Genomic DNA, 72089 nt, shown 5'->3' with positions numbered 1-72089 from the left:
AAGGGAAAGGACAGAGGGTAAGAAAGAATCCTGAAACAGATCCTCCCCTGAGCATGGAGACATACAAGGGGCTCAGTCCTAGGGTCCTAACATCCTGACCTGAGCCTAAGTCAATAGTTGGATGCTCAACCTACCGAACCACCCAGGCACCCCCACTGATAACTTAAGGATCAAATAAACAAACAAAACAGCTTTTTTGCAATACGATGACGTTGGTCCAGGTTTAATTAAGTAACGGTGGAAAAAAAGGAATGAGGACATTTATATTCTTGAAATGCAACATAAAGAGTACACTTTAAATTTACAGTCCTGCCATTAATTTCCTCTTTTTTTAAAATAAAATCCACCAATCTTTCTGCACTTCAGGTTCCATATTCATGGACCGAGAGAGTTACACTATATGGCCATTAAAGTATCCTTTGAGACAAAAAGTTTACATTGTGGGATATGAAGAAACTCTATTTGGCTTTTCACTTGTATCACTGGAAAAGCTGGAGCAAACAACTAGGATCATGAGTAAAAATATTCCAACAGCAACAAACCTATCAAAGGAATAACATCACAGTCCTTATTGGGCATTCTATTGGCAAGGCAATACATAGTGTATTGAGAGACATTAAGAAGAGATATGAGTGTTCAACTTGTGCAACAGATAAAAGGACAATTACTTAAATCTTGTAAAATATAATTTATGATTCTTAGAGATTGGGAACTTTATCATATGAAAGTTCTAGTATTTGGCAATTGACAAGTGATTTCTACCATCTTCAGTGGAACATTTAAAAATTACAGAAAAGACATTTGGCTATTATTTGGCATTTCTTCACTTGCTGGGTAAAATTGAATGGCTCATTTTATCTGTGTCTCTAATTTCCTTTTATAAGAAAATTAAAAACCTTTTAAAGCTACCTAATAAAAGTTGTCATATAAATGCTGAACAATATTAGCTATATAAAAATATTGTTATATATTACTGAAACCCACCAACTTACATGTTTTTCAATTTCTTCCTACCACCCACACATATTGTCATGAAGAAAAATGCACCAAATTAAAATTCAAGACATTTGAGGAACTATTCAGAACTTTGCAAAACTGTCATAATTTAAGAAGTTTGGAGAAAACTGCTTTACCAAAAAAAAAAAAAAAAAAAAAAACCACAGCCAACACACATAAAAAAGAATTAGGTTGGTGCAGAGCACCTCATCTGAATTCAGAGAGAGGGAGGACACTAAACAAGTCAGATTAATATAGAGAAATGGGTTGTTTTCCCAGAATCATTTTGTAATCAGGTAATGTATCACATTATCCAATCATCTCTGACAGGAAGGTTGCTTTATCCTACCTTGACTAAGAAGAACAGTGTAAACTACATCTCTTGAAATTATAGCTTTTCAAATTGAATTATATTATTTTAGATCAGCTATGTCAGGGCTTCTGCAAATTGTTAATCTCCTGGTAAACATTCTCACATCTAAAACACAAGTATTATTTACAAGCAAAGTGAATGTGTTAAGGAAATGTAACAGATAGTTATTATGCATAAATTGCCTGCTGTCCCTTGGGACTAGAAAATGAGACACTGCATCTCTTGGGGCATTTTAAAAGGAATAGTGATAAGTAAACAGAATCACTGAACATTTGGTAAATTGCCATTTCAATGAATCATGTCCCTTCTAGATTCAGGAGGTAGCACCTTTCAGAAAAGTAGGAAAATTGAGAAATGGATATGAAAGCATTGTACAGAAAGAATTAAGGAAACTTGGACCTTGAATACTAAGAGAACACATTTAGAAATGAAAAAGGAATTTTTTTAATATATAGTAAACTATCATTATTATGTAAGCATGAATATCTCAAAACACACCATTTACTCAGCCTTCTTCTTGATCAAATGTGGACACAAAAAACATAACAGCTCTTCTAAGCAGGTATAAGAACCTAGAAAGGCAACCAGGAGGATACACAGTTGTGTTTCTTAAGTGAACATTTATACTAATATACATAAATAGCAAAATACCCCATGTGCCAGAAAGTGAATACAATATATTCATATCTTCAATCACAATTTAAATGGTTTTCAGGTACTGAAGTTGTTTTATTTTTCTTATTTTCAATTATATTTCTGGCATTTAATAGTTGTACACTCTTAAAGACAATTATTTTAAGTGTTTATGAATTTTTATGGATACATAACCTCCTTTTTATGACCCCTGTAACTGTCCCTCAGAACAATGTACTGCTTAATATATAACCTATGAGAAATTATACTAGTTGCCAAGCATCCTTAGATGTAGCCTTCGGAAAAGCATGTACTGGCAATAGGTCTCTGGAGGAAAGGATGATATACATCCTTGAAGCCAAGCATCAGGGGATGCCCAGCTCACTCAGGGTGCAATACTGCATGCTTCATTTTTCTGTTATCTCCCCTTCCCTGGAGCGCATCAGCGGTTAGTCAGACAATCCTTTAGTTTGAACTTGCTCTCTATAGGTCATGTACTATGTGACCAGACATATTTTGCCTTTCTTCTTATGTATCTACAAGACTCGTGGTCAATGTGTAATCTACTCCGGCTTCTTTGTTGGCTGTTACTCTCTTTCTAATAAATATGAGACTGAAGAGTTGTTCGGGGGAACAGTCTTTTGCACTATCGTCCCCTGCTCCCATTCTCTTGCAGCTGACTTGTTTGTGCCTCATTCTTCTCCCATGTGCCGTCAGGAAGTGGCAACCCCACTTTTTCATTAACTTTAATAAAAAACTAATAAATGTTCTTGAAAAATTTTTAAAGAATCTATACTTAGCCTTAGGAAGTGCATCCCCTAACTTTTCTAAGGAAAAACCTTGATATTTTCCCTTCATTTTTGTAGAAATTTCATAGAGAGAACTGTGATTTATTTGATTTTTGATACAGGAAGGAACCTAAAGCACACATTTGGCAAAATCTATCTGAATGTTTAGATAAAGCCATATCAGGCTGTGTTACTCTTTACTTTGTGTCTTTTCATTTCCATGTTATGTATTATAGCTTTTCAATTAGAATGCAATAATCTTAAACAATTCTTTCAGGCATTTTATTGGTTTAAGTTACCTAGAGAGAGAAACAAAGTATTCTAAATACAAAGATTCTTCAATAAATATGTTGAAATGAACTGTATTGTAATGGAAACGTGTCACCCTCTAGATTCTAGGTTATATTTATTTTTATTCATAAATAAATTCATCTGGTTAACAAAAATTTTAGTGCGTTTCATCTGTCAAGGGCTGAACTGGGCACGGTCATTGCAGACCTGAGGATTGTCCATTTGCTTTGAAAGAATTCACAAGAATGGTTTGTCTGTAATCATTTCAAACTATACCAAAGCATGAAGTGTGGGACTGGTTAATTATAATGATCTCCTTTTCTCACTCCATCACTCCTTATCATCAACCAACAGCCTTCATTTCTTGTAAGTGGCAGATCAGCTAGCAAGCCTATTCTTTAGATCCCTGCTTTTTCACTTCCTCATTTTTTTTTTTTTACTTGCTTGCTTCCTTGCAGTGTCATTGAGTCCTCTGAAATTCAGTATGTTAAACAAATATTCAATTAATGATAGCTTGCTATAATAAAGCAGTTACAGGGCACCAAGAAGCAATGAGAGGAATAAACCAGTTTGTGGCAAGTAAAGTATTATCTTCTGTATGTAAAGCTTAAGGAATTATTCTGGGACTTTAGGGAAAGTGACAAGTACCTTCTTGGTTGCAGAAGAGTTAGGCTTATCTGAGTATGAATAAATGAATGAATGGGATATGTGCTATTTATCTTTCACTACCCGGAACATGTTATTAGGCCTGGCAGATAGTTGATGCTTTCCTATTTTCCTACTTTGAAGGCCATTTGAAAATTAAAACATTCAACTCCCATGAAATATCACTGCAGTATAATAAAATACCCATCTTTGACACCAAAATGCCTATTCTCATATTTCTTTTTCTTGAAGTTTTGCAATTTGACAGAACTCCTGCTTTATCCTTTTTTGGAATTGCCTCTATTATTTTTTTCAAGATTTTTTCATAAAATAGAACAAGGCTTCAAATAATATTCCATTTCTGGTTATAAAATATAAAGAATACAAAAAACAGAATCCAATTTGAAAAGTCTTCAAGATAAACATCTTCTTGTAAACAGCCATTCCTTCAGGGATAGTTCTATAACCAGGAGTGCATGAAACCCTGGGGATAATGAAATGATTTCATTTTCCATTTGTTTAGGAAAGGCCAGAAGGCTATTTATGTACTAATAGGTTTATTAATAAAACTGAAAAAGCAATAACCTCACCTGTATAGTGATCAGTGAAGCCAGAGATAATGGAAAACTGACTTTATATAAAAGGAAATTTTATGGCTTTCATGACTACTTTTGATTCTTTTTTTTAATAATGAGTGTTTGATGAGCCTTTTTTTCTCCTGTTTACATATGTCTCCCTACATTTCATTTTAAACTAAATGAAGAAAATATTAAGGTAAAACATTTTTTTCTTTGACTCTTATCAAACACAGAAAAGCCTCTTATAAATTAATAAAACTTCTGCACATTAATACTGCTCATGATAATCGTGTTGTAAAGCAATTAATTTGGTGACTTTGTGAAGTTACATCCTCATCAGCATATGTCCTTAGCCAAGTTTGCAATGACCATTATAATCAATCCTTTCAAAGTAAGTTATGCATTTTAATAGGAGGTCTATAAGAAAAATGAACCAGCTATTTCCAGCTCTTGTAACTCTGTGATTGGGCTATATAAGGAAAAAAAATGGAGGAAGGAATTTTGAAATTAAATTATTCTATGTTTACAAAAATGAAATATAGATTCATCAGTTCTGTTTGTATGCATGAAACTGACCACTACAAAGTTTTTGTTTGTTTAAACAAGCTGTTTGTGATATTTAATTTACCTTCAGGAGAAATGCTATTATATATTAGAAACATCATTTTGCCAGATGCTTATTCTGTTTGATAGGAAATATGATATATAGTTCATTGTTTGCCTTTAAAATTAAATATAGATTATTAGCATCAAGTCTAGATTTCTGACTCTATCCACTTTTAGGCTGAACATGTCCAAATAAGGCTCCACCTACATTGTCTGATAACTTAATTTGATTATGTTTAACCAATAAATATAATCAACCTGATAAAAAATGCCACAAATGCCTTTCAACAATTAGGTTACTATTAATTTGATGATTCCATGTACAAATGGTCCAAAACAATATGATAGCTATAAACTGTTAGAACACTGAATGTTTAGATTTTTTAAAAAGATTAAAAAATAATTTTTTGAGAATTTAATTTTGATAAAATTTAGACATGTTACAATTAGCAAAAGAAGTACCTTAAAGATACAGTGAATTCAAGAGAGAGAGAAGACTAAGTTAACTGTACGTATACAAAAGGGGCAAACTATCATAATTGGTTAAGCAAAGGAATGTGTAAAGCATCAGACAAAATGGGTTTTGTCAGATAAAAGGTAGAAATGAGACCAGTTAAGATAGAAATAACATGAGATACATATGAATCATTTTAGTGTTAGACTATAGGACATGATTATATCATATGATATAAAATTTGCACAACTATTCCAAGAAATATTTTAATAAATGTTTATAAATTTATTATTTAAAATTATTAAATTAAAACAATAAGGCACAAATTTGATTCTTTTTAAAGTCACATGGAATGCATAGAAAATATTTTTCTATAAATGAATCTAATAATAGAGTATCTCCCACCCCAAAATGCACCAAAGGGCTACAATGTGGACAATTAAAGATAAGACAAAACTGTTGTGAAGAATAGTGACATACATGAATTTACTATAGAAAAGAAATGTTTGGGAGTAGATTAAATGACTCTTTACCACAAGCAATGTGAAGGAAAATGTTGTCAAAGGGAATAAAGAATTCCATATGCTAGTCACTAGAAAAGACATTCTGAGACCACAAGGAATTCTGGACTATTCCATAAAGAAAGATGTTAAATTTAATTTCCAACTCTTAAAGGAAACATTATTGTTCACTTTTGAGATTATTTGAGTGCAGTTTTTTCTTAATATCTATTCCAGATCCATGATTCCATGATTTTATGAGCAAAGAAAGACGAAAAAGTGTAAGCATGTAAACACAAGGTGTTTTGATTCTTGAAGCATAAGTGTTCTTTTCCCTTTAAAGAAAATGGCTTATTTTTACTCCCCACTGTTCTTCAACACTTTTTGGAGCATCTTGGCTGCCATTTATGAATCTAATAAAAGTATCCATCTTTCCCCCCAGATAATCCTAATTTCCTAGAATATTATACAAATAAATTAGGAAATTTTCACAAATCCTGTCCAGTGAGGTTAATAACCACTGATGTGAATTGTATATTCCTAGGAAGGGGATTATGAACAAATACTATACTAGTTTTACAGAACCATCAATATCTCCACACCAATCTTCCCTACTACCACAGTGACAACCAAGGCGGTGGATTGTGACTGGGTCTACACAGGGAAGACAGGGAAGACTTGAAAATTGACCAGTGATTTAGAGTTGTTTTCAAACTATCATTCTTTCTATATAACCCACTTCGAAATATCTATTAGCTCTCCCCCAGTCTTTCAATTTATTTTCCCAAATTTGTCTAAGTTTTTAAGGCAAAAATAACCACAAATGTGTTTTTCAGATTCTTAAGCATATTTATTAGTAATCTAAAAACTGCATCTAGGATACTTTTCGAAACCTATATTTTGGAGAATAAATGAAAATGGCTATTGCACAGCAATGTATCAAATGCTGAAAATTGGATATTTGCCAAATGTATAATCCCCTGTTATAAAAATGAATATCCGAGTATCTTTCTGGATGAGGCTTTACTTGAATAATCTAGATTTTTGTCAGCATAATCAATCATATGTCCCTCAGGTAATACTTATGACTATATTACATACAAAATAGCTATAATTCTGTTCAATTCAAAATAACTAGTAAACACCATTTTAAAGCTGGTAAATCTTAAATATTTTTAGTACCATAATCATTACTTTATTTTTAAAACTGTATTTTATGTTTTTAGTAGCACAGTACAAAACATAAACAACTTCACTTAAAGCTATAATAAAGTGATGACCCTATTATGATTTCAAGTGTATTCCATCTGATTTTAAGTATTACAATGTAACACTTCACTTTCCTAGGATTCCAGTAGTTAAACACAGTTAAAAAAGTAATACCTAGTAAAAATTTGAAGATTCTGTAGAACTTCTCAACAGAGTTTTATTTTTTTTTTAGTTTTTATACTGACTTTTTTTCTAAATGTAAAAACACCAACTAAATACTTTCAAATAAACTCTTTCAAATAATTAAAAGATACTTGGATAAATTACAATTGTGTTAAGAAGCTTCAGAATCAGGTTAAGGGCACAGGAAAACTATTTACCTTAGCATGCTTTTTCATTTGCAATTTCTATAGCACTATTATTAATACTACACAAAAGAATGCTGGCAAATGGTTTGGATACTCTGGCATTTTAGAACAGTAGATGCAATTAAGCTTGAATAAATAGATCACTTTTCAAACACTTGACAATCTTTTGAAAGAAATGCAGAAGTAGAGAAAAGTGCTTAGGGAAGTTTTTTCAACAACTTTGTGGAAAGACTGGAGAAGGAGACACTTCACCAAATAATAGAGGAATCCTCACATGCTAATCACTGCATTTATTATTTTCCCTTACTAAAACTATTCTATTAAAAAAGTACATTTTAGACTACAATAAACTTTATTGTTTGTGACAAACTTATGATAAAACATTTCCTAAATAAACAAATAGCTTCTCCATAAAACCTAAGCATGTAAAATGTTTTATTTATACATCTGTGTATAAAAGATCATAAGGATAACTGCCATTAGTAAAATCTATTTTGCATAGATAAACTGACAGTAAAATGGAGAGTTTTTGTTTTTATTTTTGTTTTTAATCAAAGTTACTTAACTTTAGCTTTATACTAAGCTAACACTAGTTATGGAGCATTTCAGCCAGGTGGAGTTTCTTGTCTTCTACGAATTTCCCTGAGAACCTTAGTACAGTCTTGAAACTATCATCTTGGACATTAATTTTAAATATGTACATTTAGAGTCTGCTAATATCATGGAAACATAAGTGAGCTCACTAATAAAATAAATAACTTTTATTGAGAAACTGAATCAAAAATCCAGTGGTGAGCTATGCTTACACGATTCACTGTTTTGGTGAGTATGAAATACACACACACACACACACACACACACACACACATATACGGAAAGAGAGAGAGATTTTTTTTATTTATTTGAGAGAGAAAGAGCACAAGCAGGCAGAGGGCAGAGGAAGAAAGAGAAGCAGACTCCCCACTGAGCACAGAACCAGATGTTGGGCTGGATCTCAGGACTCTGAGATCATGACCTGAGCTGAAGGCAGATGTTTATCTGACTAAGCCACCCAGGTACTCCAAGAATGAAGCATATATTAACATCTTTTAAACAATCAGGGAATATCAGGTTTATATCAGAATAACAACAGAAAATGTCCTTTTAAAAAATGTGGCATTTCTTAGGTGATTTGTTTCTTCTTATTCATGAGACTATAAGGCTCTGAGGACATGTTGTAGCCCACATCTAGTGTAAGTACATAATTACCCAATAGCACTTATTTAGCAAATATGTATTACATATCTGCTATATGGCAATGATGGAATTTAGATTTTAGTGAAAGAGACATACCATAAATAAATGAATAAAAAAGTTAATAAATGAAAATTTAGAGTGCTAGGTGGCCAATATATTATTATTTCAGAGAAAAACAGGAATATACTTAACTAAATATTTTAGTTAAGAGAGATAGGCTTACCTAAAAAAGTAATTTTTAGGCTTATTCCCAATTCTAGGTGAGAAAGTCCTAAGCATACACCAAGTTGGGGAAAACAATATCTATACAAAAGCAATCATCCAGAAGAGCATATAGTACTGACTACATATTGCTGTGCTAGACACTATACAAGGTCAATGCAGAATTGTTTTTCATTATACTTTACTCATATATTTTTATTACCTTACATAGCAAGTCAAAAATGGAACATTGGATTTAAGTGATTCTGTCTTTGCAGTTTTGTAGATAATATTTTCTCCAATCCAGGCCACAAATCCTTTCTTCTTAGCATCTTAGACTATCAATTAAAACTAGGTCAGCAACTTTAGAGGTTTAAAAAAGCTACATTAATATCTTTGACATTTCTGCTGATGTTAGTTGTACTTTTTACTCTGGTGCAGTGGTGAATGCATTCTGGAGTCTCAAATCATTAATGACTCTGTTCGGAAATTAATAAACCAGGTAAATGACATTACATATTAGAATCTAGATTGTATGCTCTGCAAAACACTGTACTTCATACCAATATATATTTTGTTGCATTTACATTGAAGTTTCTTTCTATGTAAAAATATTCTTTGTTTTAATAAGTGGAAATATGATTCAGGATTAGAAAGTCTATGGTCCCTTCTACCTTTTAATTAAAGTTATTATTTCTTGGATTATATGGTTACATGAGAAGAGTAAGATTTAATTATTAAATAATCAGCCGAAATAAGATGATACCAGTTTCTCTATTGAGTTATCTTACTATACACACTACATTTCAAAACTCAAACTTTTTTTCAAATTTTAATTTCAATTCCACCTAGTCAGCATACTGTGTAGTCTCAGGTAAACAATATAGTGATTCAAGAATTCTATACATTACTCAATGCTCATCACAATAAGTCTACTCCTAATCCCCAAAACCTATTTTACCCATCCTCCACTCACCTACCCTCTGGTCACCTCAGTTTGTTCTTCATAGGAAAGAATCTGTTTTTTTTATTTGCCTCTCTTTCTTTTTTTTTTTTTTTCTTTTGCTTATTTGTTTAGTTTCTTAAAGTTAAATCATAGGACATTTGTTTTTCTCTGACTGACTTATTTCACTTAGCATTATACTCTCTAGCTCCATCCATGTTATTGTAAGTGACAAGATTCCATTCTTTTTTATGGCTGAGTAATATTCCATTACACACACACACACACACACACACACACACACCATACTCTTCTTTAACCATTCATCAGTCCATGGACACCTGGATTGTTTCCATAATTTGGTTATCTAGAAAATGCTGCTATAACTTTTAAGGTACATGTAACCCTTTGAATTACCATTTTTGTAATCCTTGGGTAAATAATACAATTGCTAGATTGTAGGAGAGTTCTCTGTTTCACTTTTTGAGGAAACTCCATACTGTTTTCGAAGGTAGCTGCAATAGTTTGTATTCCCGTGAACAAAGAGGGCCCCCTTCTTCACATTCTTGTTAAGACCTGTTGTTTCTTTTGTCGTTGATTTTAGCCATTCCAATAGGTGTGAGGTGGTATCTCATTGTAATTTTCATTTGTATTTCCCTGGTGATAACTGATGTTGAGTATCTTTTCATGTGTCTGTGTTTTTGAGCAAGAATTTTGTGCTCGCATAGGTAACAAGTACTCAACATTTGGTCATGAGCACCTGATTCAGGTCATGGTTCTTTTTATGTCATACTCACATAAAGGAGATGAAAAATAACACTGAAGACCATGGGATCTGCTGTCAAAGAGATAAAATTTTGAAGCCTGGCTTTATCACTGACATCTGTGATCTCAGATGAGCTAGTTAACATCCCTAAATCTATTTGCAAATTTGTGAAATGGTGGTACCTAGTTTATGAGATTGTTTTCAGGATTTCGTTGCATAACATATTTGAAGTACTTAGTACAGTGTTGTCACATGGTAAATATTAAAAATTGAGAATTATTATTAATTACCCTTAAAATAGTAAGGTTTTCTTGTACTTTCCAGCACTTTTCTACATATTGTAATTAGCCAAATCTTATCCATCATTTAGAATCCCTAATACTGTGGGCATCTGGGTGGTTCAGTTGGTTAAACGACTGCATTTGGCTCAGGTCACGATCCTGGAGTCCCAGGCTCAATCCTGGATCAGGCTCTCAACTCAGCAGGGACTCTGCTTCTCCCTTTGACCCTTTCCTCTCTCATACTCTCTCTCTCCCTCAAATAAGTAAATAAAATCTTAAAAAAAAAAAAAAAGAATCCCTTAAATTATAATCCTGAGTAGTCATCTTCCTTTGTTTTAACTCAGAAGTAGGAATTGATGATTAAAAAAGGATTAGTTAAAGGCGCCATACCAACCTGAGAATACTTTAAAAATAAAATGAGTAGGATGCTTTAACAGTTTTTTCAAAAAAGATTTTAAAAGAAAAAATTCTCAAAAGTTTTAAGCTGCTCCTTTTAATAAGTTTTCCAATGTTGAGGAGACATTATCTTTTCAAGAATATCCTAATGTGACAAATCATAGATTTTAGTCAAGAAAACAAATGGTGGGGGGCGCCTGGGTGGCTCAGTGGGTTAAGCCGCTGCCTTCGGCTCAGGTCATGATCTCGGGGTCCTGGGATCGAACCCCACATCGGGCTCTTTGCTCAGCAGGGAGCCTGCTTCTCTCTCTCTCTGCCTGCCTCTCTGCCTACCTGTGATCTTTCTCTGTCAAATAAATAAATAAAATCTTTAAAAAAAAAAAAGAAAGAAAAGAAAAGAAATGGGGGAAGAAGCATAGGAAATACTTCTGGAAGAAGTTCAACTCTGTACTATTGTCAAACAAAGTTGTTCAATTTGTCATTTCATATGGCATTAAGTAATTTTAAAACATGCCATCATTGCTGGACAGAAGTGCAAAATTTTATTTATTCTTGTCTAATTGAACTTTATGTTCACCACAGTGTCCTCCTTTCTGTCATTCCCCTTAGGATTCTTCCCCATGGCTGTCATCAGGCCCATCTCACCCTCAAGAGCTAGCTTCAATATTTTCTCTTCGAAAAAGTCTTTTCAGCTCACCCATCACAAATACCAAAACCAAGAGATCTGCTCTATCCCAGCAACTTGTCTCCTTTACTTCATCTCCTTATAATAAGTAATAAGATAGAAATATTAAATTTATTTTAATTTACAATGTAACAATCTAGCGTTCTACATGCAGGGACCACAATTATTTCTTCCACTGATACATTCTTAGTGCCTGGAAGAGTGTTAAGCTTATAAAAAAAATACTTGAAAATTTTTCAAATTAATTAATGAAGAAAAAGAAAGTAGTTTTAGTTTAGTTTCATTCTGTTGATGAAGGGTGCAGGGAAGAAAATGCAAGTTAAACGTAAAGGAAGAAGTTTGAGATACTAATATAACATTCAAGGAGAGACTACCACGTACCAAGCTTTCTGTGTAGGACTACACTAACAAAACCTGTGGAGTTTGGATATACATGTTTGGGAATCACTATTTGAAAGATAGACAACGTGTGGGGATGGTATACTCATGTTTCGAGAATATAGAATGATAATAGCATAGCAAAATATTACAAGGGATACCAATCCATGTGGTGGGTAGAGAAGAATCTTGTTTAGCAGACTGGAAAGAATCCCCAGTAACAAGAGGAAGACAAGAAAGAAGAATATTTCAGGAAACAAAGGATGATAAACTGAGTCAAGCAGTACTCATAGATCAAGGAGGGAAAAGATATGGAATACATCACTTGGAATTTGTCAACTTGGAAATTACCAGTTACCTTAGCAGGCATAGTTTCAATAGAAAAGGCTGGAGTTAAGCTGTACGGTGAATTGGAGAAGATAAAGTGAAAATAGCATGTGAGGGCAACTATCTTGAAAAGTTTAACCAAGCAGGAAAGGACAGATCCACAGTCCCCAATGTGGAAATTTGGGAGTCAGGCGTGTTTTGGAATTCCTAATATTTCAATTTATTCAAGGTAAAGAAACACCAATTGTATGTAACTGACACATAATAACTTCTTAACAGTATCCCCAAGTCAAATATTTTGTTAAAAATTCCATTAATTTTGCTTGAGTAAAATACATGGTCATGGTAAGTTAAGTAAACTATGAAGAGATTTGTCAGTTAAAGTTGGATAAGGTTTTCACTAGCTAAATTATTTTTTTTAAGTTGGTTTTTCAACCTATATGCATATATGGATTGTAGTAGAAAAATAATGTAGAAAAAGCAGGGTGCTAGCTGGACAGAGATTTGTCTATAGAAGATTTGTATTCTCTTGTTTTGATTTGGTTTTCTACTAAAGCTGCCAAAACATATCTAAAAAATGATTTTGGGGACACTAATAAAGAAGCAGCTAAAGATTGAGGAGAGATAGGAGATTTCTAATAGAATTCAGGTCCCTGAGCAGTCAATTTGTAAGAAAATCCAGAGGACACAGAAAAGGGTTAGCACTTCACAGAGAGATATTGTGCCTTTAAATTAAACCCAGAGAAAAAGAAAGAAAGGGTATAGATTCAAAGAATTTATTCATTTGGTAGGGGGAAGATAACAGGATTCATTTTTAATAATTTTTATTTTCTCTGTGAAATGTGATAAAAAGATATTGCTGGAGAGTTTAGAAAGCAAAAGGAGAGTCCACTGTTTGTGAAATAATTGTATGAAATAGTCTTTAAGGAATACAAGAGAGCAATAATTACTTGCAAAAAATGTTATAAGATGAATTATTTGCATCAGCATAGTTAAACTGAATAAATTAAAATTAATCCAATCATTTTCTATTTGTAGGAGTCAACTATCCTATAGAATTGCTCTAGGCAAAAAGAGGAGCTAAGACAAAGTCACCTATCTTCCTGTAAATTAAATCCCAGTAGGAAAGAAGTTTTAGTCAATAGCAAACAGATTCAGAAATTAAAACTCTCAATGATAAACTGGGAATATTTCTCAATATATTTAAGCTTGTTGTTCAGAAATGTATGAGAACAGACTCTAGGGTCAGAATTTTTCAAAATTGGTGCTGAAATATAAAATTATTATAGTCAAATTAGAAAAATCATAGCAAATTAGAAATAATGTTTCATATAAAATCAATTTTGACCTCACATAATCACATGCTGATTTCTGCAGAACTATATATATTATTTAACTTAAGAAAAAAAATGAAAATATCCATATAATGAATGGTTTATTTTTCATAAAAGAGTCATGATCTTTTAAAAGTTACCATAACCTTCCATTACTATGTGCTGATCTAATAAACTATTTGAATCATGTGTTATAGAAAACTGATTTTATTTCACAAATTCTTTTGGGGCAGGCACCTGAATCATATTAGCAATTACAAATCATGTAAAACACATTTCCTTCACTAGCCATGGAATTTTCTCTGTGAGAAACATCTTTCATCTCCTCCAGAGGGAACCATATAATATAAAAGAATCTCACTGAAAATGTGTATCAAGAATTGTTTCTTGATTACAGTGTCATGCATCATGGTGCTATTTTAAAGTCCTTGTGCTTCCCTTCAAAACACTGGCTTTTGAGCACTTCTATATCAGCAACTCAAAATGTAATGTCCTGAAACCTGGCACTCGAATTGCAAACTGAGATGAATATTTTTTTTATAAGAATTAGTGTAAGTTGGTCAAGCCATTTCATTTTTTTTAATGGTGTTTCTAGGACTTTTCTAGTCATCCACAAATAAAACATGTTCTCAGTACTTTTAAAGATTAATAGTTCAGCAATATATTGTGCAACAGCAAGATAAAAATTAAATAAAGGCTGATGCCAGGAAAACTTACTTTTTTATTCTGGTATATAAAGAACAGAAAAGACCAAATATTGGTCTCAAGCGCTTTTCAAATAGCAATGGGATAGCAGCTATTCTCAACATCCTAAATACAAATCAAATTTATAATCTCTGTCTCAGGTCCTCAAGTTATTTAGCTTTTATTACAGTGAGTGCATTAAGGCCCATATACACACATATTGCAAAAGCAGATCTGATTCAGGTAATCTGTGGTAGAGTAAGCAACCCCTATGTGGGGACAGTGCTTTAGGTTCTCCAATGTTTTCACAGCAATTAATACAGAAAAAAATAGATATATGGAAATTTGGGGGCTGTAATCATATGCTCACAAATCCTAACTATTTGACTTTAAATAAAGATAAATAAATCTCAAGTATCTCTACTTCTTGGTGTTCCATCCTTCTGGATGGGACATGTTTAAAACCACAAGTGGCTCCATTGGTTCTACTCCCTGTGTCATTTCCTAATGGAGTAATAGACATTAGACATTAGACAGCACTTTTTCAACTTATTATATGAACCCAAGCAGTGTGGCTTTAAAGTATATGTTCTTAAACAATAAGTTCTATCACAAGTACTTTTTAAGACTTTCATTAAAACTTCCTGAAATTTAACCTCCCCAAAATATTATCAAACAGTGGCTATAAAGCACTGAACTAGATGCTTTAAAGTCTTCAATATGAAATGGACTCCAGGATCTCATGATCCAGTGCAAAGAAAAACTGTAATGAAATACAGCCCATAAGTAGTAGAAATTAAGGTATTATTTCTGATTATTATAAATAACTCTACCTGGTAATATCCAGAAAGAGTTCCCCAGTTCAACTACCCTGATTTTTCTGGACACTGTTTAGCTTTAGTGCCAAAAGACCCATGTTTTGGGAAACCCCATAGTCCCAGGCAAACAGGGATGATTGATCTAGCAAAAGTAGCACTTAACCCAAAAGAACTGAAAACAGGTCCTCAAATAATTGTACACCAATGTTCACAACAATAGTACTCACAATGGCCAGAAGTGGAAACAAGCTAAATGTCCCCTAACAAATGAATGGGTCAAGTAAACAAAATATATACATAAAATGGATTATTCACCCATAAAAAGTAATTAAATTCCAATGTATACTACAACATGGATTAACCTCAAAAATAAACTAAATGAATGAAGCCAGACACAAAAGGTCACATGTTGTATGATTTTATTTATATGAAATATCCAGAATAGGCAGAATCATAGAGACAGAAAAAACTATGGTGGTTGCCAGGAGCTGGGGCTAGGGCTGGAAAACAACTATGTAATGGGTATAGAGTCTTACGTCTTTTAGAATAATGTAAAAATTCTAAAACTAGACAACTAGACAGAAATGGTGATTGCACAACATTTAGAATGGACTAAATGCCACTGAATTTTTTACTTTAAAATGGTTAATTTTATGTTGTTTTTATTTATTCTCAAAAAAATATATAGCACTCAAAATTCTAGAGACCAGATGGAATTTAGACACCCACTAATGCATAGTACTCTACACAAAATTAAAGAACTAATTATACAAAGCACATAATTATCATTAACTAGAAGAATCAGAATTAAATGATCAAAATTATCAATTCTTTATTATGAAATAAGCCAACAATGTTCTCTTAATTTTGATATATGTTTCTATGAAAAAGAAAAAAAATACTTTAGGAAATATTTTGGTATTAGATTCTTACGATATTTATGAATAAAACTCAATTAATTTTTGGCTATTTTATAACTGTTACCTATAAATGGTCTACAGTGTAATGAGAAAACATAAGGAAGTAATAGTCACACTTACTTAAAAACATCACCAAACAAAAATGTAGGAATAGGCTTTGACCAGCTAACTGACTTGCTAAAGCCATGTGGTATTTTAGCAAATTCCCTTTAGAAAAATAAATTCACTCTTTTATTTTTAGGGTTTAGTAAGAAAAAAGAATGTGCAGCTACTATAATTTGCATCAACTGAAGCATTAAATTGCATGATTTACTTGTTCATGGAAGCATAAGAAATCAGATATAATATTCCTACCAAGAAACAATATTCTTACTACCACTTAAAGATTCTTATTCACTAAGCCAATGGGAAAACTGAAAATTAACCTTAGTACTTAATCTTTGTTACTATAAATCTTGCCTTCCAGGTTATGACCTTCTTTTCAATTGAAATGCAGTTTCTAAATGCACCATTGATTTTTCTTACAGCATATCAACTCATCTGTACATGAACTAATAGGCAAGTGAAATTTTAGCTCTAAAATTAGATACGGTGCTCTCACTTTAGATCCTAGTGTTCCACAACAATCCCTCTGCTGCCAAAACACATTACTTCAAAACTGGAGCACATAATGATTAGAAATCATTATACCAAAATACATTTGTCTTTATTTGAGGATGCTGTTGTTTTTATTATTGTTAAATATTCAATTTTGGACAGAACATCTGATTGCTCTTCTGGCAATGCTGCCTGTGAGTCTTCAGTTTATACTACTCCATCACAGCACCTGAATTAGATATAATTATCAGAGCACTCACAATACTAAAGAGAATTTTATTATGTAAAACTCTGATTGACATCCTTGTATTTGCATCTTGTATAGTTCTGATGTTCTTCTTATCCAGAAGTAAGTAATCAATAGACTTCAGTGTAAAATCATTTTTCCAAAATATTCATTTCATGTATTTCTATTTAATTCAACAGGTGTTCTTTTGTGTGTGTGTGTGTGTGTGTGTGTGACTATTTTCTTTTACTTTCTTTCCTTCTTTTTTTTTTTTTTGAGAAAGGCAGACTGCCACATGTAGCACCTCATTTGGATGTGTCTGGATTCTTGGAAGCTTGACTACCCTACCTTCTCCTACAAATGGACCTGAGAGCTTGTATAGAGGTTCTAACAGGAACGCAGCTATTCCCATACCTTTGACCCAAGAATGGTGGTCTCCTCTATCTGGGAAGGTCATCCTCTTTGACCAAGGGTGCAGTTTCAGGAGGAACACACATGGAGCTGTGAGAGAGGAAAGGGACACGGCTTAGCCAGCCAGATCAGCCGAATCAGCCCTTGTGATCAGTGGGGTGACAGATGTCACAGCCAGACTGCCCTCACGTCCTCTTTTCCTATAACTTTGTTATCTGCATAATCATTCAATGATTGTGAGATAAAAGTATAAGCAGATGCATTAGAAAATGTTACTGATTCCAGATGCATCATGGTAAGATATTAACAAAATTAGAATAAATAATTTGTAATATGATGTGTTATGTACAATATACACTACCAAAATTCCAGGAAAGGGAGAGGTGACTTATTAAAGATGACAGGAAAGAAGATGTGGCATATATACACAATGGAATACTATGCAGCCATCAAAAGAAATGAAATCTTGCCATTTGCGACAACATGGATGGAACTAGAGCGTATCATGCTTAGCGAAATAAGTCAAGCAGAGAAAGACAATTATCATATGATCTCCCTGATATGAGGAAGTGGTGATGCAACATGGGGGCTTAAGTGGGTAGAAGAAGAATAAATGAAACAAGATGGGATTGGGAGGGAGACAAACCATAAGTGACTCTTAATCTCACAAAACAAACTGAGGGTTGCTGGGGGGAGGGGGTTTGGGAGAAGGGGGTGAGATTATGGACATTGGGGAGGGTATGTGCTTTGGTGAGTGCTGTGAAGTGTGTAAACCTGGTGATTCACAGACCTGTACCTCTGGGGATAAAAATATATGTTTATAAAAAATAAAAAATTAATTAATAAATAAATAAAAAAATTAAAAAAAAATAAAATACAAAATAAAAGGTGACAGTTTTTAACACTGAAAAAAAAAAACGATGACAGGAAAGCTTTGATGAGGAATTTGAGATACTGTATACAAAATTGTGGACTTATGAGCCCCCAAGATATGTTTGCATGACAATAGGACCAGAGACTTATATTGGAGGGAAAGATAATAAAAATAAATGCAATTAAAAATAAGGCCAAAACATGTTTTGACATTTTGCCAATTTTTTTCCCCCAAGATTTTATTTATTCAGAGAGAGAGTGCAAGGTGGGGAAGTGGTTGAGGAAGAGGGAGAGAGAAAACCTAAACAGATTCTGCACTGAGTGTGGAGTCTGACATGAGGTTGATCCCAGTACTCTGAGATCATGACCTAGGAGGAAATTAAGAGCCAGACACTCAAACAACTGAGCCACTCATTTGCCCTTGCCAAATATTTTTAAATGACAAAACTGAGATTTGAAATTTAATCTGTAAGCTATAATTAATTTTTGAAAAATGTTCAGCTTCCCTCAAAATAAGTCTGATGAATACAATTAATATGAGAGTTTAAAAATGATCCATTGCAGGTAGGAAGAGACTAGAGGCTGCAAAGCCAGTGAAGAGGCCATTTTCATATTCCATACTCCAGGTAACATGGCTCTAATGAAGTAGAAGCAATGCATCTGGGAAAAGAAAAAATAATTGGCCTTGAAAAAGATCAATAATTGTGCCCAGTAAATTAAATGCCATGGTTATAGAAGTATTATGTTACAATTAAGAGAAGTGTACAACCCAGAGACAGGTTTGTTGGTGGGGACGATAAATTTTAGGTAGAACTGATGTAGAAAATGCTGGGGTTCAGACCTGATGGCCAAGAAAGAATTCTTGAGATGTCTTCAGTGCAAAAAGGTAGTTTTATTAAAGCACCTTTATTAAAGGCCCCAGGGGAATGGTCTATTAGGTATTGCTGAGTTAGGAGGGGGTTGGGGACAGCATAAGTCTCTAAGGCATTTTAGTAGTAAGGTTTTCAAGACCTTGAGGGAACTAGCTATTGCTAAACAAATGTCATTTATTACTGTCTAGTAAAACTGTAGTCATGGGACCCTTCAGATATATATATTTATGGGCCATATGCTTGGGGGATGATTGCCAACATATATCCTGGGGCTCAGAGAGGAAGGAAGTTCCCAAAAGAATTTTTATATGTTAAAGTAGACTTATAGGATCCTGGGAAGTTGGGAAAATGTTAAGCTAAGAATGCCTTTTGCCCTTAGAATAGTATTTGCATCGAGACAACTAAGCTCCCAGAGACAGTCACTCTCTGTTTCAAGAACTTGTCAATGAGATATAGGCAGTAAGGAAATTTAATTTTTTTTTAGCCTTTGTTTCCCACATCAGAATGACCATATGTCCAGTTTTTCTGGATCAGTCAGGTTTACATTGTATAGATATAATTATTAATAAGTATTATTGAAAATAATTTCTTAACTATGTCATAGTCTAAATGATAAATTATGTGAGAACTCTGATTACACTTAATAGATTCACCAAAATAAACTGTAGAGTATGAAATAAGAAATGTGAGAAATTAGACTACAACTTAAGTTTAGAAAGAAGTATTTGAAATTCAGTTATAGAGAGAGGGGCTTTATTTGTGGGAATATACTAATTTACTGAATGAAAATATAAAAAGTAGAGGTTGAAAATTCGTTTTATAGCATGAAAACAGAACAAAAATTAAAAAATGAAAAACAAAAACAAAAACATTTAAGGATTAGAGGAGTTATTGGTCATAAGAGGCGAACCAGAATGGTGCAGCCTTGTGGAAACCAAAGACAAAGATTTAAAATGACAGGTAGACCCCTGTCAAATAATGCAGATTAAAGACCTAGATAAGTTCATTGATTTTATGACTTAAAAAATGTATAAGAGTAAGTCTCTGGAATCTGAAGATTATGATATATATGGCATTATGTCCAACCTTGTCTACCACCATGCTTGATAAAAAAAAAAAGAGCTGAAAAGCTAATTTATTAGTCACTATAAAATTGGTATTTCTTTCCCCATCCCTTCCAAATGGTGCATTATTATTTGCAACTGGCAAATGGCAGCAACCTACACACCATTGCCAAATGTTTCCAATTTTAAAGGTAGTTTTGTGGAATAGGGTTTGTCTTCTATACAGCCAATACGATGATATTTGTTTAAAGCAGAGTATTGTTTGTGGAATAATCTAGATTTTAAGCTATTACTAAGCAAATGGTTAGCACTAAGTTGGAAAAAACAATTTTATGCTTGAAATTCACAGTTTGAATGTATCAAGATTAAAAAGTCTTATGGCTGCTTAAAGGAAACATAGAGAGAGCAAAATATTTAAGTCAATAACAAAGAGAGACAAACAGGCACTGCTGAATGCTTGAGGAAGAGTGGCCTCAGAGGAAGCACGAGAAGATGGAGTCAAAGAATTAGATGGAGAGTGCATGGTGGACAGAAGTGTGCAAATCCTATCCTAAATCAAGGGAAAAGTGACAATTCCTAAAGACATAAGAGGAAATTTTGAGTTTGGGACAAAAAAACTCATGTTTAATGAGGTTATGATTTGTTCAATGAAGTTGAACAGATCTTTTTAGAACAATAAGCTGTATGCTTTTTAAAACAAAAAGGGACACCTGGTTGGCTCAGGGGGTTAAACGTCAGCTTTTGGCTCAGGTCACATTACTGGAGACCTGGAATCAAGCCTACTTTTCCCTCACCCTCTGCCTTCTGCTCCCCCTTCTTCTGCTTACTTTCTGTCAGTCAAATAAATAAATGAATAAAAATTTTTTAAAAAGGGGGCGCCTGGGTGGCTCAGTGGGTTAAAGCCTCTGCCTTCCGCTCAGGTCATGATCCCAGGGTCCTAGGATCGAGCCCCACATCAGGCTCTCTGCCTGGCGGGGAGCCTGCTTCCTCCTCTCCCTCTCTGCCTGCCTCTCTGCCTACATGTGATCTCTGTCTGTCAAATAAATAAATAAATAAAATATTTAAAAAATATATATTTTTTAAAAAGCACTATGAGCAACTTATTCTTAGTGATAACAACTTTATATATCCCCAAACACACCAAATATGTCATATATGTGAAACTGTTGAACAGGTTTACCTGGCATACTCTCTCCATACCTCTCCCTCTGTTCATGTGTTGATTATTATTTAAGCTTATTCTCAAGTCTTATGTCCTTCTCCAAATCTGTCTTGACTTCTTTGGAACACAGTGATGTCTCACTCCCCTGAATATTCACAGCATTTGCTGCATTCCTCACACATTTGATACTTCATCACCTGCAGCTCTGTATTGCTCTTTCCAATTATAAGTATGTCTTTCTTCTATTTTCAGAATGAATGCAATCTCATATGGGTTAAAAACCACATAATTTTTTGTTTTATGTCACAGTGAGTACCCTAATTCTTCTTTGGTGAACTAAATAAAAATACAATATTCACATACACGCATCTGAATGACTGGGAAACCATGTGAAAATAAAGGGTTTTTTCCAACTGTGTAAATATTGTTAACTGACATGAAGTAAAATAGTAAATGTGTTTGTACTATTTAAATAACAATAATAAATAATTACGAAGGCATCCATAAAAATTACCACTGTTTTGTTCATACCCTGAAAATTCTTAAAGTACTTGATCATGCTATTGCATTTAATGCAGGTATTAAATAGTCTTTTACAAAAGAATATTTTATCACATGAGATAACATTTGAGACACTGCTTTTAAAAACAGGTTATAATATATTTTATTTTGAGATTGCCTTTGTTGGAAAATAAAAGTATGCCTACATATGAGACTGGAAAAAATACAGTACAGGTTTTATATTTGGTATCTCAGGATGGTAGAATTATAGTTGTCTTTGGGATTTTGTATGTACATTCAATGTTTTCTAAAAGTAAATATGTTACTTAAAATTAATGTATATATATTTTAAATCATTTGCTCCTCATCTTATAAGGCAGTTGTAAAATTAATCAAATAAAGGAAATATATAAATTTATCACAATAAATTAATCAAAATAAAGTTGTGTTAAACAGAAAGTACACTGTAGGGAAGCCTGGGTTGCTCAGTCAGTTAAACATCTTCCTTTGGCTCAGGTCATGATCTTGTGATAGAGCTGTGTGTCAGGCTCCTTGCTCAGTGGGGAGCCTTCTTCCCTCTCTGCCTGCCTCTTATCCTGCTTGTACACTCTCTCATTCTGACAAATAAATAAATCTTTAAAATAGTATACTGTAATTGTAGGAAAAACTAAAGTGTACCACAACATATAACAAGTCTATATTATTACAATATAATTAATCAATAGCTCATGAATTTCATTATATCCAACTATATCATAGAAGAATTTGGTATGACAGATTTTTTATATAGCACTTAGTCATTCATAGAGTTGCTTTTATATGCAAGGTACTGTGTTAAGTACTGAAATATGTCACAAAAAAAGGTTTCTTGAGTAGAATTTATTCGTAGTATGAAATGATAAAACACATACATTTAAACACAACACACACACAATTAGCTCTTCAATATATTGTGATAAATACCAAGACCACAAAATATAAGATACTCATGCACAACATTTTCAGAAAGATTTAAAAGTCTTGATATTCTTTACTAAATTACAAATATTTTATTCACAAAAAGATTCAGTTTGTTATAGACAAAAGCATTTATTTTTAATACTGTAAATTCTATAATGGTACTAATGCCAGTTACATCAAACTATGACTTTGGAATTTCATGTTTATAAATTTTACAATTAATTAACTGGGGGAGTTACGTGAGTTTGGAAAAATTCAAATAATCCAAGTTTAGGGTGATATATGGGAGAATAGTTGTTTATATTATGTCATATAGGGAGTAAGAATCAATAACATTTATTTAAGTAGAGTAATCTGAAAATATCACTGTTTTGGAAAGAGCATTGTGTCTCTAGTGTGGAAGAAGGAATGTAGGGTCCTGAAGCTTAAGTAACAGAGAACAGTTAAGACCCACTTCATCTGGGAATATATGAAGTTAACAAATGAGAATAAATGAAGCAAGAAAGAAAGGCCAAGTTTTGGAATCCTGAGAAAAGACTAGGAAAAGAGAGACTAGCATAAGGAATCCCTGGTAGGACAGGGTGGTGATGATGCTGAGAAGGAATAATCAAAAAAAAAAAAAAAGAAAGAAAGAAAGAAAAGAAAAGGAAAAAAAAAAAGGCTTTGCATTCATTTATTTAAACTATTTATTGAGCACCTATTAAGGGCAGGGCAGATCCTTTCCTCAGCCCTAAGGATATTAAATGTAATAGGATTTATATCCTTACAAAATTCATTCAGCTTATATCATACATCAAGTTTATAATTTAAATAAAATAAACAAAATATCAGAAAAAAAATTAGGGATCCAGACATACATACGTACATAGAGAACTGGAAACATGGGCTTGGGAAGACATATTTAAAATAGAGCACTAAGCAGAAACCCAATGAAGGTGAAGGAGCAAGCCAAATGGACACAACAGGAACCATGTACAGGCAAAGGGAACAACAGTAATCAGGCACTGAGATAGGAACATAATTAGGGTATTTAAAAAACAAAATCAAAACAAACAAACAAACAAAAAACAGTTAAGAAGCCACAGATTTGGGTTAGAGTATGTAAAGGGGAGAATCAGAGCAGCTGAATGTAGACATTGAGAATGTCCAGTAGATCACATAAGTCTGTTATCATTGTAAGGACTGTGGTATTTTCTCTGAGTAGGTTAGAAAGTTTTGGAAAATTTAAGCACGAGTAATTGACTGTAATCTGATTTTGACTTAAAAAGCAACTCTCTGACCTCCTGAGGTAAAGGTGTAGACTAGAAACCATGGGAAGCAAGGCATCGAGTAGAGACACCAGTTAGAAAGGATAGCAAACCCAAGGGAAAGACAATGGTATGGGTGGGGGTGGCAGCGAGGCTGGTGAAAAAGTGTTAGATTATGAAAATATTTTTGAGAAGAAAATTGAGAGACGATGGCATATCAGAAAGAGAGGGAGATAATTTTTAAAATAATAAAGTAGAACACTTAAATTCATTGTTTTATGTGGTGTTTCAGAGGTCACTGTTTTCAGAGGAGTATAGTAACAATAGCTATACATGTAGAAATTGAGAACAAATATGAATTTGTACTACATGACTTGCACATTCTTTATTTGGCTCTATAAAACCATATCTATCCCCTATTCTAGTGTCATATATCTCAGTTACAATATAGTTTAGGATAAATATTTTGTTTATTTTATCTGATACCAATTAGCTTTGCATCATTTTAAGTTTAACTTAATTTACAAATTAAAGATTTATTTATTTATTTATTTATTTATTTTGTTTAGAAAGAGAGAGCATAACAGGGAGAAACAGAGGGAAAGGGAGAGATAGTCTCAAGCTGACTCCATGCTGAGCTCCAGCCCAAGACTAGGCTCTATCTCAGAATCCTGAGATCATGACCCAAGCCATAACCAAGAGTTGGGCACTTAACTAGCTGTTCCATCAGGTGCCTCTCATTTTTTTATTTAAAAAAAAAAATGAAGAAAGAAATTAAAAAAAAGAGGTGGTGTGCAAGGAAGATGTCATAGAGAAGAGAAGATATAGAATGGATGAAAGTTGATGAAAATCTTAGTCTGTCAGCATTCTCTTCTAAGTTTGAGAGACCAGGTGCCGGCTGACAGATCTCAGGATGCTTGCCTGACTTTGTGTTAGGGAGGCATGGTATGAGGAGACTATATCTGAAGAGCAAGCAATCTAAGGATATGGCACCCAAGTCAGGCACAATGTGGTTACTTGAAATGGAAGAATATAGAATGAGTGGGGAGAACCACAGTGTAAAACAATCAGAGGTAGAAGCAACAAATTGGCGAGATAGGCTACAGGCTTAGTAGGAATCCCCCAACATACCCTTGACGGTAATAGGAGAGAATGTACTAGGGTTTAGGTGTAGTTCCTTTTCCTCTCCCCAAGTTCTGTCTTTGGAATCTGTGATAAGCAGATCAGTGGTTCCCAATAATGCTCACACTCTGATTATTTACATGGCAAAAGTTGAAGAAAATCAAAGGGTTATACCCCTATCCCATATAAGGTACATGAAAACAATGTAATTGGTGTTTCTACAAATATTCTCCAGGCACATGGGCTTCATACTGCTCTCATTTGTAGGGTATTCTTGAAATAAATTGCTAGATTATTCCTCTGATGATAAATATCTTTCAATGTATCTTTTTTTTCTCTAACAAAAGCACCCAGCACATAACTCTGATCTTGTGTTATAGATACATGCAAGGGATTTTGAATAACTCACTACAGCTGGGGGTAGGATGAGGAAAAGTAGTATATAAATGATAAACAATAAAGCTAAAGACATGTGGAAAGGCCACGCCATTCATGACCAAGTATAACAAGCTAATGAGTTTGTAGGTGATGCTCACACAATGGGGGTCCAGGAGAGGACTGTAAGCCAGGAATAAGTGTGGTCAATAATATAGGAGGACAAACACAGTAGGGGAAAGAATTTTGTACACGTTCAAAATGCTGTCCCTTTTAGGACATGTACCTGAAGTTATTCATAAAGCAATTGAATGGTTTTGGAGCTCAGGAAAGTGTTGTAGGTTAGTGAGAGACATGGGAGTGGCAAAGTTCACACATGGCGAGAGCACACAGTGAGACTAGAAAAGCCTAATACAAAATCCTGAGGCACACACACATTTAAGGAATGTAGAGGAGTAGGAATTCATATACAAAGTCACAAATGAGCAATCTGAGTGAGAAAAATCACAGCCAGGAAAAAAGTCTCTCACAGAAGTCAGAGTTTAAAGAAGAAATCATGATCCACAGCAACGCATAACCAGTAATGACCTCACAAATGTTGAACAACCCACTAGGGAGTGGGAGGAGAGCTATGATTTATAACGTTTGCTGATTTTTGTGTTATAAATATTCCAAATACAGTGGATTTTCAAAATATCATGATGTCAAGTGGCTCTCAAAATTCCTAAAATTGTAACAATCAACCCTTTTGAGTGGGTAAAAGCTGCCTCCTACATGCCACTGCATCAAGTTTAACTAAAACGGGCTTGAGAATTCATTAGATATCAAACTTGGGTCATTGAATCCCTTCTCTTTTTTTTTTTTTTTTCTTTCTTAAGACCCTTTTCCATGTGTATGGGGACAGACAAGTGGTGCCTGAGATCCCTGAGTACATGTCCTTTTGTATCACCCAAAAGTCTTTTCTCCTACATTCTCCATCACTGTGAATATACTTGACACCGATGGAAGCTATATCGATGGTTATCACACTAAACAAATCTCCCTTTATCTTTCAAATACTGTGGTTGCATACATTTCTTTCCTGTTGGCTGACTTGCAGATGGGCAAATCTTTTAACTCCATAGATGTATGAAAATACAAATGATGACCGTTGTGTAACAAATAAGAATACATGGGGCGCCTGGGTGGCTCAGTGGTTTAAAGACTCTGCCTTAGGCTCAGGTCATGATCCCAGGGTCCTGGGATCAAACCCCGAATCAGACTCTCTGCTCAGCAGGGAGCCTGCTTTCCTCTCTCCCTCTCTCTGCCTACTTGTGATATCTCTCTCTGTCAAATAAATAAAATCAATCTTTAAAAAAAAAAAGAAATAAGAATAGGAAAAAAAATTATCTCATTTTGAAGTTTAGTACTAGTACACCATAAGTAATTAGTACTTAAAAGAATAAAATAAACATCTGATGTCTGGGTAGTTCTTTATATGTCTTTTTCATAGTTTGAAAGAAGTTGTTCACGTATTGGAAAAAAATAGAATTAAAAAGTATATATACTTGGGGCGCCTGGGTGGCTCAGTGGGTTGGGCCTCTGCCTTCGGCTCAGGTCATGATCCCAGGGTCCTGGGATCGAGTCCCGCATCGGGCTCTCTGCTCAGTGGGGAGCCTGCTTCCTCCTCTCTCTCTTTGCCTGCCTCTCTGCCTGCTTGTGATCTCTGTCTGTCAAATAAATAAATAAAATTAAAATTTTTTTAAAAAAGCATATATACTTGGACCACACCCAACCTATAGACATTTTTTAAGACAGAGACCACATTCTCCTTGTCGGAATGAAACAGTAGGTACTATGGAGATTTTCACATATCAATTAAATACTCATCCTCCCATTTAATTCTATATCATATCTAACAAAAAATTTTACAGTGCTTTCTACTACATTCAATAAAATTGCTAAGTGACTGATTTGAGGAAGAGAAAAGAAACTACCTACAATCTACCAATCTCACTACTAGGAATTTACTTGAAGAATACAAAACTATTGCTTCAAAGGGATACAGTCACCCCCATGTTTATAGCAGCATTACCTACAATAGACAAGTTGTAGAAGCAGCCCAAGTGTTTATCAGCTAGAGAATAGATAAAGAAGAGATAGTATATATACCCAATGGAATATTATTCAGTTATAAAAAGAATGAAATCTTGCCATTTGCAATGACATGGATGGAGTTAGAGAGTAGTACGTTAAGCCAAATAAGTCAGAGAAAGACAAATACCAGATGATTTCACTCATATGTGGAATTAAAGAATCAAAACAAATTATCAGGGCAAAGAAAGAGAGACACAAACCAAGAAACAGACTTTAAACTATAGAGAACACACTGAAGGTTACCAGAGTAGAGGTATATGTGTCGGGGTGGGGAGTTGGGGCATGGATGAAATAGGTAACAGGAATTAAGAAGGGCCCTTGTAGCAATGAGCACTGGGTATTGTATGTAAATGTTGAATCACCAAGTCCTACACCTGAAACTAATATTACACTGTATGTTAACCAACTAGAAATTAAAGAAATTTAAGAAAATTTAATTTAATTTAAATTAGAAAGAAATTAAAGAAATTTAGAAAGAAATTAAAATTTCTAAATTAGAAATTAGAAATAAATTAAAGAAAAACTTGTCCAGGAAAACATAAAGGTTTGCATATTCTTTAAAAATACCTCCTGCACATACGGCCATCTTCTTTCAAATCTAAATGATTCCTTGTGTTCAGATAGTTTCATTCTATTGATTGAACACATTTAAACAAAACCAAACATTGAAGTTTCTGCTGCAGTCAGTCAGCCCCATATTATGGGAAGCATTGATCATTTGGAAGAATGAGTGGATTGACACTGGGACTTAATACATATATCACCTACCTGGCTAATTTACCTGGCTCTAGCTCACAAGGCCTCCTGTAACCCAGCTCATCTTCACATACTTTATCTTTTACCAGAGTACACTTTTTTTTTTCTCCCCTATCTGGAAAGAGAAACAAAATACATTTCACATAAGCTAGAGTTTTGTATATGTTGTTTTTCTTTTCTCAAAGCACTAACATCACTTTCTGGGTGCTGTACAGCACATGAGTTTGACTAGACCTTTCATCTCGAGCAGAGGTATTTCAGTTATATCTCTCCAGATATCAAAGCCCATTCTGAAGCCACTATAGAGAAATATCCTTTCTGTTATTACTGGCATTGTCCCCTGGCTATTTTATTATTTCATATTATCACAATAGGAAGGATGAAGACAATACAACAAAATATTTTGAGAGACAGATGACATTCATGTAACTTTTATTATAGTATATTGTTCCAATTGTTCTTTTTTATTACTGGTTATTATTAATAATCTCTTAATTGCCTAATTTATTTTTTAAAGATTTTATTTATTTGAGAGAAGAAGTAGAGAGAGAAGCAGGCAGAGGGAGAAGGAGAAACAGGATCCCGACTGAGCAGAGAGTTCAATGAGGGGCTTGATCCCAGGACTCTGGGATTGTGACCTGAGCCAAAAGCAGGGCTTAACCAACTGAGCCACCCAGGTGCCCATACTATGCCTAATTTATAAATTAAACTTTAAAGACTTATTTTGGGTATCAAAAATCATTTTCATGGCCTAATTCAAAAGAACTTTCAAATATCAAATTAATTTCTTGCCACAGTTATTTTTCTGTCACATTAATGATGAGCTCATTTTCATGTGATTTTTCTCTATAAATAATTTGTACACTCAGTAAACTCCTTCTAACATTGTCCATAATAATATTTTCATTTTGATGGCAAGTGAATTTACAAGATATTTTTATTTGGTAAACCTATCACTAAAGGTAAACCTATCACTAAATCAATCTTTCCTATGTTCTGTACAATTGTAAAACATATATGCAGTGATAACCAAAATATTCAATTTGATAGGTAAACAGCTTTTGAAAGCTAAAGTGCTAGAGTCAATGAGAAAATGATCTATTAAAAAAGTGTCTCCTAATCAGACAGATGATATTCTAATTTAAAGCACTTTTCTAAAAATTTTATCACATGCAGGTAGAAAATGATTTTCTAATATCAATTAGTATATATCCTTATTCTAGATTAGAATATTCATCTATATAAGGTGCACTGTCTTTTGAATATTGGTTTATTGACATTGATAATTTTTTAGTGTCTCATGTTCTTTGATGTTGTTATTTTTTAAAAAAATCACTTTTATCTACTGCTATATTCCTAAAATAGAATATTTGTACCACACTGACAAGTAGAGGATATCAAGGGAGTTATTCACACATTAGCTATCAAGTACTTTGGGGAAAAAAAATACAGTTTTCATTGTCAATGTCAATTATTTATTATTTTGTTGCCACAGCCATCATGTACCACAGCTGTGGGATTTCTTTTATGGAATATGGTCTGTTTCTTGATTTAATGTCAAAGCAAACTTCATAGTAGAATAATACACCTGAGTAAATGTAACTCTTAGTAAGAGGTTTAGTGCTTTGGACGTGTTACCTTCCTGGTTTTCCCCTGTCTTTCTAAATATCAATAAAATAGCTAATTGACTTTGTTTCTAGTCCTTATTGTAGTGTTTTGAGGTGGTTAATTTCTTCCATCTGCTAAGAGACTGTTTCTATATATGTGCTTTAAATATATTTACTTTCTGAGGCATTCTTCTTTATATATGTTTAGAATAGTAACTTTATGTCTAGAAAGCCTCAGAACAGAAGTCAGACCAGGCACCATAGACTGTGGTTGTTAATTGTCCCAGTGTCTATTTTTTCTTCCATATGCTTATAACCACAAGAGTCAATATGTTCAATGTAACAATGTTTGAAATTCCATCACTAGAAACCTTTTCATCAAGTGTAACTTCTTTCAATAACAGAACATTTATATTTTTCACAGGATTTAACATAACAAAAAGACCTATATATAAATGTTACAGACATGAATGTTAGGGCAGAACTGAAAGCCACCAGAGATGATGTATGCAGTTAACCACTCTTGTTCAACTCTCTGATAAACAGTGCAACATATTACATAATATATGTTTTATAAAAAATGTATTAGCATTTCAGAGCTTTGTATTAGGAAGGCCAATGTGGACAACAGGTCTCAGAATTGACTGCACCAACTTGCATTCCCACCAACAGTGTAAGAGGGTTCTCCTTTCTCCACATCCTTTCCAACACTTGTTTCCTGTCCTGTTAATTTTGGCCACTCTATCTGGTGCAAGGTGGTATCTCAATATGGCTTTGATTGCAGTCTCCCTCATGGCTAATGATGAACATTTTTTCATGTGTCTGTTAGCCATTTGTATGTATTCTTTGGAGAAGTATCTGTTCATGTCTTCTGCCCATTTTTTGACATGATTATCTGTTTTGTATGTGTTCAGTTTGAGGTGTTCTGTATAGACCCTGGATATCAGCCTTCTGGCTGTAGTGTCATTTGGAAATATTTTTTCCCATTCTATAGGTTGCCTTTTTGTTTTGTTGACTGTTACCCTTGCTGTGCAGAAGCTTTTCATTTTGACAAAGTCCCTAAAGTTCATTTTAACTTCTGTTTACTTTCCCTTTGGAGACATGTCTTGAAAGAAGTTGCGGCGACAGATGTTGAAGAAGTTACTGCCTGTGTTCTCCTCTAGGTGATAGATTATTGCCTCATGTTAAGGTTTTTTTTTTTTTTTAATCTATTTTAAGTTTATCTTTGTGTATGGTTTAAGAGAATGGCCATAGATGACCATAGAGTTGTGGGTCCATATATGGGCTCTCTACTCTATTCCACTGGTTTATGTGTCTGTTTTTGTGCCAGTACCATGCTGTCTTGGTGATCACAGCTTTGTAGTAAATCTTGAAATCAGGCAATGTGATGCCCCCAGCTTTGCTTTTTTTTTTTTTTCCCCAACATTTCCTTAACAATTTGGGGTCTCTTCTGGTTCCATACAAATTTTAGGATTGTTTGTTCAAACTCTTTGAAAAATGCCTGTGTAATTTTGATCGGGATGGCATTGAAAGTATAAACTGCTCTGGGCAGTATAGACATTTTAACAATGTTTGTTCTTCCAATTCATGAGCATGGATTTTTTTTTCCCGCCTTTATGTATCTTCAATTTTCTTCATGAGTGTTCAATAGTTCCTTGAGTAGAGATCATTTACCTCTTTGGTTAGGTTTATTCCTAGGTATCTCTTGGTTCGTGGTGCTATAGTAAATGGAATCAATTCTCTAATTTCCCTTTCTATATTTTCATTGTTAGTGTATAAGAAAACAACTGATTTCTGTGCATTGAATTTGTATCCTGCCACGTTATTGAATCGCTGTATGAATTCTAGTCGTTTGGGGGTAGAGTCTTCTGGGTTTTTCATATAAAGTATCATGTCATCTGCAAAGAGAGAAAGTTTGATTTCTTGGCCAATTTGAACACCTTTTACTTCTTTGTGTTGTCTCGTTGATGTTGCTAGGAGTTCTAGTACTATGTTGAACAAAAGTGGCGAGAGTGGACATCCTTGTCGTGTTCCTGAACTCAAAGGGAAAGCTGTCAGCTTTTCCGCATTGAGAATGATATTAACTCTGGGTTCTTCATAGATAGATTTTACGAAGTTGGGGAATGTTGTCTCTACCCCTATACTTTGAAGAATTTTAATCAGGAACGAATGCTGTGTCTTATTAAATGCTTTTTCTGCATCAACTGAGAGGACCATGTAGTTCTTCTCTCTTCTTTTATTGATTTGTTCTATCACATTGATTGATTTGTGAATGTTGAACCACCCTCACATCTCATTGATAAATCCCACTTGGTCATGGTGGATAACCTTTTTAATGTACTGTTGGATCCTATTAGTTAGGATCTTGCTGAGAATCTTAGCATCCATATTCATCATAGATATTGGTCCGAAATTCTCCTTTTTGATGGGGTCTTTGCCTGCACTGGGGATCAAGGTAATACTGGCTTCATAGAAAGGGTCTGGAAGTTTTCCTCCTGTTTCTATTTTTTTAAAATGACTTCAGGAGAATAGGTATTATTTCTTCCTTGAATGTTTGGTAGAATTCTCCAGGGAACACATCAGGTCTTGGGCCCTTGTTTTTTGGAAGGTTTTTGATCACTGCTTCAATCTTGTTACTAGATATTGTTCTATTCAGGTTGTCAATTTCTTCCTGATTCTGTTTTGGAAGTATATAGATTCCCAGGAATACATCCATTTTTTCTAGGTTGCTTAACTTATTGGCATATAACTGTTGACTATAATTTCTGATGATTGTTTCTATTTTCTTGGTATTAGTCGTGATCTCTCCCCTTTCATTCATAATTTTATTAATTTGTGTCATCTCTCTTTTCTTTTGGATTAGTTTTGCCAGTGTTTTATTGATCTTATTGATTTCAAAAAACCAGCTTCTAGTTTCTTTGATGTGTTCTACTGTATCTCATGTTTCTATCTCATTGATCTCTGCTCTAATTTTGATTATTTACTTTCTTGTGTGTGGGGATGGCTTAATTTGTCATTGATATTCCAGTTCTTTAATTTAATATTCTGGATTTTTAAATTTTTTGGAGGGAGGCTTGGGTGGCTATGTATTTCCCCCTTAAGACTGCCTTTACTGTATCCTGTAGGTTTTGGACTGATGTGTCTTCATTCTCATTGGTTTCCATAAATTGTTTAACTTCTTCTTTGATTTTCTGGTTGATCCAAACATTCTTAATCAGGGTGGTCTTTAACTTCCAAGTGTTTTAATTCCTTCCAAACTTTTTGTTGTGGTTGAGTCCCAGTCTCAAAGCATTGTGGTCTGAGAATATGCAGGGAATAATTTTAATCTTTTGGTATTGGTTGAGCCCTGATTTGTGACCCAGTATGTGGTCTATTCTGGAGAAAATTCCATGGGCACTCGAGAAGAATGATTATTCTGTTGTTTTAGGATGGAATGTTCTTTATATACCTTTGAGGTCCATCTGGTCCAATGTGCCATTCAAAGCTTTTTTTTCTTTATTGATTTTCTGTTTGGATAGCTGTCTGTTACCAAGAGTGGCATGTTAAGATCTCCTACCATATGTATTCATATCAATATAATTCTTTATTTCGACTAACAGCTGGCTAATGTAGTTGGCTGCTCCAAAGACTGTTTGATTTTCTTGGTGGATAAATGCTTTAGAATAATGTAGTGTCCTTCTTTATCTCTGACTACAGTCTTTAGTTTAAAATCTAATTTATCTGATGTAAGACTCACTATCCCAGCTTTCTTTTGAGGCCCAATGGTGTGAAAGATGCTTCTCCATCCCTTCACTTTCAGTCTGGATGTATCTTTAGGTTCCAATGGGTCTCTTGTAGTCAGCATATGGACAGGTCCTGTTGTTTTATCCAATCTGTAACCCTGTGCTGTTTTATGGGGGCGTTTAGGCTGTTCACATTGAGAGTGATTATCTAAAGGTATGTTTTTATTCACATCATTCTGCCTGTCAAGTTCTTATTTCTATAGATTTTTTTCTGTAAATTTATGTTCTATGTCACTCTTGGGTTCTTTCTTCTTTTATAGAACCTTCCTTAATATTTCTTGTAGTGCCACCTTGGTGGTCACATACTCTTTTAAACTTTACTAGCCTTGGAAGCTCTTTATCTCTCCATCCATTTTGAATGTCAACCTTGCTGGATAAAATATTGTTAGCTTCATGTTCTTCTCATCTATTGCCCTGGATATTTCTTTCCAGCCCTTTCTGGCTTGCCAGGTTTCTGTGGACAGGTCTGATGGTATTCTGATGAACCTTCCTCTGTACCTAAGGAATCTCTTCCCCCTAGCTGTCCTCAGAAACTCTTGTCTAAAATTATGATCTGTCAGTTTCACAATCATGTGCCTTGAGGTCTTTCTAGATTCTCTGATTCTTTCTACCTCTAGGACATGAACACTTGTTCCTTTCCCCAGATTGGGAAAATTTTCATGGAGAATTTGTTCAACTACACCTTCTAGTCCTCTCTTTCTCCACCTCCTCAGGGATCCCAATAATTCTGATGTTGGAATGTTTCATGGTGTCATTTATTTCCCTAATTCTGTTTTCATGGCTTCTAAGCTGTTTCTTCCTGATCCTTTTTCTCTATCAGTCTGTCCTCTAGAGGACTAATTCTGCCTTCTGCCTCTGTTACCCTGTTAGAGTACTTAGATTAGATTGGATCTCATTGATAGCATTTTTAACTTCTGCCCAAGTGGCTCTCAATTCTGTCCTTAGAAATTTTATGTTGTAATGGTTTTCTCCAACCTAGACATTGCCTGGATAATTGTTACCATGAGTTCCCTTTCCAAAATACTATTTATGTCTGTGTCCAATAGTTCTAATGGAGAGGGCACAGTCTCTGAATGTTTCCTCTGTGGGGTGTTTCTCCTCATAGTCATTTTTGGGAGAGGTGGTTGAGGGGATATATAGCTGAATGTATCAACCACAATCCAGGCAAGTGCACCCTGGAACACTTTGGTTCAATTGGAAGTCACCACCAAAAGGAAAAAAAAGAAAAAAAGAAAAAGGAAAAGAAAAAAGAGAGATTGAGAGAGAGAGAGAAAAAAAGAGAAAGAGAGAGAGAAAAAGAAAAACCAGCCAGAATGAGCCCCCAAAGTAAGATTTATAAGCTATATAAACAAGAATGGACAAACAAAAAGACTGACAAAAGTAAATGACAAGAAAAAGAAAAGAACCCAGCCAAAATGAACCCAAAGAATAAGATTTATGTAATACCAGAACAAAAACAGAAGCACAGAAACACTGACAGAAGAAAAAGTTGGGAAGGTGGTTATAAATCCTCAATATGGGCAAGGAGGGTTATTTTGAATCTTCCTGGGTGTATTTTGATATCTTTGTTAGAGGAATCAACTCTCCAGAGATAAAGGGAGATTAAAACTGGTTTATATATAGGGGTAGTATTGAATAGGGAAAAAGGATTACCTTGAAGAAAAAAGCAAAGAAAAAGAAAACACCATTATATGTACGAAAAAAGTTTTTTAAAAGGTTATTATGGTATATCTTGTATTAAACCTCTAGTTGTGATGGTAAGTAGGTTAAGGAAATTAAAAGAACAAGAATAGTGGAGAATAAATAAAAAGATAAGTTGTATCTATGAAATATACAGGTTTTAGGGTAATACCAGAAGCTTAATATATTGTTTTCCCCTGACATTGGAGTTTTACAGTTTTATGGGGACCCTGTGGTGTTTGTCTGTCTGTCCTCTTGTTCTTTTGGCTTGCCTTCTCAGGGAGGGGCCTGCCACATTGTTTTCACTCATTCTTGCATGGACTGAGTCACCCTACCCCCTATAAAGGGGCTGGGCTCAGTGGAAACTGGTTTTTCAGGCTTTTGTTCTCTGGAGGCTTTTGTTCTTTGGCAGCTTTTTGTGGCTTTTTGCAGCTTTAGTGTAAGGTAAACTGCACTCAGACCTCCATCTCAGAGAGAAGCCTCAGTCTGTTCCCCTTTGGGTGGGCATAACACACATATTCCCTCTCTGCAAATTCCACTGAACATCACAACGCCTCACAGGCCATGAACACCCCCAACCACTGTCTCAGGGGTCGCCCAAATCACCTGCTTGTCTCTGGAACCCCATGCCACTAAAACCACAAGCAATATTGGTCCAGGGAGCCTGCTTCCGGTGGTTGCCTTTGCTGGGACTGTTGTCTGGGAACCAGGCCCAAGCTGCTGGTGTGCTCAGTCGTGCAAGGTCACAAATAACTGCTTATGCTGAAGGATACCAACCCCAGATAGCGCTGAATTCCTTCAGGCCGCAGATGGGATTGTCCAGGCCTTTGGCTCGCCCTAGAGATCACGACTGGCTAGTACCCACACCAGGCTCTCCTCTCAGGCATAGGCCTGAGACCCTCATCATGCAGTGCGTGCAGAGTGCAAAAGGCTGTAGTTCTTGAGAGGGCTGGCTTGCACCCACACCAGACTTCCTCACAAGCCAGGTGGGAGTGCGCCCAGCCACGCAGTGGTATAAGCAGTGCACAGCCAGAGGTTCCAGAACCAGGAACTGGAGGCTCCTCCACACTCTCTCGGGCATGGTTGGTCACCAGCAGTGGCCATTCTGGGTCCGTGGGTTTAGGCCCATGCCCATGACTGCCCGATTCCACCAGTTGCCCCTTAAGATATTTTGTTCTTTTTGAGTGCTTTTAACCAGACTCCAAGTTAATGCTGGTCCCCAACCACAGGGCACTTTCATATTGGGGTAGTACTTTCCATGGGCTGCTTCTGGTGGCTCCCTTCCCATTCTGTTTATCCTCATATATCAGTCCAAGCATTCCCACTCTGCTTTACCTCTCCACTGGTGTCTTCTGCCCCCATAGAGATCCAGAAGTGTATAATCCTACACCTCAGTCTGTTTTCATGGGTGTTCAGAATGATCTGGTAGAGATTTAGCTCACTTTAGGGGGCAGTTGAAACAAGGTCTCTTACTTCTCCACCATCTTTCCACTCCTAATCACACATGCAACTTCCAAGAGTGTATAAGGTATTCTCTCCTTGAGAAAGAGTTAACTTATTTTAAAACAGAGGTGAGCTGGGTCTCACCAAAGGTGCAATTACTACTAAATTACATTTCCATTGTTAATGAGATTATAACTCTTTTGACAGTACAGAAAGTTGAAAATTGGTTAGAAGCAGAGATCATCTTAGACTCCTTATACCTAACCCGTAGCAGAACTAAAACCATAAGTTCATTACAAAACTGCTCAAATCTAATTATCTAGCTGAATCAAACCAATTACTCTCTTATCCTAGCTCTTAAATTGTCTAACAAGGGTAAGAGAATCAGAAGGTGATCCCTGCATAAAAGCAAACTGAGACAATATAAGCAGATATACATACAAATAGTATAATCATCAATAAAGAATTTTAAAGTATTTATGATAAAGATCTTAAAATTACCATCAAATGGATATGTTAAGAGATGAATTTCAGAAAAGATTTGGAAACTGTAAAAAGAGAACCTAATTGAAAATTTGAGATTAAAAAAAATCACAGGGGTCACCTAGGTGACTCAGTCATTAAGTGCCTGCCTTCTGCTCAGGTCATGATCCCAGGGTTCTGGGATCAAGCCCCACATCAGGCTACCTGCTTGGTAGAAAGCTTTCTTTTCCATCTCCCACTCCCCCTGCTTGTGTTCCCTTTCTCACTGTTTCTTTCTCTGTCAAACAAATTTTTAAATAATCTTTTAAAAAAATCATAGGAAGGGATAAAGACAAGACACAAAAATAAAAACAATCAATAGAAATGTTTAAACTTAAGAACAGAGGAAAAAGTGATTGAAAGATAATGAATAGACTCTCTATAACTTGTGAAAAAATCTGATAGTCAAACATATAACTGGAGTAGTAGATTGATTTGAGATAATGTATGAAAAATATTTGATAAAATATTAAGTAATTTTTTTCAAATTTCATTAAAAATTACAACCCACTAATGTAAGAATCTTAGCAAACTACTAACATAATAAGTATAAGGAATATCATTTGTAGAAAATTATAGTCAAATTGTTTAAATGAAAGGTCATAAAATATTAAATACAGAAAGAAAATATGAGTACCTTACACAAAGTGAAAAAACAATAACCAAGACAGTGTATTTCAAGTCAGAAAACAGAAGCAGAAAAAATGGAACATCTTGGTAATGTACTCAATGGAAAAATACAATAAAATAAGTACCTGTCAACCTTGAATTATATATCTTGCAAACATATCTTTCAAGAAGAAGAGGGAAGTCTTCATCTCTTACCAAGATGAAGTATAAGGAATTAAATTTCTCATTGTCCCCGAGTCATCTAAAACACTGGGTAAAATATGATTCATAAATAAAATATCTGATATAATGACTATCAAGCCATTATACATCAGGAAGGGAAGAGCCATAGTTCCTAAGAGATGGGAAAAAATTAAATGAGTTTACTATTGCCTCAGTTTAATGACTTCAGAGAGTTTACAGGACATGGCATAGGGAAACAAATCCTAAGCACAGCCTTCCATCGCTCTTGGTTGAAAAGAAAGCAAATTTTTCTGTTTGAAGGAAAAATAATAAGAATATATCAGGTATTTTAACAACTGTGGAAGGAAAATATATGACAATTATAGTATAAAACATAGAAGGGATCTAAATGAAATTGTACTATTACATAGAAAAAATTGAAATTAAATTTAAGCCTAACCACATTAACCATACTTTAAATGAAAATAGTTAAAACACTCCATTAAAATAAAAAAAAAATCACCAGATTGTATATAAAGTGATACTCAACTATATGCTATTAAATAGATACCACACAGATTTAAAGAAGTTGTAAAATGAAAAAGCTGAACATAAGAAATATAGGGTAGCAATACTGACATGTTAAAAAATAGATTTCAAGATAAGTAGTCCTGTCTGAAACAATGGTGCAGTTTATTTATTTTTTTAATAATAATAATAGTTAATTGTTCTTCCCTAAAGAAATAACTAAAGCTGGTGAAAATTACTTTTAAAACAATCAGTTTACATCTCTAAAATTGTTCCAAGGTCATATAGCCAAGGAAGAGATACTAACTCATGAAAATCTATCACCAAAAAGAACTACAAAAGTTTTTGGCACTCGAGCCAAATCTATTCCACCCTCTCTCACTCAATTCAGTGATAGAAACTCCACTCTGGGAATGTGTGGCCGAGAAAACAAGACTCCTTCTTCCTCCCAACCCCTAATCAGAGAATATGATATCTCGATGGAAGGATAGACATTTCTTATCTTCTCTAATTTTAAGAAGCAAAATTCATGATAAGAGTTATTTAGAGGTTGAGTGCCCCAATTGTTGACCTAATAACCACTCAAATATGGAGGCATAAATCCTCATTTATTAGGCTGTGAATTCTGTAGCTTCAGTAATTTTTTCTTCAGTTCACTTCTAGAGCAAAGGTTCTCTAGCAATAGAAGCCAGATTAGAAGACCAAACCCTACAGTCACGGTGCTTATAAGGCAGGGATATTATATCTACCCCTAGCTCCAGAATAGTTATTCAGAGATCTTTTTTGCCTAGGGTGAGAGGAAATCCATGAGAACAAATAATTCTGATATTCTCCACAAATAGGATGAATTTACTTAAAAATGTGTGTAGAGAACTGCATGCCTTAGGATGCTCTTAAGAATAACAGAAACTTTAAAAACAATGGAAATTTTGGTAGTAAACAATTATAGAAAAGCTAGTGGCTATATGAAACTAACAAAACCATTAAGTCAGCTAGTTTACCAAAGAGAAACAGGTAAAGAGACTGCTAGAAAGAATCCTCCTGGGATTGAAACAAATCTCGGAGATCTTCAAAAAGGTACCTGCTACCATCAGTGCTACCCTAGTATAACTGCATGCATGTATAATTCTGTACCTTTAAAAGAGAGATATCAAAAGCTTTATATGATGATGGGGTGTGTGTGTGTGTGTGTGTGTGTGTGTGTGTGTGTGTGATCGATTTAACTAAAACAGTCCAGACAAGGTAGCAATCAGATAAACAAGCAGACAAAGCCTGGAGGCGGAGTTAATATACAGGGTTATTACTATAATATATGGCATAAAATGTCCAGCTTCAACACAAAATTATAAAATGTATACAAAAATAAAGCATGGCACATACACAAAAAGAAAAGAAAGCAGATAATAGAAACTGCCCATGATAGTGCCCAAATGATGAGTTTAATGGACTGAGACTACAAAGCAACTATTATGAATTAGTTCAAGGTACTAAAGGAAATCTACATAAAAGAATGAAGAACAGTATGATAATGTTTCATCAAATAGAGAATATCAATAAAAAGATAGCAATTATTTTAAAAAGAACCATATGTAAATTCTGAAATTGTAAAATACAATAACATAAAAATTCACTAGAGTTTCACAATATTACATTTGAATTAGTGGAAGAATCAGTAAAATTTTAGACAAATTAATTAGAGAACATTCAAAGAAGAGAGAAAAATACTGAAAAAATATATAAAGTAAAATAAATGAATAGAGCTTCATAAAATGTTACACACCTTTAAGAAGACTAACGTATACATAATGGGAACCTGAGATGGGAACAAAAGAACAAAAAGAGAAAAAAAAATTAAAATAAATGATGATGGAAAACTTTTCAAATTTGATTAAAAACATTAATCTACATATACAAGAAGCCTACTTATCCAATAAACTGAGTAGGATCAAAATAAAATGGTGCATATCTAGGTACATTGTGGTAAAAATAGTGAGAAATAAAGATAAAGAAAAACATTTGGAAAGCACATGAGAAACAGGTTTAATGTATAAGTAAAATATAATGAGAATAACAGCTTACTTATTGCCAGAGAACATGAACAGGTGACAGGGTATGAAATACTCAAAATGCATAAACAAAAATTTCAGTCAACCAAGAATTTGCATCCAGCAAAAATATTATACATAAATGGAAAGAAATTTTTTTTATAAGAAAACAACAATAACACAGAGAGAATTTGTTGCTGTTAAACCGGCCTTACAAGAAATACTGCAGTTCTTAGAGCTAAAAGCAAATGATCCCTTGAGACGCCTGAGTGGCTCAGTGGGTTAAGCCACTGCCTTCACCTCAGGTGATGATCCCAGATGGGCTCTCTCACCGAGGAGGGAGTCTACTTCCACCTCTCTCTCTGCCTGCCACTCTGCCTACTTGTGATCTCCGTCTGTCCAATAAATAAATAAAAATCTTAAAAAAAAAAGTAAATGATCCCAGACAGTAATTTTGTTGGGGTCAATTCCACGTTAAAGCATATTAACCCCTTAGGGCCTGCCTGGGCCTACTTAGCCATAGTGACTCCATGTTGCCTAGGTAGACATTTTGTTGTCTAGAAAAGTTACTGCTCTCGGTTCCAGGTAACTGTTACTAAATCACAACACCTAAAACAAGGTAACTGTTACTAAAACACACACCTAAAACAAGGCCAATTCCAGGTAACTATTACTAAAACACATACCTAAAACAAGGCCATTGGTAACCGTTACTAAAACACACAGGTAGGAGACATCCAATCAGCCAAAGCCACATATGCAGATGTCTGCGATTGTGCCCTATAAAAACTAGCCTGTAAGACCAAGGGTCATCGCTCTCTTCGGAGGTGGCCCTGGCAGGTCAGTCTGACTTCTAATGCTTGGCATAGAATAAAGCTTTACACTTTGTCTCAGCCTCATTTCCCTGGCCAGTCAGCCTAACTTCTAATGCTTGGCATAGAATAAGGCTTTGTGTAACTTTGTCTCAGTCTCATTCCTTTGATAACGGACCCAACATATGGGGGCTCGTCCGGGATCAAACGCCGAGAACTGAGCCAGCATCAGAATTTCTGGGAAAAGCCTCAGGAGGTAAGATCTCCATATTCTGTGAGATCTGGTCTGTCTAGTTGTGGAGCTCCAGGGTATGGCCCACCGGGGAGAAGCTGGACACAGCCATGCTCCCCAGGGCTGGAGTGGATGTGGGGACACCCCATCCCTCTTCTGGTAGATTGTCTGGAGGTCTGAACCCCCTCTAGGTGGTCATCTGGATCTGTAGGGGTCTGGGAAAACCCCCACCAGCGGATGAGGGCCGCTGGGTCTATGTGTCTTTGTCTTGTCCTTTTGTTGTCTATTTTGTTACTCGTTTCTAGGGGACCAAAAAAAAAAAATCCCCACTGGTGAATATTTGTAGGGGACTGAGAAAATCCCCATCAGCGGCAGGTTCTGGGTAAGGGCCGCTGAGTCTGTGGTTGTCTGTATCTTGTCTTTTTGTTGTCTGTTATGTTGTTTGTAGTGTTTGAAAAAAATGGGACAGAGAGTAAGGGACTCTGACTTTCATCTCTCCGTTCCTCCTAATAGATGTGGGACTTCTCCCTTGCTCATTTCTTATGTTAATGGCTATAACTGGAGCCAACTCTGGTTGGTCTAACTCGAGACAGAGACTTTAAGGAATATTCCCAAACAGCTGCCAAAACTCCCTTTGTTTAGGGGAAGTTCCTTGCCTTCTCTGGCCCGACCTCGACTGCCTAGCCCCTCTCCATTGCTGGCGGGTCCTTCTGGCAGCACTTTGTTTGTTCTGTCTACTCCTTCTGTTTCTGCACCAACTTGGGTGCAGCCTGCATAACTGGCTTCTAGATCATCCTCAGTGCTTCCTGCACCACGGCTCCTTCTCTCTTCACTGTCAAGAAACAAAAAGAGCACCCCTGGACCTAACACCCCCCACTCCAGATATTCCCACCCGTGTCTCAGGTAAACATTAAAAATGGAGTGGGTCCAGGTGAAACGTAAAGTACTATTTAAACTAAATTAAGTTTGTCGGTTTAATTAAAATAGATACGGTTTTAAAGTTACATCAGTAAATGTGAAACTTCCAAGTTTAGTGAAGGTCAAATAAGCTCATGTTATTTGTTAAAATCTGTTAGCAAAGAAATAACTGAACTGATGATTAATTGTCTGTCTCAAAATTTCAATGGATAATTGTTAAAATAGCTTTCAAAGTCTTTAGTAACCTGAAACACTGAAGGTTTACTTGGATGACAAATGGAATTAAATTTGTTGGACATCTCGGTCTTAACCAAATGAGATAAAATACTAAAGCATTAATTACAGGAACCAGGTTTATACTTTTGAGTTCCTACTGCAAAGAAACTAAAAATATTTAAATCTGTTGATAAACACGTTTTGTGCTTAACTGATTCATAAATTTTCCATCTATAGAATTCTGTTGTAACTGTTCACAATTGGTTAATACTTAGCCATCACTAGAGACTAAAGTGTTTCTAAGAATAAAAATTCTACTAACTGTAACTAAGACTGAAGAAAGTAAGGAAAACACTCTATATATAAAAAGTAGGAGATACAAAAAAAAGGGGGGGAATAAAAATACATTTCGTTAAAGGAAAAGGTAATTTTGTCCTAAATGAGATAATTATTGGAAAAAAATGGGACAAAACCTAGATACAAAAAAAATTGTAAAAGGTTTGTGAAGAAAAATCTTCAAAAAATTTTTAGGTCAACTCATCTTCGACAAAGCAGGAAAGAATGTCCAATGGAAAAAAGACAGCCTCTTCAATAAACGGTGCTGGGAAAATTGGACAGCCACATGCAGAAAAATGAAATTGGACCATTTCCTTACACCACACACAAAAATAGACTCAAAATGGATGAAGGACCTCAATGTGTGAAAGGAATCCATCAAAATCCTTGAGGAGAACACAGGCAGCAACCTCTTCGACCTCTGCCGCAGCAACATCTTCCTAGGAACAACGCAAAAGGCAAGCGAAGCAAGGGAAAAAATGAACTATTGGGATTTCATCAAGATCAAAAGCTTTTGCACAGCAAAGGAAACAGTTAACAAAATCAAGACAACTGACAGAATGGGAGAAGATATTTGCAAATGACATATCAGATAAAGGACTAGCGTCCAGAATCTATAAAGAACTTAGCAAACTCAACACCCAAAGAACAAATAATCCAATCAAGAAATGGGCAGAGGACATGAACAGACATTTCTGCAAAGAAGACATCCAGATGGCCAACAGACACATGAAAAAGTGCTCCATATCACTCGGCATCAGGGAAATACAAATCAAAACCACAATGAGATATCACCTCACACCAGTCAGAATGGCTAAAATCAACAAGTCAGGAAATGACAGATGCTGGCGAGGATGCGGAGAAAGGGGACCCCTCCTACACTGTTGGTGGGAATGCAAGCTGGTGCAGCCACTCTGGAAAACAGCATGGAGGTTCCTCAAAATGTTGAAAATAGAACTGCCCTATGACCCAGCAATTGCACTATTGGGTATTTACCCTAAAGATACAAACGTAGTGATCCAAAGGAGCACGTGCACCCGAATGTTTATAGCAGCAATGTCCACAATAGCCAAACTATGGAAAGAACCTAGATGTCCATGAACAGATGAATGGATCAAGAAGATGTGGTATATATACACAATGGAATACTATGCAGCCATCAAAAGAAATGAAATCTTGCCATTTGCAACAACATGGATGGAACTAGAGCGTATCATGCTTAGCGAAATAAGTCAAGCAGAGAAAAACAACTATCATCTGATCTCCCTGATATGAGGAAGTAGTGATGCAACATGGGGGCTTAAGTGGGTATGAGAAGAATAAATGAAACAAGATGGGATTGGGAGGGAGACAAACCATAAGTGACTCTTAATCTCACAAAACAAACTGAGGGTTGCTGGGGGGAGGGGGGTGGGAGAAGGGGGTGGGATTATGGACATTGGGGAGGGTATGTGCTTTGGTGAGTGCTGTGAAGTGTGTAAACCTGGTAATTCACAGACCTGTACCCCTGGGGATAAAAATATATGTTTATAAAAAAAAAATTTAGGTATGATCAGGAGACTTAAATTAAAATGAATTTTAAAATGTAGCACATCAGAGTAATAAACCATATAAAATGACTCCATGTATTCTAGATTACCAAAAGAAAAACGCCATTAAGGTTTTTATTAAAAGTTTTGTTATCTAAAAAATAAAGCAGAGAAAAGGCAGTTGACTGATAACTAAGATTAAGTTTAGGAAAATTGTACACACAAAAAAAAGAGGGCCTAAGACAGTAAGTAGTTTTGATTTAAAATAAAAATATCTGGTTGCATCAGAACATGAAAAGAAATAAAAACTAAACTTGAGGGTATTTTGTAAGTCATAAAAGGCTTGGGGAAAGTGACTTTATTTGCCTTGGTTTATAGGTTTGAAAGAGAACAATGAAATATGTTGGAAATTTAACCATATTAGATCAGTTTTGATGGATGTATTCACAAGAAAAAAAAAAAAACCACAAAGTTTTCTTACATTAAGTGATCTACTGTTAAGGAGAGAATATAAATGGTTTTCTCTTTGCCAGACCAGAAAAACCAGTTTCTATATTTTGTTCTATCCATAATCCTATGTAAGCATGTGCTTTAAAACTTAAATTTCAGCAATTATAAGCAAGATTTAAATTGTAAATGAGATATCTTTGACTCATAAGGCTTTTCCTTGGTATGCTAATTACTCAAAAGGTACTGCTAAACCAATGCTAAACCTTGGGTTACATATGGGTAAATGCTATAACTATTATAGAAATTCTATGCATTTCCTAAAGTTTTAACCTTTTGATAAGGTCATCACTTGATATTGTAATTATTGAAATGTTATGTGTCACAGAAGTAACTTGATTTTCTTGCCAGTTAAACTGTAAAACCATTATCTATTCTGAGTTTTTATCATTTATAATTGTTTTAATTCTCTTATAAAATAAATTCTGCCTTGAAGAAAATTCATATGGGAGACTTCCAGGACAAAAACAGGTCTTTGATATGTTGAAATCCTGAAACTGAAATGGGTAAAAATTACCAGAGCTTACTAAAACTACATTCAAACTAAACCAGAATTAGTAACATGGGGCCTCAATCCCTGGCGAATGAAGAACTACTGCCCAAAGGAACCCCCTGACTGGAACCCAATCTCTGATAAAGGTAAGGAGAGTCTACGTTTTTATTGCCAGGCCCTGCTGGGAGGCCTCCATGCGACTGCAAGGAGACCCACAAATTTATCTAAAATTAGTGTGGTGACTCAAGATAAGGATGAGTCTCCAGGGGCTTTTCTAGAACGGCTTATAGAAGCCTATAAAATATATAGCCTGATCGACCCTGAGGCACCCAAAAATCAGAGGGCAATAAATCTTGCCCTTGACTGTCAGTCAGCCCCAGATATAAGGAGAAAACTTCAGAAAATTGAAGGACTTAAAGAAAAGAATTTGACTGAGTTAGTGGGAATAGCAGAAAAGGTGTTTTACATGAGATGGGGAGAAAACAAAGGAAAAGAGGTCAATGGAAAGGAAAAAGGTAGGTAAAAAATGGTCAGTGGAAAGAAAAGCCTAACTATAGAAAAAAACTGAAGAGAAGTCTTAGCTTCAGATCAGTGTACTTACTGCAAGGAAAGAGAACACTGGGCCAAAGAGAGTGCCCCCCAAAAAGGACGGCAATGCTGGCCACCAGCGACTAAAGGGACCATGGTTCAGAGCCCCTCCCCAAACCTCAGGTAAAAACTCAGGTGGAGGGGAAATCAACTGATTTTTTTTATGGACATGGGAGCCCAATGTTCATCATTACTAGAATCTATGAGAAAATGATCTGAAGAGGAAGTCTGGGAACACGGGGAAAATGGCACAAAAGGACATAAATAAGCAGCAGGAAAGACCTTAAATTTGGCCTACGGCTGTTCGTATCAGTACTCCCTCCCCTGGGAAGCAAAGGAAGGGATCTCCATAAAACACACCTTTGCCTCCCATCAAAAGGCCGAAACTGGGGAGTACCGACCTGTTCAGGACTTGCAGGAAGTTAACAAATGGATTAAAGATATCCACCTGATGGTGCCTAACCCCTATACCCTACTCCTGAGCCCCAAGAGAACCATGTATACTGTCTTAGATCTCAAGAATACAAGAGAGTCTCAGCCCCTCTTTGCTTTTAAGTGGTCCAACCCACAGAAAATGTTCCAAGTCCAGCTCACCTGGACAAGAACAAATCCCCGAGTGGTGGGGTATCAGGCCCTCCTCCTCAACAAACTGAAATTAACTTTCCGATCCCCGGCGGTGCTAAATCCAGCCACATTGTTGCCAGAGAAGGTAGCTGACCACCCACATGACTGCGGGGAGGTTCTGACCGAGATCACAGGAATAAGACCGGACCTCAGAGACACTCCGCTCCCGAATGCGGAAATGACTTTGTTCACAGATGGGAGTAGCTACATGACCAATGGAAAGAGGTATGCGGGGGCTGCGGTGGTTTCTCCTGAACAGAAGCTCTGGAAGGCAGCCCTGCCACATGGAACCTCGGCGCAAAAAGCAGAGCTGATTGCACTCACCAAGGCACTGCAGATAGCCAAGGGTAAGACTGCCAACATATATACAGACAGCAGGTACACCTTTGCTACTCTCCATATACATGGGGCTATTTATTTAAAAAGGGGCTTATTAATAAAAAAAAAATTAAAAACAAAGAAAAAACACTAGCTCTCCTCCAGACTATTTGGGACTCGAAAGGTGGCCATGATGCATTGCCTGGGACACCAAACGTGGGACTGATCTGGTTTCAAAAGGAAACTAATTAGCAGATCAAACAGCAAAGCAAGCAGCCAGAAAAATGACTCAAAAGCTGGTTACACTCCCGGCTCCAGCCCTACCAGGAAAACCGGATTATTCAGAGGAAGATTTAAAATATTTACAAAAATGGATTAAATTAGGCTATAAAGGGGACTGGGTTAAGACTGGGACAGAAAAGTTAATTCTTCCTTGAAGACTAGAAAAAAATTAGTAAACCAAATACATCAGGGTACTCATTTAGGGACACGGAAACTTAAAAAAACTCATGGGCAAGCAATTTCAGGTATCTAAATTAGGGCATATGGCTCAGGATATAGTTAATAGATGTGCTCAATGTCAGGCAGTAAAAGCGGAAAAAACTAGAAAAAAAAAAAGGAAAGAAAAAGAGGTAGGGAACCAGGAACTTATTGAGAAGTAGATTTTACAGAGATAAAACAGGAAAAATATGGACACAAGTATATGTTAGTTTTTATAGATACATTTTCAGGCTGGGTAGAGGCTTTTTCCACCAAACAAGAAATGGCAGGAATGGTAGCCAAAAAAAAAAAAAAAAAAAAAAAAACTACTAGAAGAAATAATTCCTAGGTTTGGGTTGCCTCTCGTGATCGGGTCAAACAATGGTCCTGCATTTGTGAGCTCAGTCTCACAGGCATTAGCCAAGGCCACAGGCACTAATTAGAATCTACATTGTGCCTACCGGCCCCGAGTTCCGGACAAGTAGAAAGAATGAGCCGGACTCTTAAAAAAAAACCCTTGACAGAGTTAATTCTGAAAACTGGCGGTGGATGGATGGATCTCCTTCCCTTCGCCCTCCTTAGGGCGTGATGTACACCCTAGTTAAACAAGGTTACCCCATTTAAAATAATGTTCGGGAAACCCCCTCCACTCTGCTTATGGCTACAAAAGGTTACCCTACAAAAATGACTGATCAGTCTGTATTCCAGTCACTATAGGCACTGCAGTATATCTTAAAAGGAGCCCATGCAGGGATCCAAGCTGCCTACACTGAGATGGAGACAAAGATGGAACAACATCTTTACCACCCCAAAGACTTGGTTTGGATATGCCGCCACCACGTGAGAAACTTAAAGGCTCATTGAAAGGGACCATTTACTGTCATCCTATAGACGACCCAAGGGATTCCAACATCTTGCTGCAGAAATAAAATGGACAAAACCTGCGGTTCCCATCCTAATTTCAGCACTAACTGATTTTTTAAAAAGTCAAAGAATTGACTAATCTTGAAAGAAAAGGGGGGGGGGATGTTGGGGTTGATTCCACGTTAAAGCATGTTAACCCCTTAGGGCCTGCCTGGGCCTACTTAGCCATAGTGACTCCATGTTGCCTAGGTAGACATTTTGTTGTCTAGAAAAGTTACTGCTCTCAGTTCCAGGTAACTGTTACTAAATCACAACACCTAAAACAAGGTAACTGTTACTAAAACACACACCTAAAACAAGGCCAATTCCAGGTAACTATTACTAAAACACATACCTAAAACAAGGCCATTGGTAACCGTTACTAAAACACACAGGTAGGAGACATCCAATCAGCCAAAGCCACATATGCAGATGTCTGCGATTGTGCCCTATAAAAACTAGCCTGTAAGACCAAGGGGCGTCGCTCTCTTCGGAGGCGGCCCTGGCAGGTCAGTCTGACTTCTAATGCTTGGCATAGAATAAAGCTTTACATAACTTTCACTTTGTCTCAGCCTCATTTCCCTTGCCGGTCAGCCTAACTTCTAATGCTTGGCATAGAATAAGGCTTTGTGTAACTTTGTCTCAGTCTCGTTCCTTTGATAACGGACCCAACAATTTCAATATACAGGATAAAATAAAAATCTCCAGAAAAGCAATTACATAATTATAAAAGATACTATAAATACATATTTCTTCTCCATTTTTCTCTCAAGTGATATAGAAAGCAATTTCATAAACAATAAGTGTATAATTGGATTGTTAGGGCTATAGGATATAGAAATGTAATGTATTTGACAATCACAGCACGGGGATAGGTGGAAAGAATGATGTATTGGAGCAGGAAAATGACAGCAAATGTTAACCTGAATCCACAAGAACAAAAATGGTAAAGCAGTTTAATATAATATACTCAATAAAAATGTTTATATTTATTTTCTTTTGTTTTTCTTTATCTGTTTCTTTGTTGACATGCTATAGTTATAATAACATATTGTTCATTTTATATCTTATAATATGTATAAAAATAGCATCACATAGAAAGAAAGATAAGTAGAGCTATAAAGAGTAATGTTTCTACATATAACTGAATTTAAGGTAGTATAAATCTGAAATAGATTCTAGTAACATGTATATTTAGCCATAGAGCAGGCAATAAGAAAATAATTTTAAATATAGCAAAAAATTATTTAAAAAAATTAAATAAGACATAGAAAATAGTGCAAAAGTAAACACTAAAGCTCTGGAATAGGAATAGTAAAAATAGGAAATAACACAAGGCATTTAGAAAAAAGTGTAAAATGACAGATTTAAATTCAGCTATGTTGAAATAACAGTAAATGTGAATGAGTTAAATAGTGCAAACAAAAGAGTGGGTAAAAATGACAGAAAACAATCCAACAATATATCATCGACAGCTAACCTACTTTAGATTAACAAGTATGAGAAGGTTGAAAGTGAAAAGATAGAAAAAGTTATGTTGGGGAAAAGAAACCATAAAAACTCTGGTGTGGCTATAAAAATATCAGATAAAGTAGATTTTAAGACATGATTGTTACTAGACAAAAAGAAGACATTTTATAATGATAAAAAGGACCATCCACACAAACACACAGACATACACACATAAAAAACAGCAATTATTCACATATATGCACATAACAACAAAGCCCAAATATACATGAAGCAAAAACTGACAAAATTGAAGGGAGACATAAATAACTCAAACATAATACTTGGAGACAATACCCAGATTTCAATAATGGATAAGGCAACTAAAAAGAAGATCAACAAGAATGTAGACAATTTGAACTCTACTATAAACCACAATTTTAACTATACAATTGTCGCTCTCGACCCGCAAGAACGACCCGCAGACGAGGTGAGTGGCAAACTTCTTTATTTAGTCTCTGTGGAGCCTAAGTAGCTTAATTTATAATCGTCCCTGGGGAGCTTCACAAATCGCCTAACTTCCAATCGTCTCCAGGGAACCTTCTAGTGACTAAAATTGTTCCTCATCCCGAGGAAACTTTTACCTTATTGTCCCCGTAAAACTTCACCAGCCTCCTAATGTCTTATTGTCTACGGGGAACCTCTTATCGTCCCTGAAGAACTTTATAAACAACCTAACCTCCAATCGTCTTCAGGGAATTTCCCTGTCCTGAGACAGAAATGGGTCCTTATCGTTGCTCTTACCCCAATCCTCATTCTGCGTCCGGCGTCTCGGGTCCCGGGTTTCGGCACCAGATGTCGCTCTCGGCCCGCAAGAACGACCCGCAGACGAGGTGAGTGGCAAACTTCTTTATTGACAATCTTCAGCCCCGGGACCCCGTACACCGATTATAGCCCCAAGTTATAGAACACAGTGGATAGAAAGCAACCAATCACCACATAACACAACTACTATAACATCCAATCAGAAGGGATACAGATGACTTCAATCCAGATCATGCGGGGAGCTCGTGCCTACCGACGTGAGCCCCCGAAACTTATTGTTCACTCTGTTTTTGTGCCGTTCCCATGGTCCCTGGTTAATCTTATACTAGTCCCGATACTTCAGTACAGGTTGTGCGTTCCCTGGAGCTCTCCCACATAAACATTCACCTGCCCTTCTCCTCAAGCCTCGCCTAGTACGTGACTCCCAGCTTCTGCTGCATGGCTCTCCACATACAATAAACAAAATAGAACTCTAGACCTCTAAAAACCAATTAGACATCTATACTCTACTAACAAGAGCAGGATACACACTCTTCTTAAGGGTCAATGGATCATCCTTCAGGATTTACCATATGTTAGGCCATAAAGTAAGTCTCAATAAATGTAAATAAATTGATAACATAAATTAACACACTTTTAAATTCCCAGTGGATCAAATAAGAAATCACAAGGAAAGTTTGAAGGTACTTTCAAATGAATGAAAGTAAAAAACATACCAAAATTTAAGGAATGTAGCTAAAGCAATGTCCAGACACACACATACACGCAAACACACACACACACACATATACATATATATATATATATGTAAATAAGTATATCAGAAAAGAAGAGACAACTGGATATCCACATTCAAAGAATGAATTTGAACATCTGCCTCATAATGTATAAAAAAATTAAAACAAAAAGGATTAAAGACTGAAATGTAAGAGTCAAATCTATAGAAATGTTAAAGGAAAACACGTGAATTGTTTTAACAAGATGTAGAATTTCATTATTGGGGTTTGGCAAAATCTTCTTAGATATGATTCCAAAAGTACAAGCAATCAAAGAAATAATAAACTGGACTTTATCAATAGCAAAAAGCTTCTGTGTTTCAAAAGAAAAGATGACTTATAAAATGGTAGGAAATATTTGCAAAACCTAAATCTGAAATTTGACTGTAGAATAAATACAGAATATGTACAACTCAAAAATAAAAACACAAATAACCAATTTAAAAGTGCAATGGGTCTGAATTAACATTTGTTCAAAGATGACATACAACTACTCAATACGCACATAAAAAATGCTCAAAATCATTAGTCATCAGAGAATTAGAAATCAAAACTACAATAAGATAGCACTTTACACCTATTAAGGTGGTATAATAATAATAAAAATAAATATAGCAATTGTTGGTGAATCTGAGGAGTAATTTAAAACTGCATTCATTGCTGGTGTTAATGCTATATTGCTCAAGCTGTTTATTTTCTATATCTTGATGTTTCAATATCTTGGGTCTTACTGACCCTGGAGGAACTGCTCCTTCCAGAGGTAGCTAATTTCTAGAGATAGCAAATAATTTCCATGGGAGTCTGTCTTTCATAATAAGCAAGTCAACAAATTCAGAGCCCATATTCCCAACTACCTGCTTCCCTTGTTAAAGTATTTGGTGACCCTCTATTTACCTGACCTAACTACCTGAGTACACATACCTGGAAACTAAGGATGCCCCTCTGCCACAGAGTCCACTGAAATTCTTCTAATTACCCAATCCTAAACCTGCTTACCCTGCCTTACTTGTCCTTTCTCGTGGAAACTACAAAAAAATCTCTTGCATACATGTTCTCCTCCCGAATCTCTGGCTTCTGTCCAATACTGGTGCATCCCCATGTGGCCCCATGACATGGCACGCCCTGCCTCTTGGGGTACATGAATATAACAAACTATCTTTTCAAAGCAATCATCTCCTGATTTGTTGGCCTTGTCATACCTAAAATAATAAAAACCTATATTTAAAAAGCAGCTGCTTTGGAAAATAGTCTGGCATTTCCTCCAACAGTTAAACATAGACTTATTATATGGTAACAATTCTATTCCTAAATATACACCCAAAAGAAAAGGAAACACAAAAATCTGTATGTAAATGCACATGGCAGCATTGCAGGTCTCCTTCACTTTCCAAAAGCTTATATTGCACCACATCACCTGTTTTTACTAACCAAAAGAGATCCAAAGGGGAATTTTGTTTTACAAAAAAAGTTACCGTATGGATGTAGGTCCTTCATAAAAGTGACATTGTGTAGCACAAACTTTTGGAAAGCAGGGTTACTCTTCACTTTACACCATTTTGGCTTACAATAGTTTTTCTAGGAAGACTTTACTTTCAGAGAGAGTAACATAGAGAGTAACAGTAACAGTAACATAGAGAGTAACAGAGAGAGTAACACCTGTGCTCAAAATAGGCAATACAAGGTACTCAAATGTCTATCAACTGATGAATGAATAAATGTGGTATATGCATACAACTGAATAGTATTTGTCGGTAAAAAGAAATGAGAGTCCACATATATTCTGCAACTCAGATGAAACTTGAACACATGCTAAGGGGAAGAAGCTAATCATAACAGACTATGCATTGTGTGATTCTGTTCAAATGAAATATCTGTAAAAGGCAAATATACTGAGACAGAATGTAGATGGGGGGGGAATAGAGTTGAGTGTTAATGGTTATAAGGTTCCATTTTGGCATTCTAAAAGTGATTTTAGTAATGATGCATATACTAAAACTATCCAATTGTTTAAATGAGTGAATTATATGCTAGATGGACTACATCATATGTCTGTCATAAAAATAAATGTATTAATATAGTCTGCCACATTAAAATAAAGGAAAAATAGAATAATCTTAATAGAACAGAAAGAGTATTAGACAAAATTCAGCACATTTATGATTAATAAAATAGAGAACATGGAGCAAACTAGAAAAAAAAAACAGTTTCTCAATTTTAAGAAGTGTCTATAAATAAACAATCATATCATACCTAAAAGAGAAAGAAAAAAAAATAGACCTGTCTATAAGATCATTCATCACAGATTGATTCATAAAAGTCAATAATTGCATAAAACAAATGTCCAATAAGGGAAAAATTAATGAATTCAATGTGGTCTCTTTAAATAATGGAACAGTGCACAGGGTTACAGGTGGCAAATATTTATATATGCAAAATCATGTTTAGCGGAAGAAGTTAGAAACAAAATGAGTGCACACATGTAAGATTCCACATGCATTCCGAAACAAGGAAAACCAAAGTATAGTGACAGAAATTAAGTTAGTAGTTCCCTGCTGTGGCAACTGGGATTAAGGTGGCACTTAGAAGAGTGCCAAACTATATAATATTGTGTTTTCAGTGGTTTTTATATTGTATATATATTAGACAAAACTCATTGAACCATACATAAAAATGTGTGCATCTTCTCATATATAAACATACGTAGATAAAGCTTGCAAAGAAAATTGCTTGGTAATATCAGGACTGAAGGACAACAAGAATGGCAGAAATTATGAAAATAGGACATTATGAATAAAATTAACTTTGGAGAGATTCCTTGTAACTTCATGATCCAAGAACAATTGCTGAAAATATGGTCAATTGAAATACACAGTTCCAATCTTTTCCCACAAAATTCAGTATATAACTCAGTGTCATTTATATTGCTATTCCCTTGACAAACACCAGCTTTCATTTAGTTATAGAAAATGTTTTTTTTTTTTTTTTCCCAGAAAATAAATGTGTATGTTTTGTGGTCACTTTTCGAAAAAATAAGAAATATTTTTTACCTTAGTTTCTAAAAGCTAGTACAAATATATGAACCACATACTTTAAAACACATTACTTGAGTGCTTCAAATATTTTCCATTTCAGTTTCTCTCAACTGAATTTCCCATTTTAATATAAAATATGCCCTGATTACTTTTAAAAAAAGCGAATTCACATCTTAATACTAGTAACGATATCAAAACAATCCTCATCTCAACACATTGTTCAACTTCCTTGAAAAAGAATATACTTAAATAATATATAATAAAATGCTTAAGGATAATATATATAATAATATATAATATATAATATATAATATATAATATATATAATATATAATATATAATAAAATGTGCATAAGGAGTCAGAAGCATCCTCAGAAGAGGTTTACACTTAAGCTTAGTTATATAGTTCTCTGGTGATTAATTATGGTGGCCACACTAGCAGGCTTGGAGGAAGAACTGGGGATGTTTTTAGAACTCAGGAAAGATAAAGATGATTTTTTTTTCTTTTCCACTCTCATTTTAGACAGAACACAAGCACACACAGCCATATCAGAAGACACACCCTGTGTTGCTCATAGCAGCTGCTGCGACAAGTCAGAGGCCAGTAATTTTCTGTAGGAAAAGATGCAAAAGAGCTACTGGTGATCAATTAGAATCCTCAATACACACTTTGCAGAGAGCTAATGAGCACATTGAGTAGCATAGCTTTAGGGGAAAAGTACAAGATATACAAAACATAGCATTGGGAAATCTTTTTTATCCACTTTATTCAGACACCCAGATTAAAGACACTTTGAAAGACAAAATTACAGTTGGTGACTAGGCTATCTTTCTTGGATTTTGAACTAATGTGAAGTGTATGAAAAAGCTATATGTTTATTTACATATATAATATATTAAAATAGCATTCAAATATATTATTGGTTTTATTACTTGCTCATAGGTACAGATAAGGGAATAAAAGGTTTCCATTCTCCTTAGTCAGTTAGTATTTTATTTTGCATTAAGAAATATATGAGGGTCTATAACTACAACTGAGCTGGTTTATTTGTAAAGTGGCTTTATGTCTCTGAAAGGAAGACTTACCATGCTACAAAAGCTTTAATATTCCTTCTGACTCCTAATTATTTTAAATAATTCACTAATATACCATCATTATTGTTGGCCATATACTAGAAATCCTTACTTCCTTTTTCCACAAAGTATATATTCCATATTATTTTTATCTTGTGAACACCCTCTATAACTTAAGGACAGTGAGTCACTAAAATGATTGCCTACTCTGAGAAGCGGGTTGATCAAACACATGTCATGTATCGTTAAGTCTTCTACTGGTCTGAAACTTGAAACAAGTCTCACATCTTACTGATAAGTGATCTTCATCAAATCATGAATTTTTCCTATCATATTCTATGTAAAACAAGTGCAAAAGGAAAACATTTTCCCTAAAATTACTCTGCAAACCTAATATGAAGTACATACTAATCTTCATTATGTGGCAGAAGTTATTTAAGCTACTTAGCTCTTAGGATAACAATGATTTGAATTTGACTTTAATGTAGAAAACAACTACAGTACATTTTCCATTTAGAATGAATGCAGTTTAAATGAGGTTTAATTTTAGAACATAGTTGCAAGGCACCTTCTGTTTAGAAATCCTGCTGTTTGGATGTGATTTTATTTCAGAAAATCTGCAGTTACAAATTCCATTTTCTTCAGAATGCTGCCATGTGAATGAGGCTTTTGAGCAGAACACTTGCTGTTACCAGCTACCTTCCACTCACAGGACTGCCTTCCAAATGTGCTTTCAATTAGGAAATCTCAATAAGTTCATTTTAAAATCCAAGACCCCAATTCAACTCTGCTGCTTTGAATTATCGGGCCATTTTGAAACCCAGTCCCTACCGTGCTTGATGTCAGGAGTCACCCTAATAGGAAAAAATAAAACAAAAATCACATGCAAGGAAAGAATTTTTTAATTATCCTTTAAAAAAAAAAAATTTGTGCCAGAAAGACAAATGGTATAACCAATGTACACAAGATCAGGCATCTTTGGAAATCTAATCACAATATCCACCTTCTATCATAAATAATTTTGTCTGTAAGCACTTGTAACAATATTGAAAGAAATGAAGCAAGTGAATATAAATCTGTGTTTTTATCATTCAGATTGCAGAGAAGGTACCCTGAAAAGTTAGCAAATAAAAGAAAGAATAAAGGGCAATAAAGAAGTGTCACAAGAATATCATCCTTGCTTTCAAGCAATTGAAAAGCACAAGGATTTACAACATAAAAATCTATGCCACTTTCAATTTGTTGTAATTTCTTCTTCATCTAGTTCAAATAAGCCCTGTTTCAGAAAAATCTCCAGTAATCATCATATTGACACTTCATCTAGACTGAGTGCTAATGAGCCAAGATTCTTCTGCCATAATTTTTACCCAAGAGTTCACATTGTCACAGCCTATCAAGGAAATGGTGCCAGGTACACTTTCCATCTAAAACTGCCTTTTTCTTTCAGAAGCTTTTGTTTTCAAGTGTAGGGGGTTATTTGTTCCTGAATATCTTTTTCCCTACTCTATTTCAATTGTCTACATGACTTGTAATGAAATGAAGCAAGAATAAAAATGTTCCCTTCACTGTCAATTTGTGTCTTTCTTTATTCTTTTCTAAATCTGATGATTTTCACTTAGACCGAGCCCTTTAGAAAGAATTCTTTAAAAGCAGCCTAGTATATTCCTGATTTTAAAATAAATTACAAAAACTGTCTTGGGTAGGAGAAAGCAAAATATTATGATGAAAGGGAAACAAAGAAATTTACATTAAAAAAGCCTCAAATGTCTAGAAAATACTGAATAAATCTATTTCATATTAGTGGTACCTTAAGTTACATTTTCCTGTTGTCTTTTTTTCTGTTCTCTACTTTATGAGAATTATCACTGCCATATAATTTTTCTTTCTTTATTTCTTCTAGTCTCTTCAGAGCTCTGAAGATGACTTAGAATCCTAATGGAGATAGTAAGCCTTACTTTTAAGACAAAGACTCCTGCTACTCTCTACTCTCTAAAAGTCTTTTGACTTTTTACCTGGTAAAAATATCAATAAAACCTTTATGTTGCGCTATTGCTACTTGTTGCCCTTCTAAGAAACAACAAACATAGTCATCTAAACTGATAAAAATATAATTTATAAATATACATAGTCATGTAAACATGACTGAAATATATATGTTTATCTTGAGAGGAGAGGGGACACTTTGTTTTGTTTTATTTTGTTTTGTTTCCCCTGAATTCAGACCACATGGAATTGAAAAGAGAAAAAAGAATAGTGTTTTTTTCACCAAGCTCTGTGCCAGCCAGGTCAGAATTGGACTACAGCTACGGAACTGAACTGTGGAAATAGAGTTGTTTTTATACATTTTTGTATTTTTCTGTTGTTTTTCTCTTACTATACTAGTAAAAGTTCCTGTAAAAATATTTCAATGTTGAATTGTGTAGAAATAGACCCTCATTTTCCAAGTCTGGATGATTTGCAGTGGAAAGACATCAGAACAGTAGAGTATTCAAAAACTTGTTCAAGGAGCTCCTGGGTGGCTCTGTTGGTTAAGCGTCTACCTTTGGCTCAAGTCATGATCCTGGAGTCCCTGAATCTAGACCTGCATGGGTGTTCTTGCTCAGTAGGGAGTCTCCTTCTGTCTTCCCTCTCCACCCCCTGTTGCCATTACTTTCTCTCTCTCAAATAAATATTTTTTAAATATTTTTATTTATTTATTTGACAGAGAGAGACACAGTGAGAGAGGCAACATAAGCAGGGGGAGTGGGAGAGGGAAGAAGCAGACTTCCCACTGAGCAGGGAGCCTGGTGCTGGGCTCGATCCCAGAACCCTGGGATCATGACCTGAGCCAAAGTCACTTAATGACTGAGCCACCCAGGTGCCCCAATAAATAAAAGCTTAAAAGAAAAAAAAAAAAAAAAAAAGAGAGAGAGAGAGAGAAACAAACTTGTTCAAACACACATACACAAGAAATCCCTAAAAGCCAAAGCATAATGCTAAAACAGGTTGAAATAAGAGGTGGGTTGTAAAAATAAAGTTGTAGATGATACTATATCTTTATTTTTTTTTCTTTTAAGGTCCAGTGTAGTGATGTGGCTAAAGTAATGTACCACCCATATGTTTAGTTACCCCACTGAAGTAATGTCAAGCATTTCAATATGTATTTTTTTTCTAAATATTTTAGACATTGAATCATAAGAGGACCATTGTGCCCTTATATTGTAGTTCCCCTTATCTGTAGGGCATATGTTCCAAGACCCCCAGGGGATGCCTGAAATCATGGATATTATCAGACCCTATATATACTAAGCACTTTCCTATTTTCCTATACCTATGATAATGTTTAATTTATAAATTAACACAGTAAAAGATTAACTAGTAATAAAATAAATCATAACAATACACTGTAATAAAAGTTATGTGAATGTGACCTCTATATCTCTTAAAATAAATTTTTGTACTGTCCAATCTTCTTTCTCTTGTGATGATGTGAGATGATAAAATACCCATGTAATGAGATGAAGTAAAGTGAGTGACATAGTCATTGTGACATAGCATAGGCTACTGTTGAACTACTGATGGTAAGTCAGGAGGAGGATCATCTGCTTCCAGGCCATGGTTGACCATAGGTAACTACAGGGTAGGAAGCAGAACAGCAGAGAAAGAGGGACTACTGTATACAGCTTCTAAAAACACTTGCTGTATTTGCTGCTTCCATTTCATATCTGTCTGTTCTCTCTTAAACTCACTCTAAACAGGCATCTGATGCATTGCTCCACAAAACTATCCTTATTAAGGTCACATAGTAGATTTAATGATCAAGTCTCTGAATCCACCTTACTCCACTTAACATTTGATACAGATGATTATTCCGGGATCCCCCTCATTAACATCCCCTTTCAGTCTTTGCTATTTGTCTTCATCCATTCAACCTGTAAACACTGAAATAACTCAGAATTCAGGACTTAAATGTTTCCTCTTTCTAACCTACACCCAACTCTTTGGATACTTCATGTCATTTCACAGCTTTACATGCCATATGGACAACTCCTCAATTTCTTTCTTCATTCCAGACATCTCTCCCGAATTACAGAACTATAGATAGTCACTTGGATTTTTGTGTCTCCACCTGGATGTGTAGGAATCTCAGACTTTACATGGATGCAGCAGAAATGACTTGGTGATCGTCAAAGATTAGTGCTTTTACTTAGAGTACAGAACTGGTGAGAAAGCCACTCAGTCAGGGACTGCATTTCCCATATCCCTCTCCTCGCCTCACTTCTAGATGCATTGCTGTCACTATGTCTAGGTGTTTCTATCTAGATGGAAGCACTATGGTCGGGCCTTAAAGGAAAATTGTCCTGAAGAGTTGTTCAATCTGAACATTTATGTCGGATTATATGTAAGTGAGAAAGAAATATTTCTTATATTAAGTCATGAGATTGTTAAGAAATGGGTTATAGCATTTACAATAACACCCTAATCATTAGGGTCTAATACATATAAAAAGCAAATTCCTGATTTACTTCCTCATCTAGCATACCCCACACAAAAATTCTTATTATCTGCCAGTTGGTTGGGTTAAAAAATCTTGTGGTCATTCTGGACTTCCCTTCATCTCCCATGCCTCACCTCTAATTTACCTCCAAGTCCTATTGGAACAACCAATAAAATAAATTCAGACACTAAGCCTCTTGCTACATCTTTTAATCTAAATACAATTTCATCTTGTATCAAATACTGTGACATTTTTCTATTCATCCTTGTTGCTTCCACAATTACCTACCAACGATAAACTTTGCATCTAGTGATGTTTGTCATAAGCAAGTCAGATAATGCTGGTCAGGTTCCCAGAGAAGCAGACTCTACTACAGAGATAAGAGGGAGATTTATTAGAAAGTACCCTAGGCATCACAAACTGTGCAGAAGGAAGAAGGATTGGGCAGAGACAAAAGGTGAGCTAAATGCAGTCTCAGTGAAGGCCTCAGCTAATCCTGCGGGAAGTCTAAAATTGCTGTGGCTTTCCAAAGTTGCCTAAAGCTTGAGCAGAAAGAATGAGCCTTTATATTCTCACACCAATCACTCATTATTGCAGCCTGCCTCAAAAGTGAAGCTTGCCTTGGCAAGGGCACCTCTCTTCCTTAAGGTAATTCTAGAAGAGGACTGATGGTTGAGTGTTGTCTGCTGGCCATGTTTTATCCCCTAAGGAGTAAAATCTTCATTCTCAGACGGGGACCTGGGAAACATGTCACAGTGCCCGCTACATCCAATCATACCACTTCTCTACTGAAAATCTTTCAGTGGCTTCCCCATTGAACAGAATCATTCAAAGTCCTTTTCAGAACTAAGACCCATCAATAATCTTGCAACTGACTATTTTTATATTATCTCTCAAAAATATCCACCTCATTTGTTTGGCTTCAGCCTCACCAGCTATTGTTCTCCCTTGGATATGCCAATTATAGTCCCACTTCAGGTCCTTTCCACTGGCTCCACCCTCTGCCTGGAAAGATTTTTATCAATATATCACATGACTTGGTCCTTTACTATGTGTTCAAGGATTGGCAATCATTTTTCTATAAAAGGTTTGATAATAAATATGTGTCATAGGGTCTTTATCACAACTACTCAATCTGTTACTAAAACCCAGAAGCAGAAATAAACAATAAGTGAATGAGTGGGTGTGGCTATGTTCCTATAAAACTTAATTTATTAGAACAGTTGGCAATATTTGGACTATGGGCAACAGTCTGTTGACCTCAACATTATCAAATCTTGGCTCAAATCTGGCCCCCTCTGAAAGCAGTAGAGCAAGTTGATGAAAAAGTTTGCTTTAGAATCTACTTGTTGAGCATCTCTTCTGGCTCTGACAATGATTAATGGTATAACCTTTGTTTTATCTACACCTCAATTTCTAAAGTGGGGACTAAAATAATTCCTTCTACATAAGGTTATGTTGATGTTCAAATGAGATGGAACACGTGAACCAACTGTAATAGTGCACAACACAGAACAAGTGCTCAATATTGAGCACTTGCCCATAACTCTCAGTTTCTTTACATTGCTTAGTGCTTCTTATCTAATGCATAGTTGGTTCCTGAGTTTATTATTCAAATAGTTCCTTTTCACCTTCCCGAACCAGAAAAAAGATCTCTGATAAGCAGGGATCACCCTCTTCATTCATTGCTGAATTCTCTGATCCTTCCAATGTACCTCAATAAAATTTATTAGTAAATAAAGGAATTAAGAGAATTCTGTACTTTGACGACTCTGAAAGTGACATGAGTTCTCATTCCAAATACATTAGTAGTTTTGCTTCTGGCCAAGTCATTTATCTGAGCCATACTATCTTTATTTACATTTCAGAAAACCAAATGCTGAAAAACTTAAAGAAAACATCAGTCCTAAGCCTCTCTTTCTTTCATGTTAAGCTTACACTTAAACTCGTATGTATGTGTGTAACAATGGAATTCATATTGTCATATATGTCATAATTCACCTCTGGGTCCTGTTTATGCAGCATCAACATTCCTGAGCTAACATAATCATTATGATTTCCTAGAGATATAGGAGGCTCCCTGAGGCTCACAGGATCAGACTGATCTGGGCGTAACCTAAGAAATGTGTTAAAGTTAACCTAGTCCTACTTTATTATATTTGTACTTTGTGAACCCTATTATAAGACACTAAACTTTAATGCCTTTATTTGATAACACTTTATTAAATATTGTTATATGCTTATTACAGATTCTTTATTATTTTTATTATAGATTCAAGGGAAAAACTAGAATGACTTTGATTTACAATATTACCTACTGCTCATATTCTATACAGCTCTCTCTTCCACTTGCATATCAAAACTCTACACAGTTTCCATTCTACCTCTTTTCCTGAATTTACTGCAGAAGCCCATACTGAAGCATCCTCTACAAGTAACTCATTCTAGGATGCCTGGTGGCTCAGTCAGTTGAACATCCAACTCTTGATTTTCAGCTCAGGTCATGACTTCAGGGTGATGAGATGGAGCCCTGCATTGGGCTCTGTGCTGCATGCTTGGGATTTTGTCTTTCTTTCTCCTTCTGCACCCTTTCCCCACCCCCACTCACTCTCTCTCTCTCTTTTTCACTCATAAATAAAAACAAAATAAAAATCTTTAAAGGAAACTGGTTCTACTCTGTTCAATGTATTTAAAGCACATTGTATTCTCCCAGCACTCCCAATATTTTCTTTTGCTCTACTTCTTTATTTACATTTCTTTCATAAAGGGTGCATCGCCTTTTAACATGCTATACTGACATACTTCTTTCATATCTTTTATATATCTACTGTTTATTGTCTGCCTCTCTAGAATACAAGTTCCACAAGGCAGGGATGTGTCTATTTGAGTAACTCATATGTTCTGAGAACCTACAACATTGTCTGTCACATAGGGGGCTTAAAATAATGTCTGTTATATATATATTGCTATTAACACATTGCCATTACATTCATTGCTCATTTCATTCATTTTTTTTTTGTACTAATGAAATTTGTATGTGCTCATTTTCTTTCCAAAATTAGACCAAAAAATTGAGGAATGCTGAGTCTCTTCTCAACATAACTTTCCCCCTACCAAATGCCAAGAACAATGTAACACAAATATTAGAAATTCGATAAACATTTTTAGGATGATTGTTTGAATAAATGAATAAATGAATGGTGGCTTAGGGCTTTTGTAATCTTTCACAAAAGTCATAGAGCTAAATCCATTGTTTTCTGTTGTTATTTTTTTAATTTTAATTTTATTTTTTTTCAATGTTCCAAGATTCATTGTTTATGCACCACACTCAGTGCTCTATGCAATACGTGCCCTCCTTAATAACCACCATCAAAATCACCTAACCCCTCCACCTCCTCTCCAAAACCCTCAGTTTTTTCTCAGTGTTCACCGTCTTTCATGGTTTATCTCCCCCTTCAATTTCCCCCAATGCACTTCTCCTCTCCTTCTCCCAATGTCCTCCGTGTTATTCCTTATGCTCTACAAGTAAGTGAAACTATATGATAATTGACTCTCTCTGACTGATTTATTTCACTCAACATAATCTCCTCCAAACCCGTCCATGTTGATACAAAAGTTGGGTATTCACCCTTTCTCATGGAGGCGTAATACTCCATTATATATATGGATCATATCTTCCTTATCTCTTGAAGGTCATCTTGGCTCTTTCCACAGTTTGGCAAATGTGGCCATGCTACTATGAACACTGGGGTACAGATGACCCTTCTTTTCGCTACATCTATCTATGAAAAACTCACAGTGAATATCATTCTCAATGGGGAAAAGCTGATAGCCTTCCCTTTGAGATCAGGAACACGACAAGGATGCCCACTCTCACCACTTTTGTTTAACATAATACTAGAAGTCCTAGAAACAGCAATCAGAAAATGAAAAGAAATAAAATGTATTCTAATTGGCAATGAAGAAGTCAAACTCTCTCTTTGCAGATGACATGATACTTTATATGAAAAACCCAAAGACTCCACCCCCAAACCACTAGAACTCATACAGCAATTCAGTCCTGTGGCAGGATACAAAATCAATGCACAGAAATCAGTTTCTTTCTTATACAGTAACAGTGAAAATATAGAAAGGGAAATGAGAGAATTGATTCCATTTACCATAGCACCAAGAACCATAAGATACCTGGGCATATGCCTAACCAAAGAGGTAAAGAATCTATACATGAGGAACTATCAAACACTCATGAGAGAAATTGAAGAAGACACAAAAAGATGGAAGAGCATTCCATGCTCATGGATCAGAAGAGTAAACACTGTTAAAGTGTCTATACTGCCTAGAGAAATCTATACTTTCAGTGCCATCCCAATAAAAATTCCACCGACATTTTTCAAAGAGCTGGAACAAACAATCCTAAGATTTGTATAGAACCAGAAGAGACCCCAAATTGCTGAGGACATATTGAAAAAGAAAAACAAAACTGGGGGCATCACATTGCCTGATTTCAAGATTTACTACAAAGCTGTGATCACCAAGACAGCATGGTACTGGCACAAAAACAGACACATAGACCAGTGGAACAGAGCCCAGAGCCCAGATATGGACCCTCAACTCTGAGGTCAACTAATCTTTGACAAAGCAGGAAAAATATGAAGTAGAACAAAGACAGTCTCTTCAATAAATGGTGCTGGGAAAATTAGAAAGCTATGTGTAGATGAGTGAAACTCTGCATACACAAAGATAAACTCAAAGCGAATAAAAGACCTCAGTGTGAGGCAGGAATCTATCAGAATCCTAGAGAACATAGGCAGTAACCTCTTAGACATCAACCACAGAAACTTCTTTCAAGACATGTCTCCAAAGGCAAAGAAAACAAAAGTGAAAATGAACTTTTGGGGCTTCATGAAGATCAAAAACTTCTGTTGTTATTTGTTTTAGTACTTAATATAGGATAGATGTAAGTTTTTATTAATGTTATTATGTTATTTCTTCTTTAAAGAAATAAGAAGATATACACAGTAACAATTATTTAACTCCAATGACACTAAGTAAATTATTACAAGTGGTTGTTTTCAGAAGTTTTGAGATATCACCACTGAGGGCCAAAACTAAAGGCTTTTTGGAAAGAAATTATTACCCCAGAACACTTGTTTTCCAACCCTGGAATTCATTAAGTAACATAGAAGTATACTTATTGTATCAACTTTCTAAGAGTTTGACTTTTGTTTTCCTTCTCACTCTCTTTAGGAGAAAAAAAAAAGGTAAATTGTACCATTGTTATTGTGAAACTGAAGAAAGAAAATTTGAATAACATGTATAAATACAATAATCAAGGGATTTTTCAGGGAAACATTTTAATGTCAAAAAAAAACTAATACTACCTTTTCTTAATTTATTTGGAAGAGAGAGTGAAAGAGCACACATGAGCAGGGGTGTTCGGCAGAGGGAGAAGCAGACTCACTACTGAGTGGGGAGCCTGATGTAGGGTTAGATCCCAGGACCCTGGGATCATGACCTGAACTGAAGGCAGATGTTTAAATCACTGAGCCATCCAGGCACCCTAATACCATCTTTTTTTTTTAATATAAAATATGTCCTTATTGTAATATTTTAAAAATTTCAAAGTGATCAAGTGATAAAAATTTATACATATATATGGATTTTTAAGCTATTACTGTGACTTTATAAAAACGTTGGGAATATCACATGAATTTCAAAGCTATAATCAAAAAATACATTTTGTTAACAGGAAGAAAAAATGTGCACATTCATTTTTAGTGACTTCAATGTATTCAAAGATGCTGGGCTTTTGGAGAACTATTCATTCTAGTTCTAAAGAATTTTTCAGGATAGTTTTTTTTTTCTTTCTTTTTTTAATTGAAGTACTACTGACATATAACATTAAATAAGTTTCAGGTGTAAAACATAATGATCTGGTATTTCATTACACGCCCCTTCCTAAAGCCAGTGGGTGTGCACAGTCCACACAGGGCACACCACTTGAGCACTTGGCTATGGAGGCCAGGAGGTCTTATAATTCTGAGCCCCATGGATCTGAAACATTCAGAGACAGTTCTTGTCAGGGTACCACTTCCAAGTAATTACACAGATACCAGACTAAAGCACCCCCAGGCTTGCTATGAAAAGGCCTACTTACTTGCCCAAGAACTTCAACCTGAGGGGGAGGCTTCAGGTTTTCCACACATCTAGAGTCTATAGATGTACTCTCAGAGAACCAAAGCCAGGTCAGGGATGCCATTTTTGCACACTACTTTGGCCTTGTTACGGCTCACTAGTACCTTCCAGCAAGTAGTGCATACACTTATCTGCATCTGGTACTGTTTAAATTATAAAAATGAGAAAATTCCAGGGTTTCTGAATTCAGCTTCCTATATTTATTTGAAATCATATCTAAAGGGGAAAAAGTATAGTTGTTTATCCTATTTATATTGATTTATAAGATAAATATTTTCATTTTTTATCTTTAAATCATTAAGGATCTGTAACAACCCTTCTATGTTTACATAAATTCTCTTCCTCCATTAATTTATTATTGAACTCTGAGGGAGAGAGACATCAGCAGTCTAAAGATAAAACAGTGGTATAACCTCGGGCTTACTATAGTTTCAAAATAATGTTTAGTTCCATCTAAAAGTAGCAACAAATCGCAAATATATTAAGTTTGAAATGGCAGAGTAATTCTAATAATTCTATTGAGTTAACAAATAGATACAAATCTATTTACAGAATGTTAAAATTTTCCCCATACAACTACTGAGAGTGGATTGGATCATCTACTTTTAAATAAACTTTAAAATAAGTTCAAAAATAGAGTCTGGGGACGCCTGGGTGGCTCAGTGGGTTAAAGCCTCTGCCTTCGGCTCAGGTCAATATCCCACGGTCCTGGGATCGAGCCCTGCATTGGGTTCTCTGCTCAACAGGGAGCCTGGTTCCCTTCCTCTTTCTGCCTGCCTCTCTACCGACTTGTGATCTGTCAAATAAATAAATAAAATCTTAAAAAAAAATAGAGTCTGCATTTTTAAACTATTAATACTACATTTCTAAATTGGGAAATATTATTTTTCCTTAAAAAAACAAATTTTAGAAGTGTAATAAAATAAATTCAAAAGCACAAATATATTCTAAAGGTTTTAAGTGAAAATCTAAAATTCAGCACCTAAACCTGCCACTTCAAACATTATATCCTGTGATTCTATCTACTCATAGTATAAACCTGAGCTGTTTCTCCATGGCTCCCTAGTCCCTGAAAAGTCCCTTACTAGTATCTTCCTATCTTCACTTTTAACTCAAGCTTAATATGAAATTCCAGACAATATTAATTATGCAAATTTTATAATAGTGTCTAGTATTCCATGTAAATATGTTTAAACTATGCACAGGCATACCTCATTTTGTTTTGCTTCACTTTATTGCACTTCACAGATACTGCCTTTTTTTTTTTTTTTACAAATTGATCACTGTGGCAACCTTTTAGCAAACAAGTCAAAAAAGTACCATTTTTCCAAATCATGTTTTTTCACTTCATGTCTCTGACACATTTTAGTAATTCTCACAATATTTAAAACTTTTTTTGTTACTATATTTGTTATGGTGATCTGTGATCAGTATTATGACTCATCAAAAGCTCAGCTAATAGCTAGCATTTTTTAACGAAGTATTTTTTATTTTTATATATATATTTTCTAAGATTTTATTTATTTATTTGACAGAGAGAAATCACAAGTAGATGGAGAGGCAGGCAGAGAGAGAGAGAGAGGGAAGCAGGCTCCCTGCTGAGCAGAGAGCCCGATGCGGGACTCGATCCCAGGACCCTGAGATCATGACCTGAGCCGAAGGCAGTGGCTTAACCCACTGAGCCACCCAGCCGTCCCTATTTTTATATATTTTTTAAATTTTATTTGAAAATGTCTTATCAAATAAAGGGCTAGAATCCAAAAATCTATGAAGAACTTATCAAACTCAACACTCAAAAAACAAATAATCCAGTAAAGAAGTGGGGAGAAGACATGAACAGACATTTCTCCAATAGACACATGAAAAAATGCTTAACACTACTTGGCACCAGAGAAATACAAATCAAAACCACAATGAAATACCACCTTAAACCAGTCTGTGTAGCTAAAATTAACAAGTCGGGAAACAACAGATGTTTGCAAAGATGTGGAGAAAGGGGACCCTCTTACACTGTTTAGCTTTTGCATTGTAGGAATGCAAGCGGGAGCAGCCACTCTGGAAAATAGTATGGAAGTTCCCCAAAAAGTTAAAAACAGAGCTACCCTACAACCCAGCAATTGCACTATTAGGTATTTATCCAAATGGTACAAACATTGTGACTCGAAGGGGCACATGTACCCCAGTGTTTACAGCAGCATGTCTACAATAGCCAAACGATGGAAAGAGTCCAGGTATCCATGGACAGATGAGTAAAGAAGATAAATACGATGTATATAAATACAATGGAGTGGTACTCAGCTATCAAAAATAATGGGATCTTGTTATTTGCAGTGACTTGGATGGTAATAGAGGGTATTATGCAAGCACAGTAAGTCAAAGAAAGACAAATATGATTTCACTCATCAGTGTAATTTAAGAAACAAAGAGATATACATAGGGGAAGGGATGGAAAATAGAGTAAGAAGAAATCAGAGGGAGACAAACCGTAAGAGACTCCTAACTACAGGTAACAAATTGAGAGCTCCTGGAGGAGAGGTGGGTGGGGCATGGGGTAACTGAGTCTGAGGCAAGGAGGGGAAGTGGTGTAATGAGCACCGGATGTTACCTGAATCAATAAACATACTTCTGAAACTAAGAATATACTAGATGTTAATTAACTGACTTTGAAATCTAAATAAATAAATAAATACTACGGTGTACTTTTAATTAAAGCATGTAAATTATTTTTCTAGACATCATTGCACACCTAACAGACTATATTATAATATAAACATGACTTTTACATACACTGGGAAACAAACAAACAAAAAAATGCATTGTGATATTCACTTTATTCCATTGTCTAGAATGGAACCTGAAACATTTCTGAGGTATTATTTATATTTCTCATACCGAATCTAAGCAGCTCTTAAATGTTATGAAATACTTTAACTCTTCCTCCTTTCGGCCTCCCTCTCCCTTCTCTTCATCACTTGACCCTTCTATCCCATTCTCCCTCCCTTTCTGTCTTCCTTCTTTTTTTTTTTTTTTCTGTTTTGATTTATCAGTTTTATTGTAAGTGCATTTGACTACCTTAGTCTTTTCAGATGAAACATTTAATAAGTTCAAAGTTTAAACTCTGGAAGGAGCATTTGGTTTGTTTGTTATTCATGATAGGTTTCACACTCTATAAATAAATTCTGTCACTGTGATAGATTTGGAAACAAATGCAATGTTTACCACATTTTTCCCTGTATAAAATTTGAAACAAATAAAATAAATAATATACTTAAAGAGTACATACACTGTAGAAAAACTAGGATAATTTTCTTATAAATACAGCAAATAACTATAAAACATGCACACAATTCTTACATAAAGACATTACCTCTCTGTCACCTGTCAATGTTAATATTTGTGACTTAACAGACTCATGCATTAATTGATGCATTGAATACCAAATGAAAAATTATCCCCTGCAGAAACTTGGGAAAACATATATAAGCTTTCAGTAAGGGTAGATAATATAGAAAATGACAAACTGACATCTGGAAGGCATCACAGGCCAAGGTCCTTCCCCTGCAACACACACACACACACACACACACACACAGAGTCTCATCCCACATTCCATGGCTGTGCTCCAATACCTCTGCTCTGTTTGTATATGACCTCTCTCCTGTCTGTCCCCAACACTCAAGAGTTAACCTACAATTATGGAGCATGAATGGTCATGGAGAAGAATCCACCATAAGTAGTATGATGCTTCTTTGTCTACTTCATAACTACCTTTATTTTCTTACTTCACAGATTGCTACTCACAAAGCAGTCCTAAGACCCCTTCTCATCTTCTCACTTTTGCCTATAAGGTCGGTATGAGATCCTTTACCCAGAAGCTTAAAAACAACATGGATTCCAGAGTCAGGTTATCTAGAGTGAGACACCCTTGTTTACTTCTTTTTTTTTTTTAAAGGTTTTATTTGTTTATTTGACAGAGAGAGATCACAAGTAGGCAGAGAGGCAGGCAGAGAGAGAGAGAGGAGGAGGAAGCAGGCTCCCTGCTGAGCAGAGAGCCCGATGCGGGACCTGATCCCAGGATCCTGAGACCATGACCTGAGCCGAAGGCAGCGGCTTAACCCACTGAGCCACCCAGGCGCCCCTACCCTTGTTTACTTCTTAACTAGTAGGTGAGTCACTTCACTCTCTCAATTTTATCACCTTTACAATAGGGATGATAACACTAATCTCAAGGTTTATTATAAATTATATGAACTCTGACCAGTAAATCTCTTAGCACAGAGCCTGAAATGGGCAAAGCACATAATAAAAGGTGGCTGGTGTCATTTTTAATATGATAAATTTATATTATTGTTATTAAATGCCTAAATATTAATGAGCTGGATTGATCAGGTACAAACCAAGCCTAGCAAGGTTTTTTTTTTTTTTTTTAATCAATGAAAATTAGGTGTAGTTTAATTTATGAGCATGATGTAAAAATATACCCTGTATAACCTCAAAGAACTACATTTAAGCATTTTACAGGTGGACTCGTAAGAGTCAGCTTCCATGAGCTGCTCTTCTATTTCAAGTTTGTTCTGTCTACTGCAACAACGTAAAAATAATCTATCTTGAGATTTTCACTAATGTAGTGGTATGATTTCCCTAAATACTCCTCCCTTGGTCACCAGCCTTCATCATGTTCTTGGGCCCTCAGGTTCGTTCTTTTATCACACCATCTAGGCCCCAATATTAGCCCTTCCATAAATTCTCCTCAAATTCACATGAGCAGATATGCTATTCATCTTTTTTCATAGATATAATCCATAGTACATTTGTGGAAAAGAATATTTTTCTTCACATTGTCTTACTCTTTCATCCGCTATTCTAAAATAAGAATTAGAGGAAAGAATAAATACTTTGGGAATTTTATAAACCATAAGTAAAATAACCAAGCAATATTTAGACTCATATGATTAGGTTTTTAAATTTGTGTTACATGATCCTAGTTTAAACAAGAAAAAAAAAAAAAAGGACACTTTAAAGGGGATTGTGATTTATAAAGCTTTGGAAAACCAACCACAATAAATAGTTTGATATTAGTTTGAATATTACAACTGATTTGAATAGCATTCAAGAATTTATCTGACAATAAAAAATGCATGAAACACTTTGGAAAACTTTTTTTTCTCACTGTTTTGCACAGAATAATGGTTAG

At 35.3% G+C, this 72089-nt stretch overlaps 1 long non-coding RNA gene across 1 annotated transcript; it reads left to right on the top strand.

Annotated features, from left to right (window-relative positions):
• Window positions 1-41938: 41938 nt before the first annotated feature.
• Window positions 41939-49628, top strand: LOC309863399. The gene is made up of 2 exons (XR_014311016.1): window positions 41939-42179; window positions 48873-49628. It is a non-coding gene; the product is annotated as an uncharacterized lncRNA (long non-coding RNA).
• Window positions 49629-72089: the final 22461 nt, after the last annotated feature.

Source organism: Mustela nivalis (assembly GCF_964662115.1).
Source record: "Mustela nivalis genome assembly, chromosome: 4".
Lineage (NCBI taxonomy): Eukaryota > Metazoa > Chordata > Mammalia > Carnivora > Mustelidae > Mustela > Mustela nivalis.
Note: the sequence above shows the minus strand (reverse complement) of the source record. Positions and strands in the feature narration are given on the sequence as shown.